Source organism: Melanotaenia boesemani, chromosome 6 (genome assembly GCF_017639745.1).
Source record: "Melanotaenia boesemani isolate fMelBoe1 chromosome 6, fMelBoe1.pri, whole genome shotgun sequence".
NCBI classification, from domain to species: domain Eukaryota; kingdom Metazoa; phylum Chordata; class Actinopteri; order Atheriniformes; family Melanotaeniidae; genus Melanotaenia; species Melanotaenia boesemani.
This window is the reverse complement of record NC_055687.1, coordinates 7,799,151-7,870,761: the sequence shown is the minus strand read 5'-3', so window position 1 is coordinate 7,870,761 and position 71,611 is coordinate 7,799,151. Positions and strand designations below refer to the sequence as shown.

The 71,611-nt window shown below is 39.5% G+C and overlaps 3 protein-coding genes across 6 annotated transcripts; all 3 read right to left on the bottom strand.

Annotated features, from left to right (window-relative positions):
- Positions 1-5,113: 5,113 nt before the first annotated feature.
- nr1d2a (nuclear receptor subfamily 1, group D, member 2a) lies at positions 5,114-9,934 on the bottom strand. 2 transcript variants are annotated; one of them, XM_041987867.1, is made up of 8 exons: positions 9,599-9,934; positions 7,797-8,021; positions 7,615-7,703; positions 7,368-7,512; positions 6,526-7,265; positions 6,248-6,433; positions 5,621-5,831; positions 5,114-5,509 (listed from the first exon to the last, which is right to left on the bottom strand). In XM_041987867.1, exons 1-8 carry the CDS (start codon positions 9,627-9,629, stop codon positions 5,310-5,312), a joined length of 1,827 nt encoding a protein of 608 aa, XP_041843801.1. In that variant the 5' UTR covers positions 9,630-9,934; the 3' UTR covers positions 5,114-5,309. The 2 variants fall into 2 exon arrangements, with proteins under 2 accessions (XP_041843801.1, XP_041843802.1); XM_041987868.1 differs by lacking the exon at positions 9,599-9,934 and adding an exon at positions 8,740-9,570.
- A 3,988-nt stretch (positions 9,935-13,922) lies between these two features.
- Positions 13,923-25,515, bottom strand: LOC121642054 (ubiquitin-conjugating enzyme E2 E1-like). Its single transcript, XM_041988521.1, has 6 exons — positions 25,400-25,515; positions 24,137-24,322; positions 22,002-22,052; positions 19,737-19,869; positions 14,982-15,129; positions 13,923-14,187 (listed from the first exon to the last, which is right to left on the bottom strand). The coding sequence occupies exons 2-6, from the start codon at positions 24,289-24,291 to the stop codon at positions 14,090-14,092; spliced, it is 585 nt and encodes a 194-aa protein (XP_041844455.1). The 5' UTR covers positions 24,292-24,322; positions 25,400-25,515; the 3' UTR covers positions 13,923-14,089.
- A 4,299-nt stretch (positions 25,516-29,814) lies between these two features.
- Positions 29,815-58,563, bottom strand: ube2e2 (ubiquitin-conjugating enzyme E2E 2). Of its 3 annotated transcripts, none has more exons than XM_041988701.1 (6): positions 58,351-58,563; positions 56,849-57,032; positions 55,928-55,978; positions 36,777-36,909; positions 32,671-32,818; positions 29,815-30,649 (listed from the first exon to the last, which is right to left on the bottom strand). In XM_041988701.1, exons 2-6 carry the CDS (start codon positions 57,022-57,024, stop codon positions 30,552-30,554), a joined length of 606 nt encoding a protein of 201 aa, XP_041844635.1. In that variant the 5' UTR covers positions 57,025-57,032; positions 58,351-58,563; the 3' UTR covers positions 29,815-30,551. The 3 variants fall into 3 exon arrangements, with proteins under 3 accessions (XP_041844635.1, XP_041844634.1, XP_041844636.1); XM_041988700.1 differs by having other exon boundaries at positions 58,400-58,562; XM_041988702.1 differs by lacking the exon at positions 58,351-58,563 and adding an exon at positions 57,958-57,976.
- Positions 58,564-71,611: the final 13,048 nt, after the last annotated feature.

Below are 71,611 nucleotides of genomic sequence, written 5' to 3'. Positions count from 1 at the left end.
ATTTGTGTTGGTTTTTCTTTTGTCTTTGTAAATTGCAGTGAGAGACGTGGAATGATCACATGGATTTCCCCCCTAGCGGGATAATAAAGTTTACCTTGTCTTTTAACCAGTAAGCTTGGGTGTGGTGCTCATTAGTGACATTTAACACAGGTGTGTGAGCCACAGCCCCACTAACCCTGATGAAGACCTCGTTGGTTGCAGCACATTGGTTTTTTTGGAGGGTTTTTTTTTTTCATTTTTGCCACGTAAAAATTAGGGCTTGTAATTTTGAACCAGGCTATTTGCTTTTATTAAGAAAAGCAAATGTTTTATTTTTCATTTCAAGCAAAATACACGGCATTGAGCTAAAAAGAATTTCCCTTATGGGATCTGTTAAGTATCTGTCTATTGGTCTGTCTTTCTTCCTTCCGTTTTTCCCTTCTCTCTTAATGTAACTCATCCCATTCCCATTAGTCTAAATTAAAAGACAGCTAAGATGCTTGTCATGTGGCATCTTTTGTTCTGGATCTCATGCCAATGCACAAATTAATCCCATGGTTAAATATATCTATAAGGTTTTAAAAAGGGTATAATTTAAATTTGCGGCTAAAGTTTTTTTTTTTTTTTTTTTAACAATTAAATTTCCTTTTCTTTTGTTTGCCTGGAAATCAGCATGGTTGCATACATGAAGCACAGCTAGGCCTAATGGATGAACAGATTTATTTGTTCAGTTTAAGGTCTGCAGCTATTTTTATACAACTTTAACTCCCAGTCTGTGGACATACTTTGTACTGAGTTGCTTCCACTCTGCTCTTACCTTTCTGTGAATACACATCACCTCTACTGACTCCTCCTCAGGGCTGTATCAGCTCGCCTCCAGTTTTTATCTTCTACACGGATGACTGCTGGTCCATTCACCCAGACTGTCATCTATGGCCAAGTCTGCTAATGACACAGTTTTCCTGTTCCTTTTCTCAGGATGCTTGCATCACCTCAGCTCAGTCCTTGATGAGTTTGTGGAGTGTTGTGTTAACTCATCCCTGGAGTTAAATGTAGAAAAGATATGTTCTTTTGCAGCAAGCAGAGGAAGCTGGCTGCAGTGGTGAGATGATGGAGGAGCACAAATACTTTGGCACCATCTTTGACAACATCTTAAAATTCACCACCAACTTAGAGGAGATCCTCAAGAGATGCCAGCAGATAGCATCTCCTGAGAAAAGCTCAACACTTCTGGAATCAACCATAACAACAACCTGCTGGTTCCACTAAAAAAACTCTACAAAACACAGTAAAATCCTGCTTTAAAACTACTGCACGTCCACTCAGGCCTCTTTCTGCCATGTGTGACCAGCAGACCAGCACAGTGTGCAGGATCCTACCGGATGCATTGCATGCACTGTTCCCAGCAATCCCCAAGCATGCTGATTATGCTGCCCTGGCTGCAGGACACAGAGGAGGACAACCTTTGTTCTAAGGCAGGGATCCACAACCCTGGTCCTTGCAGGCCCAGTTTTCCTGCTGTAACACACCTGATTCAGACTCAGACTTGAGCAGAGCTTCAAGCTCAGCACAAGTCTGCTAATTACCCACTGCAGGACAAAACCTGCAGGACACCAGCCCTCAAGGACCAGGAATGAGGATCATTCAACTATCAACTATCGCCACAAGTGGAATAACCTCTCAGAATGAGGATGAGGTAGGATAACTGGAATTCAACTAAATCAAAAATGAATCTGTTCATTTGAACTTTTCTGCAGGCAACTCTTTTAAAGTTCCTTTTATTAGACAGAAACATGACAACACATAACACAAGGACGAGGAATACGAAACAACTAAGCAACGACGATGGAGGAAAAACTAGTGCATGAAGGTGTACGAAGTTTCTTGCTGATGTTTGTAAAAAGGCTGAAGACCTTTTAGTTTAACTTTTGTCTATTTTATCTTATATATTTAATCATTATTTTATAGAATTATTTTTACTTATTTAATTATATACCTTTCTCTTTGTTTTAAACACCACCTATTTATGTGGCTGTTTTGTTTTATCCACGTACACAGTTTTAATGAACTGTAGCGTCAAGCATGTGTTCAGTGTGTATGAGTGCATGTGGGAGAGAGATTATGATCCGATGTGTGTTTTTAAAATAATTATATTTGACTGTGTGAAGATGTGCTTTTAATATGCAAAAGTATTTTTAATTGTGTTGTGCTACTTTTGGTATAAAAAATGCTTAATTACAAATAAAATTAGATTTTAATTTTGATTTGATGTTGTGAGTGTGTTAAAAGTGGAGTTTATTCATAAGATTATATAGAGTCTGATATAAAATAGCACAGCAATATGTCACTAATAAATAATAATATTACTGCTACTAATACAGTACTACATCTCATACTCCAATAGGGCAGCAGATATCCTTATACTCACTATCCTCATCATCAGTTATACTAATATTGATATTATTGCCATGATCTTAATAGTGCCATCAATAATAATAATAATAATAATAATGTCAGGAAGATGAGTGTAAAATATTTCATATTTTTAGATGTGATAGTGATGGGGTGAAAGTTGGAATTCAGGCTAACTTGCTGGTTAGATTTTTGATGAATGTTGTTCATCAACAGTTTTATTTTTGAGTGAGGCAGACATTATTTTCCATTGATATATAATCAATCAGCAGATTTTTTCCACTGGGTAATGTTGTGAATGCTTCTTTTTTCATTTCTAATTTAAAAGAGCTGCTTTCTAAGTGATAGTCGGTCATAGCAGTGGTTGCTATGCCATTAACAGTTGTATTGCTGTTAAATCACCTAGTAAACAAAGTATTGGGGATAAAGGGATGTGGAAGTCACCTCCTGTTATTATCTTTTGTGGGTAGTGTGAAATCATTCCAGAAAAAGAATCCTACACGAATCTGCCCATCCAGCTGAGTTAAACTGCGTAACGTCGTCTTGATGCTGAGTTGACGAGGATGTGGGATGGTAATGTTTTGACTCTTGAGTGGAGTGAAAAATAAAGAGTTGGACATTAAAAGATCGAAGAATCCATCAGGTTACCAACCAAAGAAATGAAGGCAGGAAAGAGGAAGAGGAGAAAACTGTCTCGTCCTGAAAGCTTCTTGCTGTTGCTACTTACTCACAGGACAGTTGCATTCAGTTTTTAGTCTTCCTGAATTAAACTCTTTTTTAATCTGAGGAATAATATCATTAATTAGGTCAGCTGGTCAAATACTTCTTGTGGGTCCACAGACCCATTTTAAGTCTTGAAGGACAGGGCTTTTAAAGCTATGGTCCCCGGACTGTGGAGCACTTTGCTGGTGTCTTTCTGCTGCCTTGATTCTGTTGTAACTTTTGAGAAAACAGCTAAAGACCTTTTTATTTAAGAACGTTTTTAATTAGATAAGAATCTGATGTGTTTATGTCCTTTTGTTGTATGCTGTATGTTATATTTGTTCTTTTCTCCTGTGTTTTTATCTGCTTATGTGGCTGCTTTTGTTCTCTGCTCTCTGTAAAGCACTTTGCAACTTTTACCTGGAAAAAGTGCTATATAAATACAATCTGCTTACTTAGTAATTCATTTAAAATATGAGATCAACTCACATATTACTCCATGTATTTGGTTTATTTTCCATCCTGTGCTCAGAAAAAGAGCATTTTCTATGCTAACCGTGTCTGAACTCACTTAAATAACCTGATATACAGTGATGTTTAGTAATCTCTTTTTGGATAATTTGCTGAGGCAGGGCATTCACCCCCGGGAATAATACAGTCCAGGACCGCCCCTGTGAAGATGTGTGATTCCTTTATCTTTCCAGGAGGTGAAGAATAATTTTTTCTTTTCTTTATTTCTTAATATGAAAGTCAGGAATATTCCAAATAGTTGTGCAAAGGGAAGGTGTGGAGTGGGTAAAGTTTTCCCCCAGGCTGACAGAGGTTATATTTTGACTGATAAATGTCAGGGTTGATGCATTAGTGTAATTACATAATGCTTGTTCTGTATCTAGCCAAAATGAATCTCTGCCTCTAAACTGATCTGCAGGCGATGCTCACACCAGCTTCTCAGTGAAGTGTTGTTTAAAGGCCGCTGCAGGTATGTAGCTCCATCTAGTGGTGAACAACACTCACTGCGATTTTGAAGATGAAATATTAATAATCGTTGTTAGAGATTTCAAGCATGGGACATCAATAAAAACACCAAACAACCAAAGTATTCTTCACATGTTTTTATTCATACTATAATATATGTATAGTCTATGTTCATGAGATTTATATATATATATATGTATATTTAATATATATATATATATATATTTATATATAGCTATTTACACATGGCAGTAATGCCAGTAGGAGAAGCCAATATTTCAACAATGTGAGAAAAACAAGAGTCAAAATTCAGTGCTCTGCTGACAACAGTTTGATTTAGAAAAGCAAAAAGAAAGATGGGAAAATGGCAAAAACATTTACACATGGCCTTTAAACATGACGCGGTGCTGCACTCTGATACTTGCTTTTCTCTGTTCGAGAACTCGTGCAAATGTAGTGTTTTGACTTTAAATGGTGTCATGGACCCTCCCCTAGAAATGGCCAGGCAGTGTACAGGCAGTTCCCCTGGACATGAACATGTAAACAATATTAAATAAAATGAAAACATAGAACACTATATACAACAAAAACAAAGAACTGATGCTTTCTGAGCCAGAAGGGGGATCAGATCCAGATAATATTGTTTGCATTAGGTACAGCCATGCATTAGCAGCGATTGCCACACATTCATCGATACGTTTTCGGATAGCTTGCCTTCCTCACCACACATGAAGCCTTTAAGGTTTTGGACCAGGCAAACATGTATGTAAGGTACAGTATGTGTTGTCTCTCACATTCACCTGCTCATCAGAGAATACACTTTGGAATTAATGGCTTTAGGAGGAAACAAATGTCAAAAAATAAAAAAAAATCTAATTGACAAATTAGTTTCTACACTGTATAATTTCATAAAGCCTGTTAAGTACTCACATTCCTCCTAAAAATAGAAAAAAGCATCCAAATGTAAAACTAAAAACCTCTCACACATGCATTTGTGTGCAACAAGCAAGCTATCACTTCTATAAATACAGTACACTTTATATTGTTCTCTCCTCAGTCCCCACATGGCCTACTCAGCCACGATGAATAAAAAATAACTTCATACATTCTAGAGACAAACACGCAACTGGGTTGGTCGAATACAGGATGTGCAGGGTGGGGGCGGGGGGCTGGTAAGAGGCAGGTCCTGGTGGAGGTTTGAAGGAGGTGGAGGGTTAAAAATGTCCCCTCTCAGGAAGCCTTCATGGGTGCACTTTGAATGAGAGCAGTTCCTCAGAGTGCATGTTGTTGAGTGAGCGCAGCTCGGGAAGTTTAAGCAGCAGCTTGGTGAAAGTCGTGGCCGACTCGTCGCCGTGGTTCTGCATCACCAGGTTTCGCAGAGCCCGGATCAGTTTGTCCTGCAGGGCCTCCACTGAGTTTAAGTCTTGGATCCCTGAGCGATCTGAACCAGAGCACAAGCAGAGAGAAAATGTTAGCGCTGAAGGCCACGGTGGCAAAAGTGCTGAATTTGTCACTGTGTAAAAGTGGTTAAAAGCATAATTTTTAATCTTACCGGCGGAGACGAGCACCACAGCAGTGAAGAGGCTCATTTCATCTGCGTCGAGCCGCAGAGCGGCCAGCTTCTCGCTGAATTCGCACATTGAGTTGAGCAGCTCGCCGGCGCCCAGCGATCGCAGCGTGCCGAGGCTGTACCGTTTTCCGCTCAGAAAGGTAACCGTCCGCTCTGCCATGTTGAACAGGGAAGCGAATCGGACCATCAGCACCTGAGAGGCAGAACGAGGAAGGAGCAAAGGTCTTAAAATCTTGATCTGATTTGTGCATTTAAACTTTTATCTGGTTAAATTCAGTGTATTTACATAATTTTTCTTAATAAAATTGCTCATTAGTTCTAAGAAGCAGCTTTAAATGGGGCAAATTTGCTCCAAAGTTTCGCCACTTGAGCATGTGTGCATCTTCTCAGAACAAAATACCACACAGTCTGAACTGAGACAGAAGAAATTTTGAGTTTTCTTTAATTTCCTCTCTGTTATCAGGACAAATATTAGTCAGCACGCAGCTGACAGACTGCTGTTTATGTGCACCACAGTGGTCCCTGTATCCTGGTTATCTGCAGCCCCTCACATCAAAAATGAGCACAAAAAACACAAGGTGTTTACATTTAGCCTGTTTGGCTTCTCACCTCGAACGTCCCAGCTTTCAGTAGGCTAACTTGGTCGTGCTCGGGGAGGTCACGGAAGCCTGGGATCCTCTTGGCGAACTCTACCACCTCCTTCACGGCGGGGGTGAAGCTGTTAGAGAACTCCTCCCAGATCTCTTGGCTTGGCTTGCTAGGATCCACATATGGTGAGCTGTTCATCGGGCAGACCTGGAAAACATGAAGATGAGGATCAGAATGCATTCGGTGTTTGAGGTTGTCATGATAACTTAAGGTGATTCATAAAAATGTAAAACACTCACCAGATATGCTCTGCTTTTCATGCAGCTGCTTGGTGTGTTATAACCACCAGAGGCAGTTTCTTTGTTAAATTCCGGCTGTCTTTGGGTATCTGCGGATGCATCACAGCTTGGGCCGCTGCTGAGCTGCGGCTGCTGCTGTTGTCGTGGTGACATCTGCTGCTGGTGGTACCCTCCCCTCTCCTCCCTGTAAACAGAGCTGTTGGCGTGTTGGCTGCCGCTATAAGGACAACGCTGGTGCCCAACAGCCACATTGTTGTTCCAGCAGTTCCAGTTTTCCTGTTGCTCCTCCATGCGGCTGTCACACCCCGTCTCCAGGGCGACCATGTCAGGTGAGGGCGAGGCCTGGCCTTGTGTTGGCGACCTCTGCTGGCTGAACACGAAGGCATCTTGGTGCTGCCTGTTCCCCGTGACAACGGACTCGTCCTCGCTGCTGTCAGACGCGCAGGAGGAGGCCGAGCTGGAGTTGGTGTCCATGGAAACCACAGACTCTGAATCTTGGGGGCACTGCGGAGAGGAAGGGTTGGAACACGATGGAGAGTCGGAAGAAGAGGAGGAAGAGGAAGAGGACGAAGAGGAACTGGCGTCGCTGGTCATAGCCTCCATGGGCAGCGAGGGGCTCTGGTGGCCGTGAAGCATGCCATGCAGCTGGCTGTTTTTGCTCATCATGTTGTTCATGGCGTTCTGCATCTCCAGCAGCATCCTTTGCTTTTCTCTTTTGGGGATGCGGCCAAATCTCACAGCTAAGACGCAGAAAAGACATCTGTTAGATGATGAGTTTTACAGCAAAAAATAAATGAATGAATGAATAAATGAATGAAAAAGTAAATGACTCTAAAGCTCACCATCTCTGGACATCCCAACAGCCAGACACTTCTTGAATCGACACTGCTGACAGCGGTTCCTGTTGATCCTCATGATGGTGCAGTTCTCCATCTTAAGACACTTCTTGTATTGGATGTTCTGCTGGATGCTTCTCCTGAAGAAGCCCTAGAAGATTTAGATGATAAAACTGTGAGTGTGTGCAGAAAAGCAGAGGTTATGGATTCAACAGACAAAGATGCTGTACATCATTCAATCTGCTCGTCTCACCTTGCAGCCTTCACAGGCGTGGACGCCGTAGTGGAAACCCGAGGCCACGTCACCGCATACCTTACACAACAGCACCATGCCATTGATCTCTGCAAAAATCAAAGATTTCAAGTGAGTAATATGCAACATACTAATCAAGAAAGTGTTTAAATGTCGTTTTTTTTTTTTTAATTCAGGCTTACTTGTGATGCTGCTCTTTGCCGATGTGGAAGAGCGGCCGGCCTTCTCTGCACCGTGGCCGCGCTTTGCAGGTGGCGCGATGTCCACCACCATCCCCACAGCCCGGCTAGGCAAGGAAGGCCGGGGCAGAGTTGGCGATGTTGACATGTAGCCGCTGCTGGGGCTGCTGCTCATGCAGGTCTCTGAGGTGGAGGCAGAGCTGGAGGAAATGTAGGCGATGACTCCTCCTATGGAGAGGGAGGGTGGGAGGGGCGTTTACTTATAAGAAGGAAACCCAATACCGTGGTGACAGCATTACAAGTGTTTCCGATACACCCTGACAGCACACAAATCGAGTGTTTGTACATGTGTCTTTTGTTTTCTGGTTGGTTCATTCACAGCTGCTGCTTGACCTGCTTTATTGCCTCCTGTACTGGTTGGATAACTCGGTTACATAACACACCAGGGTCTGTGTGCAATGGGAATGTGCACCGCTGACTTGACGACCAGACAGGGTCACTGAAGCACCAGGGCAAATGATAGAAAATAAACCGTGCAATAGGAAAACATCCTCTTTCTTATGTAATAACATGTTTGGCCAGATACCTCACTATATGAGGCAAACACTTAGAATGTGAAGCCTGCTCCATATAAAGACCTGACCACTTCACAAAACACGAGATTATTCAATTCAAAATGTGTTTAGCTGTTTAGTTGAGTGAATAAATAAATTACAAGGCAACATAAAACTTCTTCAGTGGTGATGTTTAAATAAATTAGATGAAATAGGGTGGTGTAGCATAAATGCAAAACATATATATATATATATATATATATATTTATATATTTTTTTTTTTTTTTTTTTTTTTTTTTTTTTTTTAAATCGCAAAACAAGACAAGCAGCGTCTTTACTGGAAAAGTGGAAAACAAACTTCGCTTGGAGGCCACGGCAGACGATTACCTAACCTCAACCATGACTGTTCTCTTTCACGACCCACCCACACGTGGACCTGTCATGCATTTCTGTGGACACACAGCGCGAGGAAAAGAAATCTAGGTCAGCCGCGACAGTCTCACGTGTACCTCGCAGCCGAGCCTCGCGCCAACGAGAAGCGTGTGTGGAGTGGATTATGCAATGCGCTACGTCACGGTCTCCGTTTCGGCCAATCGTAGAACAATTCCGCTGACGCGTGCTACAGAAGGGGAACGCCCCTCGACCAATCAGAGCCCTCCTCCAGAAAGCGTGTACACACGGGCACATGGCTAGGCTACGCTGTCCATGTGAGCGGGGTCGTGGAAGTGGAACACTGTTGTTGTGTCAATTGTAATGTAGCAGCGTCGCAGCGCCGTATTGGCACTCCTAACCCGGTTTTAAAACACGGGTATAAAACCGAAATAAACCATTTTATTACACTTCCATCACACAATAATTCAATACAAACATGATTTATATCATGTTAGCGTCTTCTGATGCTTAATCGTTGCTTTAAAATCGACAAATACAGCAAGAAAATAAACACTTCGTTCATGTTCTTCTTTTCAAAAACTCGTCTCATTGCTTGTTTTTGCTTAATAAGCCTCGTCATGTATTTAATACCACAAATACAACCACATGTTGGATAAACATAATTGACAGTTTCACAAGAAAACAGAGGGTGTACGCACTAAAACGATTAAATAGAGCACGAATCTAGTTTATGTGTTTTGAATGAATGGGGTCATCATTCATTACCACTGCAGCAAAGTCTAAGTCTGCACTGTACAGAGGTGGCCATTTAACAATGCCTTTTAATAAATATAGTTACATTTAACAATGTTCTCTTACCAGGTTTGGCTGTCCCGATGTCCTCAGGCATCTTTTGATAGAAGTAGAAAAAAAATCTCCAATAGATATTTAACTAAATCCAACTGTCACTCACGACAGCTGCGACTGAACTCGGCTATTGTAAGCAAATACAACGAGTAGAGAGACGATGCTGCTGCTGCTGCTGCTCCTACCAGGGCTTGTTTTTCGGGAAATGCTGTGCAGGGCTGAGTCGATGACTCATGGAAGAGCGACTCTTCCAGAGTTTACTGTTCCTGAAAGCGAGAGGCTCGCGTATGCGTAGCTGAATCGGAGGAACTCCCCCTTGTTGTGTGACTGCGGGTAAGTCGAGAGAACTAAATGTTCTCAATAGTGGGTTCGCCCATGTGACCCATTTGTCGGCCACGCCCCTCCACCCGGCCGCTCGAGCCACTTTAACCCAGTGACACACTTTCAGGACACCGGAGGGGGCGGAGCAAAGCGGCTGGTCGACGTAACAGAGGAATGGAAACAGCAGTCACGTTGCACGGTACAACGTGAAGGGTGAAGCCGTGACAGCTGAGTGCGGTTGTTCAAGTTCTTAACTGCATCAGCTTTCCCAGAGTCACACATTATCAACATTACAGCGAAATGTGGACGAGACGGTTTTCAGAAGTAAAGACACATTTTTCTTAAGCTGTTTTAAAAACGACTTTTAAAAGTCACGTGGCCTTCAAGCCAGAGAAAGTTGTCTGTGACTTCATTTTTACTTTTTCTTTTCCTTATTTATCATAAATTTCTCCTGTGTTAATGTGCAACTTTTAAAAATACTTGTTTTTTATCTCCATTCGCATTTTAACTCTACATTTATGCTGCTTTAAATTCTCTTTTCCTCTTTTAACCCTTTAAAATTTGCACTAAGAAAAAAAAGAAAGAAAAATGTTTGTTACTTTGCATTTCTCTTTTAAATGTTTCTAACAAATTGCTAAGATAACGGTTAATAGAAACAATCATTAATTGGTAATAATTTGTAATAGTAACTGAATAAAACGAGAGACGGAGAGAAAATACTTTTGGCATTACACACCCAAACCAAATGGTGGAGATGGCTCAGGCATATTTATTTCCACAATGTTTCAATAAAATTCATCAAAGTGACTGAAGAGTTTGTTTAACCAAACAGCAGAGCTGGCTGTTAAAGGGTTAAAGGGCCTTGGAAGCAAAATGGGATGATATGAGCTTGTTAAAGCCTCAAAAATTTAATATAATGCCTCTTTACATATATGCAAAAGATTTTTTTTTATTCTATCTACTATTTTCCTTTTTTCCCAATTTAAAATACCTTAAAATGTTCTCCGGGGTTTCCTCTTCAAATTGCTGGGAACAAATAAATGAATAAATCTTACACAACAAAACAAGTATCACAAGTATCATAACAAAAACAACAATAATGTAATGTAATATAAGGCATTCAACAAAGTTAAAAGCTTAATAAAATAACAAAAGCTCTTAGATTTCGAAGGAAAAGGTCTAAAGAATAGATCTAATGTGTTGACCTGATCTCTTTTTTTGCATTTTTGGGACTTTGACCTCAGAAGCTCTGTCACCCCTGCTTTTCAGCTGATGCTCTGGTGCAAATAAAAAGCCCTCTGACCAAAATGTTAGCCGACACGCTCATATGGTACTAAAAGGTCAGATAGATAAGCAGATGTCCGGCCATGAAGGAACTTAAAAGTCAATAATAAGGTCTTAAAAATCAATTTCCAAACATGCTTCAAGCGAGTTCAACAAGGTTAAAACAGTATGAGATGGGCTCACTTCTTTTGATCCCAATTAAAGTCATCTGATAAGCCGGGGCCTGTTTCTTTTTCTTCTTTTTTTTTTTGCATGGGGATGAAATGATCTCATGTTGCATCAGTGTATTATCTTCTTTAGTCTCAAATGGTTTCCCAGTCGACTGCATATGTACTGGTCAGCTTCTCAATCACATATAAAGAATTTTCAGTTACAAAACCTGAAGCATGATCGCGTCTCCCTTCTGTTCCCCAGGTCCAGATGCTGAATAGCCACATTTTTGCTAAAAAAAAAAAAAAAAAAAAAAACATAACCCTGACAAAAATGACCCTTGTAGTGAGATTTTGGTATTAATTATTTGAATTAATTAAACTTTAAGGCCATCTTTTTTCCAGGTAAGTCCCATTCTGCATTTTTAAACTTATTATAAATAATCTGTTAATTGGGAAATCCCTGTAAAATTACAGGCTGGTATGTACATTCAGGACACGATTCAAAATGAAACTAATTCATCTAAACAGTCTTATTTGTGCGCTTTATTTCCACCCTAACTTCTAAAGAATTAAATGAAACTATTTGTCATTCGTCAGCCGTCTTCGGAAGTCCCCAAACTCAAAGCACATCCAGCGTGCATCTAACCACAGATTCTATTTGATGCCAAATTATTGAAAACGGTAAATGAAACTGTAATGGTCCTCAGTGTCACCTATCAGAAAAACAATTTCAGTACAGCCTCATTTTGAAGTGAAAATTCTTGCCAAATGAAACTCAAAACACCACTTCAAGTAGAAAGAAAAGTTGAATAGCACAAATTCTTTAAGGAAATTTTACATAAACTACTCAAAATGTAAATTTGATTATGAAAAATCCTAAAAAATCAGCTAAATGTTGCATTAACTCTGCCAGCATAGTGAGTACTTTGATTACTTTAGCCCACTGGAAAGCCATTGGCCCAGTCTGAATACTTTATAACTACAAAAAAAAGCAGCCGCTTTTAATTTAAATTACATTTGATAAGGTTTCTTATTTACACAGCAGAAAAATAAAAAAAATGTTGTGCAATTTTCTACCTTGCAGCCTAAAGTGCAAACTGGACAGAATGTAGACGAATCAAACATAAATAATTAACTTTTATGGTGGCTAACCCAGGGAATTTCTTTTATCAGGGTTGGAATTTGCTGATGTCGATCCACAAAACTAGTGCAGGGGTTTAAATGAGTTAACCATTCATTTTTTGCCACTTTCCTCCCCATATTAAATTTTTTTCAGCCCAGAAAGGGATTAATTTATTAGAAAAATGATTAAAATAAAACGTGTCATGGTTTAGAAAACATTTGTACTACCAACACTTGTAGGGAGTATTTATTTACCAGATTCAGCTGTCTGGCCAGAGTTCAAGCCTCTGTGGAATGATCCACTCCTGGCAGGATGGAAGCTCATCCAGAGCACGTAGGCCATCAATAACTCTGAGATGAACACTAACAGCATATTTTTAGAGCTTTTTTTTTAACCAATTATTTATTATCTAGTTATTATCTATTACTTCTTATCTATAAATGCCACAGTCCTGTTATCTGTCATCTGTTGCACCGGCTCGTCCTGCATGTCTGAATGTTTTTGCTTTTATTTTTTTTAAACTAAGAAACTGCAAAACTAAATAGCCCATCGGGGATAAATAAAGTTGTTTGAATTGAGCCACTTTGTGGATGATGACAGCCTAAACCTGACTGAGGATTTTAATAGATTAAGCTCACTGAATGAAATAATACGTTAATTATGTTGGTTTTCATGAGTTACGTTGCCAGATCTGCTGCCTTTCAGCCAGGTACAAACACATGCACAAACACACCCATTTTTTTTTTAAGTAAATTTTATTCCCTGAGGTATGGATCCCCTAACGGGAGTTAACATTTATTGTCTTTGCACGTTTCCCCTGCAGAAGCTCAGGCACGTGTCATGTCCGGTGGCGTCCTGAGCTTGAAACCTGAAGACGGATGACCTCTCTGAGCCGCATGCTTCATATGACTTAACCCCTACACTGGGCAGTGGCTATATTTGGTAACCAGCAGCAACATTTCCATCTTTAGCACACACCATTATCAGTGCAGCTCCTGTTCAACAAAGCAATAAATATTCCTCAAACTTGCAGGCTTGTGCACCAAATCTAGCCGGTTAACTGAGAGGTCACAGACACGCATCATGTCATGTGGTTAAAACTGAAACATGGTCTGAGAGTTGCCTGGTTACTGGTGTATTTCTAATCTTTGCCCTGCTCCACAGCTTACAGCTGCACGAATCATGTTAACACTTCACACTATTTACATGTAGAAAACACTCAGTATAGACTTTAATGCAATGTACCCGTTCACTATGTGACAGACAGGACACGGATAACACAAAACAACATTCAACCCTATATATTAAAACAAAAAAATACATTATCTTGTCTATTCTTCTTCTACTATATGGTTATATTTTTATTTATTTGATAAATTTAGCTAATTTCCATATTCCCATCTAGAATAAATAAAGAATATTTATTTTATTGCTGTATAAATAAAGACAACCAGACTTTCATTGTGTTCCTTTATTTATCTTATTTGTGGAGATAACTTAACCAGGAAGCAAAAAAATATACCAGACAATAAAGTACTAAAAATCTGAGATAGAAATAACCCCTGACACAAACGCCCCAGAACCCCCCGCCCCTCCTGCTCCTCCCACTGCTGCCCTGTGGGTTTATGTGGCATATCGCTTCGTCCACTGTTTGGCCGTTCGGTCATGTTCAGCTCTGTTAGTCGTGTACTGGGTGGCGATGCTTCCCACCAAAGGATCGGCTGAATGGGAGGGAGAGAAAACAATAAATGAAAACACTTGTTAAAGTTATCTACAGAGAGGAATAGAAGATAAATTTGGTTAATCTGAATGCCTGTACATTACACACTGAAATATCTGTATGTGGATGGAATAAGAGCCGTCGCGTGGGGCTGAATTATTTTTCAAGTAGCCAAAAACACAAAAAACCTCCTGAGGTTCTGCCTCCAGTTTGAAAATGAGTTATCCTTAACAGTCATTCAAATTACATTTATTAAAAATAGGGTAACACTAATTAAAAACAAATCTTTATAAACATGTTATAAGTGTAAAACTACATTTTTTTTTAAATCATGCTCAAAGACTGAGAGCTATGCTGTACTGACTGGTGGAGTTAGACTGGTTTAACAGTTTTTTATTGATTTCCAGAGCAGGTGTGAAATCAGGGCTCTGTTACGCAGCTGTGAGTTTTCACAGAAAGCAAAAGGCCAGACCGAACCTAAGACGGATCTTATAAATAGACCTACTACTAGGATGGTGGAGTAGACGCAGAAGCATTTTGCGCACCAACCTGTGGCTCTTTGTCATCCTCTTCTCCAGTTCCTGTCAAACTAATTTAAAATAAAGGCCAATAATGCCTAAAATCCTTTAAGAAATAAAAAGGAATGGGCCTATTACAATAAATATGCTGTTCATGGTTGGTTGAGGGTGAATAACATGTTTATCTCTGACTTAAAATGCCCATCATTGTGAACTTGCTGAATAGAAATGAGCATGTTGTGATGCAGATTTGAATGAATGAAGATGCCAGTCTTACCTGGGTTACAGTCTGTGAGCAGGGAGCAGATGGACAGCAGCACCTTGGAGATGGTGAGGGCGGGACTCCAGTTGTCCTTCAGGATGTCCAGACAGATCACCCCCTGGCTGTTGATGTTGCAGTGATAGATCCTCGTGCGAAAAGTTACCTGCAGACACAAAAACAGTTCGGTCAGATGTAAAGAACTGCAGCTCTTATCCATCATGTCTCATAGAGGTTTCGTTAGTGCCCACTACAGTGGACACTCACTTAAAGGCTGTTTTCTAGTATATGCATGGGTGTGGATGGTATATTTGCAAATGAGTCACTTCAGTGAACAAAAGTTGATTTTATTCAACACACTGCCACTCACTGAGAAATAAATTCTTTTATTATAAAATTTAATATAAAGTCTTTGTAATAAACAAGTTTGCCTAATAGACTATTTAATATGACAGAATATTATTTTATGAAAATATTTTTGTACAATAGCTAGAAAAAAATATATATAAAAATGAAAGCCTAATAATAATAATAATAATAAAAATAATAATAATAAGAGATGTAAAATATTGTGTGTGCAAAAACGATTGCATTGATGGATAGATTTAATCACCTTTTATATAATCTATAGATTTTTTTTTATTTACGAAATTAATTAATTGGATAAAATTGAAATTAAATTAATTTAATTACTATTTAATTGTATTTTATTAGTCTTTTTCTGCCCCCCCGCCTTAATTTTTTTTTTATCCAACTAATTTATTTTATTAATTGTATTTACTGTTATTCATGTATTTATTTTTTATCCAATCTATGATTATTAATTGATTTTATTTTAAATTGTATTTTGTTTCAGTCTTTTTCTGTCATTTTTTTTATTTTATTTTTACTGCATTCAGGGATACTGCGTTAAGGTGTTAACTGATTAAAAACTGCCAAGCAGTCACATTACATGACATGAGAAATGACCACTGTTGTACTTCCGTCAATACTGAACTGCTGAGTCTGCATCACTGCAGCGTCCTGCTGGGTCTGGGCTGCAGGAGAGCGTCGCCCTCTGGTGGCCGAAAAGAGGTACTACAACGGCAAAAAGCTCATCATCTTAAAGGTAAATCACTAATGTTTATCAGTTACAGATTAACCTGGAATTCAGGAGAAAATGTGATCTATCAACACTGAATGCAAAACCATTTTGGAGCAAATGAAGTGTGTGAATGTCAGCAGGTATTTTGATGTTTATCACATCAATGTAGCATAAAAATGGTGTCGACAGATTTAGTAAAAGAACACTTTCCATGCAGCTTTGATCCTGAACATCATAAAACCCAACATTTACCTTTGCCTTTCTAGTTTTATGAGGCCATTTCCTGCTGATGTTTACATAAAGTCAAACACACAAACACAGCCAAGTATGTATTTTATCAAATATCTAGTTTGATAAGTCAGCTCTGTTTAGTCTTTTATTGAGTCAAAACAAACAGACTCCCGAATGTTTCCTCGTTTTGTTTTTCATTCCTTCTGAACAGCTTGTTCTTTCATCCTGATTTTTACGGCTGATATCACTATTCCTTCAACTTGTGTTTGTTTTATCGTACTAGAAATAAGCATTTATTAAAACAAAACAAACGGAGATCAGCATTTTGTCACCACAATAACAACGCGTGTTACATAACTGGTCCCAGTAATCCTGTGGGAACAAACATATAAACCACCGTTTATATGGTCAGATCCAGAGTGTGCAGACAAAGCACTAATGAGCTTATCTAAAAAAAATCCTTATAAAGGGCAGAAAAAAAGAGAAAACTTGTACATTTGTAGAGGACAGAAGAATTCTCTGATAGCCCCCTTCACGTAGTGGTCAAGCTGCAGCGTTCTGCCACAAAACAAACATCTTATCACAGCAACCAAACAGAGGAGGTTCAGCCTGTGCTTTCTGATAGCAGGCGTCGTGGAATCAGCTGAGAGTCAGCGGTTAGAGTCGAGTGTTTTAACACGCGGGTTGTTTCATACACTCACACGCTTGCTATGGCTCAGAGGCACATCAACTTTGACCCTCATTTCGCCTCCATAACTCAGAAACACAAAGACAAGGCACAGCGGTCCAGCCCGGACAGGGCAGCATCGAGAGGGAAAGGCCACAGACTCTCTGACTGGCTGTCATTTTACTAAAGTTTCAAACTTGATACCAAAACTTAGGAAAATACTTTCTTAGGAAAAAAAAAACATATTTGTTTGTTTTAGAATCAAACGGCTCCAGACGGGGGCTGCACGATATCAGGAAACATGCGACAACACTGTTCAAAGCTGTGATGACGATAACCTGCGATAAATAAATTTGATGCCTTGTGCTATAATAACGCTAGTAGTTGTTTTAGCTCTAAGTACCAGCAACACAAACAGATGGTGTGCGGAGGTGTCCTGCAGCCTAAAGACTAGAGATGAAAGAGAAAAATGACAGCTTTTGCAAAAGTTTGAAGCTATTTCTTTACCAACTTTTGATAAATTATAAGGAGATTTGTGTTTAATATTCCAGTTTGGATTGTCAGTTATTATGAGGAGTTTCTGTCAGATGAAGCAGTGTTTACATTAATCCACTGATTTCTAACTAATATGAAAAACAGAACACTTGAAACTGCTAGATAAGATGCCCTCATCAGTAAGTGTGGAGCACTGTCTAACATCATAAAGTCCATCTATCCATGCTGCTGTCCTTGTCAGGAGATACAAAGTCATCAGGACTCGCCATAACACACAAGACGTCTACTAGATTCATCCATAGCTCCTTGTGGTTGTACTGTAGGTGGCAGCGCAGATCAAACGTCCCCCCCTGGTGGCTGAAACAAGTATTGGACATGTCTTGCAGTGTACCTGTGTTTGTAGTGTCATTTCTCTTCTAACCAAAGTAGTTCCAAATATGCTGCTGTTTAGACACCAGTTCTTCTGCATCTATTTTCCTCGTTCCTCTCATTACCTTCCACCACCGCACCGCTCCGTCCATGCACTACCTTCCACCACCACACCGCTCCGTCCATGCACTACCTTCCACCACCACACCGCTCCCTCCATGCATTACCTTCCACCACCACACCGCTCCCTCCATGCACTACCTTCCACCACCACACCGCTCCCTCCATGCATTACCTTCCACCACCACACCGCTCCGTCCATGCATTACCTTCCACCACCACACCGCTCCCTCCATGCACTACCTTCCATCACCACACCGCTCTGTCCTGTGCTCTATTGCTGCAGCTGTTAGCATCGACATGGAGCATGCAGGACAGGAGGAGTCCATTTGATTCGTCATTGATGCGCAGAGATCATGAATGCTCAGCAGCGTTATAGGAATTTCATGTCTGTTCCTTAAAATATGCAAACAAGGACTATTTGTCGCAGGTTAATATTGTGATAAAGGAAAATTTTCTATATATAGCTCTACTCCAGACTCATTTTCCCCCCTTTTGGCCGTAAAGAGATAATTTACAGAGATGGATAAAAATATTTTCATGAGAAACAAAACACTGAGGCGGAAAAATAAATCTACAACTTTTTATTTTATTTTATAAACAAGCCAAATAATTAAATGGCACCTATGATTTCGGCTCATTTAACACTTGTTAGTGTCCCCAGTGATTATGATGACTGAGACAGGCTTTTAGATGTTAACTGAAAACAAATAAAAACAATAACAAAAAAAAAAAAACTAATTAGTTTGGAGCACATTGTTCCTGAATCCTGTCCTACTGTCTCTAAAATGATCACATTTTACTCTTATAGATGTTATAGATGTTCTTACAGAACTCTTATAGATGTTTTCATAAATAGGCTGTAAATTTAAGGGCTGGTCGTGAACTCTGCCTGTGCAAACTGCTGAGTATCCAGAGCATTGAATGGTCTTGTGTTGTTAAATGAAAGCAATCTGGACAAAATTAAATGTTTAAATGTTTGTTTAGAAACAAGTCTACTGATGTTAATTTGTTGCTCATATAAAAAAACTCATTAAACTCTTCAGCAAACAAGAAAGCGACTAATTAAGAGTCCAAACACTAAAAGCTGATACTAAAAGTGCTCAACAACTCCCAGACCTTCCCCAAACATACATGTACACAGTGTCCTGTTTGGATGCATTAATCTGCTGCTTTTCAGCTTGGACTCATGGGGTCTTTGTCTCTGATAGATTGTTAAATTCATGGGTTTAATTACTCAAACTTTTTTTTCTTTTTACAACTTTTACTTGGATGATGATGTCTGATATGGTCTAGATGCAAATAAAATGAAAATTATATGCATTTTCATAAAAAGAACAAAGGTTTCACTAATCAGATGCTCTGTGTTTTACTAATACATGCTCTGTAGAATAATTTGGTCCACATTTGAACATCTAAAGTCTTGTAGTTTTTCAGTAGGACCTGGTCTAATGTGCACCAAATCCTCCCAAAAAGCAGCGTAATTGCCTTTTGTGTGCATCACAAATCAGAAGCTAATTTCAGCAACATAACGCTAACCGTCTCTGAACATTTCTTCTACCCACGCTCAGCATCTGTGTTTAAACGCTAAATGGCCTGATTTATCTTACTGAAATGACGGCTTGTTATCTTACGTGTGGTCTAACATTGGTTGGATCTCTCAACCAAACCTTTTCCCAAGGCCCCACTAAACTGATTGGTTAGTAATGTGTTAGCTGCTTATACCATGTATGTTGTATTCACGCTGCTTTCTTCAGGTTGTGTGGCCTGAGCTAGCAGGAATGCTATATTAAATTAAACTCAGTACCTTTGGGGGTTTGAATGGGTAGTCTGGTGTGAAGGCGATGTCCAGGAAAAAGACGCCTCCCTCGTACACGGAACCTGGCGGTCCCAGAATGGTGGATCTCCACTCATAGATGTTGTCACCTTTAGGGCCAGCACTGCAGACAGAAAGATTACCCTGACTTACACCTGCATATTCAGCTAATGCACCCTCCCTTTCCACTGCAGGAAACCTGCTACTGTGCTGTGATTCAGATTTTGTGTTTTGTGTCTCTATTTGTTAATTCTGATATTCATAAGGATGGATCACTGTGCCTCATCTATAATGCAGAGGGAAGGCAAAAACACAGATATTTTAAAGGCAAATTTTCACCTTTTCATCTATAAATTCAGCAGATTTATTGTTGAAACTATTCCAGGCTATTTCCCTTTTAAAAAACAACTTGTCAACAATCCTTTTCGCCTCATTTCATTCATGGATTCCCTGTTTCAAAGCACATCCCCCGCGATGTGTCTGTGCATCATGATCTGTAATCCATATTGATTTTTCCTCAAAGCATCTCATGCAGAACATGCGGACTTATACCCCACTGGGAACAAGGCTCATGAATATCAAACATAAAAGGTATTGACTGCACTCTAATGTTTGTTTTTGATCAAAGTTGAGGCAGAGTTTCCTCATCAGCTACTACATGGAGTTTATATCTCAAGTTTGAGCTCATTAACTCAATGCTAAAAGTAATGACTGAATTAAGACCTTCTATGTGGCCGATTTTAAAAGATAATCCATTTTTTTATTTAATCGCACACTGATATCCAAACTCAAAGTAGCATAAACTGTTATTTGTGGTAAGATAATATCTAGACAAGCTTTCTTTCGCCTACCTTGATCATAAGTTGTATTATATCATATATTTTCCACCTTGACTACCTGTAGTAGATCATCCTCTCTAGTTCGGAACAATCAACTTCTGTTTAAGATCATCATCATCATCATCATCCTCCTCACTGATCTCGACACTGTAGTGTTGCTATCTAGCACATATATATATATTTTTTAAAGGCTACATACTGGAGGCCGACGAGCCTGACTGTGACCACTACAGGTCACAGATTTCCTCCCAGTGAAGCTTTAGGACAGGTATCTTTAATCCTGGCCCTTGAGGGCCAGTGTCTTGCAGGTTTTAGATGTTTCCCTGCTGCAACACACCTGACTCAAATCAACGGGTAATTAGCAGACTTGTGCAGAGCTCGAAGCAGAGCTCTGTGTGATTTGGAGCTGAATCAGGTGTGTTGTAGCAGGGAAACTTCTAAAACATGCAGAACGCTGGCCTGACTGACCCAGACTAACAGCAGAGCGGAGCTTTACACACCCAAAACTAAATTAAAAGCAACCCTACAAACTTGTTTACCAGAGGGAATGACATAACACTGACAGACTAACATTGACAGATGCTTCTGCTGAAGTCGTGCTTGATGTGTTTGATCAGGAACAAGCCAGCTTTCGCGTTAAGTCAGCTCTCGCGTTAAGCCAGCTCTCGAGTTAAGTCAGCTCTCGCATTAAGCCAGGTCTCGCGTTAAGCCAGCTCTCGCGTTAAGCCAGCTCTCGCGTTAAGTCAGCTCTCGCGTTAAGCCAGCTTTCGCGTTAAGCCAGCTCTCGCGTTAAGCCAGCTCTCGCGTTAAGCCAGCTTTCGCGTTAAGCCAGCTCTCGCGTTAAGCCAGGTCTCACGTTAACAAAGAGCTGCAGTAAAAGCAGCTAAAGCCTAAAAACGAGTTTCCACCTTAAATGTAAAAAAATATTAATCGTAACAAAAGTGTGTATAATTCATTATTGTATATATTATACATACTGAAAAATGTTTTCAGTTTTTTTATTTTATCTTATTATTAATTTAACTGTTTCTGATCCCTTACTTGACATGATCTTTTATGTAAAGTAACGATATTGAGGAATCTTTACGATTAATACCACGATTAATTGTGAAGTTAAGTAGTGGTGACATCCCTTGCACATATGCACTTAATGTATGGACCTTGTTAGTCGTCTTTACATACCTACTATCAGAAAATAATCCACATTAAATACTGCGTCTTAAAATCATTACTGCACACAATTACACTTCAAGTTAAAGGCAGAATAATGCAAGACTAATATAAATTTAATGAGGCTTTAATATTAGATTTTAAGTAATTAAACAGCTAAAATCAGGGGAAATAATTAATCTGTGTATTGCCAAATAAACAGCTAGATAGAAAATGAATAACCATTAAGTAAACATTAAAAACTCACCTGCAGTTTGGTGGAGGGTCCAGTGTAATGTCAGCCAATTCTTTCTGAATCCTGCACACATAAAGAATCTAAATCGGTCACTGCAGAACTGAGGCCATATTTACTGACACCCAACTTCAACTTTAACTTACACCTTCACAAAATACTTCACCTGTCAATCCACTCATTATGCCATCAAAAAATGTTTGAATTAGTGAGTAACCAGGTTTTAGTGACTGGTTCCATGTATAAAAGAAGCATACAGAAACAGAAAATCCACCTATAACTAGACAGATGTGTGAGAGGTTTTTAGATTTTATTTCCAAAAACATTCAGGCTTTGTATTACTCCTTTTTGTGAGTAAATTATGGTCTGTTCAAGCTGCTGTTCCTCTTCAATCATTTCTTTATGTGCAGCTTCTGTAGTTTTCTAGTGATGCGTCAGATTTTAGATTTTATTTTACCTCACAGGGTGAGACATTTATCGATCTGCAAGAAAAATGACTGGATAACTGATGGCAGCTGCCAGCAGTACTAAGGAGGACATCATTACTAGCGCTGCCATTGTCAATATAAATATTTATTGTTTATTTGGAGGTTATCACCCAAGTAGACTCACATCAGAGCTGAATTTGGTTTCTAAATGAGAAGAATTTAAATTCTACCAGCTGTTCTTGTCATCTTGTGTTAGAAGTTAATTTGGGGAAAAGGGTTATGTTTAATCAGCCATTGATTTAAGTCCTGCCCATAATCCAGATTTACTTTAAATCTATATCAGCAGTGTTTCTCCAAAGACAATATAACATGAATTTATAGGCTGCTCTTCCAATCTAAATCAATTGTCTCCTAACAATCTCATTACATCTCATTGAAGCTCTACTTGTGCACTCAGAATGTTTAACTTGCATTCATGAGTTGGTTCAGAGCAGGAATGTCTGCCTCCAGCCCTCCAGGGCTGCTGTCCTGCAGGTGTTAGATGTTTCTGCTTCAGCACACCTGGTCATGAGCAGAACTTGACATCAAGCCGTTGAGGAGATTCATTTAGTTTGAATTGGGTGGGTTGGAGCAGGGGAAACATCTAAAAACTAGGAGGAAAAAGGACCTTGAGGATCAACATTGGGCATCACTGGTTTTGTTTTTGATGCATTTTGCACCCAGGCAAGTGTTGGGATTTGTTACCTGAATGCAACACAACCTGCATGATGTTGCAATTAGGATTTGTATTTTCACTTTAATGTTTCTCAATTTCACTCTCAGCCCGAAGTACCCTTTATTTTTACTTTATTTTTATTAAATGTTTTGAGGCATGCAAACTTTCACATATCAAACCAAACCCAAACTGGGTCACTAGTTTGGAAAACAGACACCATCTCTGCCTTTAAGATTAGGCTTAAACCTCTCATTTTATAAAAAAGCTTGTAGTTAGGTTGGGCTTGGGTGAATTTTAGCCATCCCTTAGTTATGCTGCTATAGGCTTAGACTGCTGGGGGACATCCTATGCTGCACTAAACATCTCCCTCCATTTTTCTGTTTTTTCCCATGTAAAAATATGCTACATCACTGTCATTAACTTGTTTCTCTTTTCTCTCTCCCTGGCAGGCATTAGTTACGGTTCCTGTTGACACCTCTATCCTGCCCTCTCCGACCTCAACCAGTTGATGCATATGGCCACCTTTCCTGAACCTGGTTTCACTGGAGATTTTTCCCTCCTGTTTAAAAGAGTTTTCCCTTTCCACTGTCGCCTGCTGCCCTTTGTATATTTAGTATGGGGGATTAAATTGACGAGAAAATTAGAGGCAAACATTTTATTTATTAATTGGCTTAGATGAACAGTTATAAATTGGACTGATGTGGATTATACGATGGAGTCTTTAACTGGACTACAACAAATTGTACTGGATTGGACTGTGTCTGTAAAAGTGTCTTGACATGACATTTTTGTATATTGGAGCCATGCAAATAAGGCTGAAACGAACTGAATGTTGTACATTTCTCTTTAGTGTACATATAAACAACTTCCTGTGAGACTCTTGAATCAGAATGATTTTAATCAGACAAAATTAATATTTTTCATGTAACCATAGCAAAAGGGATACTTTCTGAGCTGTGTTGAAACTTTGCTACACGAGCTCAGGTTTTATTTCTATTTCTTTTTACCTTTTGGCACTGGTGGAAAGCAGCTTGGAGGTCTTGCTCATGCTGGCTTTGCTCTCCTGTTTCTTCTTGCAAGATGCGTCCCTCTGTCTGGTGTGGCTGGAGGAAGGTGGTGATGAGGAAGAGCTGGTGCTGGCACGGGAATCTTCATCCGACATACCGGTTTGGATTGCAGAAGATTGCCGTAACCTAAAGTTGGTAGAACGAAAAGATGTTAGCAAGAGGTAACCACTCAGAATTAATTTGCCCCACAAAATGCCAAATGTTTTTTTTTTTTTTGCACAATAACATAATAAAGATTGGTGGTTGAGGATAAATACAAAACATTCAATATGTTGATTTTTATTTATAAAGTTACTATCTGAATTGGTAAAGTGTATACATGGTAAACTAGTAATTTAACACATTAATTTAAAGCTGTCTAAATAAGTTTAAACAGAAACTGTATACATGAACCTACATGAAGTTTTACTACATGGCTAGTCTGTTTGGCTACATTAATTTAAACCTAAAAGTTGTCAATAAACGTGTGGTGGATAGTTAAAATACAATAATTAATTGATACGATTGTTTTTCCTTCTTATTAAATTCCAAACTGTTTTCAAAGAGCTGCTAGTTTGGTTTTCTCGCGAGATTTGGTAACACGGATTAGAATCTACGAGTTTTTTAAAAATGTTAGCTAACGTTTTTTTCTTTTCCGCGACACGAAGTATCGTTAGCTGGCAAGCTAACGAGGGTTAAAGGCATATTGAAGTTAACCATTTCACAGCAGTACACTCAGGCGAAGTCTGTCATTTAGGGGTTAAATTCTATTTAATTTAGATAATTGCTTATTTCACTCCATTCTCCGTCATTATCACTGCTAGATATACCTGCTAACGCCCCCCCCACCTCCACCTTTCTAAACTCCAATTGGCAACTACGACTGAGGCCCCTCGACTTCTGGGACGAGAATACAGTAACGCGAATTAGACACCAGCTGTGTTGTTAACATAATTTATCACTGCGTTGTTTTCCAAACGGTAACTAGAGTGAAACATTACAAGTGCAAGCTATGGTAATAAGCCAGTCCACTCCAGCACATAGCCAGAGCCCTTCCCCCGTGCGACTGACTAACCCCGGTCGTCCTGTTTTGTCTTTTTAACATGAAGCTCCTCCTCGACATCAGCCGAAAACAATCTAAAACAGTAAACCTGCGCACTCACTCCACTTGAATGTCGAAATATCTGCATCAAAACACGCATCTTGCTTGCTAATAAAACTTACCCTCTCTATTGTGTCTGGACCTCCGCCACCGTCGAGGCTGGCTGGTGCCTGTCGCCCTCTGCGGAACGGAAGTAGTCTACCGCGGCTGCAGTAGGCAGAACGGCACCGGTCCTACTGGAGAATCAGGTCAGCCTACATCGTGTGTCTTACACAAGTAATAAACGCATATTAATAAGGTTAATGCCTCTTGGGAGCTCATCAATTGCAACAGGAGCTCGAGCTTGTGAATTCAAGCTGGCTACATTTGTAAATAGACTCAGATAAATTACAGTAATACTTTTCAGATTTTTAAGATTATAAAAAGATGACTAAATGGTAAATTAAACTTTATCTGGAAAGTGAGGTTTGTTTATAACATTGAGGAAGAATTATTACTTAATAGATGTTCCGTTTTGACAAGCCTGCTGCTTCGACAACCACAGATGCTTAAAAAAAAGAAAGAAAAACACCTTTAAACTGACCACAGACTATTCTTGGAAATAGTCATGAGGTGTAATAATAATGTCATGAAGTGAAAATTTGCATGCAATGCATCATCCTGAGTGCACATTTTCACAATTTAAAAAGATTATCTTTAATCTGGTCCTTTTATGTACAATCAACAGGTCAAAATCGAATCTGCATCTAGTATAGTTATGCATAAATAAGATATTAATAGATTTGTATGTTAGAATAGTTGCTTTTCAGTGGTTATGGCTTGTGAGGTACATTGTGTTGTTTTCTAATGGAGGATGCATTAAGTTTAAGGAGGTTAAAGGGATTATTTCTCATTTTGAAGTAATATATTGTAATTTGTTATCCATTTTGTTTGGCTGTTTAGTCTGATTTAATAAAATATTACCTGATTTAAGCCGTATAACACAGTGCTTAAATATGTTATCTGTTAAAGCTGTGTTGCATGAATCCTGGACACCTTCAAAATGTCTTAATATAAACTTAATGCAACAAAGTAAGAAAATCTGTGTTTGGTTGATGATTTTTACTGTGACTGATTAGGCACTTTTACAGCAAGGTATAACTTGTAAAGATCATGCCTCTGTGGAATGAGCAGCTAAACATGCGGGTAGTGCCCCCACAAAATGTGTCAAAATCTCCTGCAAAATTTTTCTGTCTTTATTCTCGCTTGATTTGAGATTCAAGTCAGTCATAGATGTATGACTGGTACCAGACTGACATATCAGAATCAGATTCTGGTGCTAGTAGTGGTTCCATATCTCCAGAATCTTGGACCTAACTCCATCCTCCAGAATGATAATGTTCTCCCCCACAGAGTCAGGACCATCACATTGTACCTCCAGAATTTGGGAGTGGAGAGGATGAAATGATCCGTTCAGACCTCAACTCAACTGAACACTTATGGGATCAGCTTGGGCATGCTGTACATGCCAGACTGACCAACACAAACACACTGGTTGACCTTCAACAACACCTGGTTGAGGAATTGGGTGCCATCACACAGCTAAATGTGACCAGCATGAGGAGGTGCCTAGCTGCTGCAGCTGTGTATGGATGTTCCACATGCTACTCAGGTAAAATTAAGTATTAATTAAGTAAATTAAGTATAAAATGGTCAAATTGTATTGTTTTTTTCTGTGTCACTGAGGAAGAGTTCAACCATCTAATCCACCAAGCAACTCAAACCAAGAGTTAATAGCAACAGGATCTGCAGGGGGACTTTTAGAAAGCATCATCAACATGTTTAGCTGTGTTGCTCATTACACAGAAGCAAGATCTTTACAAGTTATACCTCATTACAAAGGAGACTAATCATGTTTTCCAGCGACGTATAATACAACACCAACTGGTTTTATTAAAGGGGAGGAATAATAGACCAAACACAAATTTCCTTTTTGTGCTAACTTTTAAGATCCAGGAAAAGAGAATGAAAGTACCATTTCTTTTCACTTAAACAGACCTACATTAATTATCTTTCATCTTTGACATACACGCCTACACAGTAATTAAATAAAAATAAAACAAATAAGAATAGTAATACAAAAAGCTTTCTGCACTAATAAATCCAGCCAGAGTGCTTAGTCAGTCTGACATGAAGACGTCTGGCTTTGAGTCTCACGCGCTAATGGACACATTAATATTTATACTTACCAGTTATAAAACATAACACTCACCAAGAGCCTAACTGGAATAATATGTATTAAAAAAACAAAACTCTCTTGATCAGTAGAAAAAGTCTTAAAGCCTCTGTTGTATCATTAATTTATAATAGTAACATGGCGTAATGCCAAAATACTGCATTCAGGTACAAACATGAAAAGCTCCCACTCTGTCATAAAAGCTGACTTACCTTTACATATTTCTGCACTAAAGACCACCAGTTCATAAAGATCCTCATTCAAGTAATGACTGAGAATATTGTTATAGAGCAAATACACAAGCCCTTTTAAAATGATATCAGACACTTGAGTTACAGTTTCAGTGTTTGGAGATAAAAGCTCTGGTTTCTCCGTAGGCCTCATTAAAGTAGAAAAAAAGTCTGCAGTAAAATGCTTTTGGGAGACTAAATTGGTAAATATAGTTTTCAATGAGTGTATTTATGTTCATGTATGTGTCCCAGCTTTAAATCTCACCAAGGTTTTAATCATTTTCCTGGTGTAGAGTTTATAGCAATGAGGTGCTTTTGAGCACAGAATTAGGATATTGTTTCATATGTAAACACGGTCCATGTTCATGGTTCTGTTTGCTCATGCAAAAGGCCATGTGTAGCCTATTTACACACCGGCCACTTTATTAGGTCCAGCTTGTTATTAGAGGGTCAGACCCCCTTTTTGTCCCCAGAACTACATTCATTCTTGGTGTCATAGATTCAACAAGGTGGAAACATTCCTCAGAGAGTTTGATCCATATTGACATGACAGCATCACACAGTTGCTGCAGGTTTGTCGGCTGCATCCATGAGGAGAATCTCCCGTTCCACCACATCCCAAAGCTGCTCTACTGGATTGAGATCTGGTGACTGTGGAGGCCGTTGGAGTCCAGTGAACTCATCGTCATGTTCTAGAAAGCAGGTGGAGATGATTTGAGCTTTGTGACATGGTGCATTATCCTGCTGGAAGTAGCCATCAGAAGATGCTACACTGTGGTCATAAAAGGATGGACATGGTCAGCAACAATACTCAGGTAGGCTGTGCTGGTTAAACCAGGCCATGTTGGTACTAAGGGGGGCAAAGCTTGATGTCCTCCACACCATTACACCAGCAGTCTGAGACAGGATGGATCCATGCTTTCATGAGGTTTCCACCCAATTCTGAACCTACCGTCTGAATGTGGAGCTGGAATGGAGACTCAGACCAGCAACGTTTCTCCATCTTCTATTGTCCAGTTCTGGTGAGTCTGTGTGAATTGTAGCTTCAGTTTCCTGTTCTTAGCGGACAGGAGGCACCCGGTGTGGTCTTCTGCTGCGGTAGCCCATCTGCTTCAAGGTAGCATCTCCAACCAGTCTGCCCATTCTCTTCTGATCTGACATCAACAAGACATTCTGGTCCAGACAACTGCTGCTCACTGGATATTTTCTCTTCTTCAGACCATTCTCTGTAAACCCTAGAGATGGTTGTGTGTGAATCCCAGCATATCAGCAGTTTCTGAAATACTCAGACCAACAACCATGAAATGTTCATTTAAAATCTCCTTTCTTCCTTATTCTGATGCTCAGTTTGAACTTCAGTGCATCATCTTGACCAGATCTAAAAGAGTAAATGCACTGAGTTGCTGCCGTGTGATTGGCTGATTAGCTATATGTGTTAACAAGCAGTTGAACAAGTGTAACTAACAGTGTTTGGTGAGTGATGACAGTGGTTTGACTAGAACTGCTTGTGCAACAGCAACTATCTGCCCTGATGGTGGTACAGTGGGACATCTGGGGATGAAGTGGTTTAGTAAGATTCATCATCTGGAAACCATGTTTGTACAAAAGATTAATTTCAATGTAATCCATGTCTGAACTAAACTGACCCATCTGAGCATGACTAAAAATAAAGTACCAGTTTAATGCACTCAGTCATTAAAAAAAAAAAGTTACTTTCATGCCTTATAAATATGATTCCTCTGACTCAGTCTTTTCTTGAAGACCCTGTAAACACACCCTCAGATCCATGAAAACATCTCATATCTGGATCAGCCTCCAAAACACAATCACTTCTTCCAAAGGTCCATCTAGCTACAAACTTATATGGAGATCCATTCATGAGTTTGAGCTATCCTGCTGACTGAGGGACTAACCAATAAAAACATCACACCTCCCTGATGCTGGTAATAAAAACCTCGAAGATATGGCACCGTTCCAAGCTCAGTGTTTCATCATCAGGCTTGTGTTTGTGTGTGACATCAGCAGTGAGGAGGTGAGAAACTGACTGACACAGGGCCGCTGAACACGTGTGAATATTTAAGGATGTTGAGGCTGCAGTTGAACACAAATGGCAGACGGAGCAGAGCGTTTTTTTCTCACGAGCCAACCACAGTGTTTTATTGGGCGCTTCAGAAATACAAGTGCACGACAAACCACTCTGCAATTGCAGAGGTGGCGGGTAGCCAGTAAATATACAAGTCCTGCCTCTTTCACAGGCAGACCTATACTTTTGTGGTCTGCCTCAAAAGCCTTTGAAAAAATACATACAGTACAAACAAAATCAGAGGAAGTTAAAAAGCAAGAAGAATCCACTGATGCAAACCTTCCTGTTCCATGCTGATAACATACGGATGACAAATACTAACAAAAAAAAAACTAAACAAAGTAAAAAGCATTTTCTGTATGTTTGTTCCAGGTGCCACTTAGAAAATAAGAATACATACTGTCATAGCTGGAGGACAAATGCGTATGATAATTATAATATTCTGTGTTTTTCTCCAATACAATACTTCCAACATTCAGATATTGGAAAATAAAAATCCCAATCTACTCTTTGTATAAAAAAAGAAGCTTTCAAGTCAACAAGGAACAAAGGACATTTTTTTTTTTGTTTATATATTTTTTGATTTAGCAAAGAAAAGGTAAAACTGGGAGGAAGAGGAAGGGGGAAGAGGGACGTTAGGGCAGTTGCACTTAGTGAGTGTGCTTTGACAGACTAAGGGTGAGAGGTAGAGAAGGGTCAGCGAAGGGGGAGGTTGGTGGAGGAGGGGGAGGTCAGCGACAGGGAGTCTATGTGGCGTATCTCTTCGTCCATTGTTTGGCTATTCTGTCGTGCTCTGTTCTGTTGGTCAGGTACTGTGTGGCGATGCTTCCCACCAGAGGGTCGGCTGGAAGGTACAGACAGAGAGATGAGGTGTCAGTCAGCGAGAATCAGCTATTTTTTCTCAGCGTGACAGGAATCACAAACAGAAACAGCGGTCACAAAACATTTTTATCCGCAACAGCAGATCCGTGGAGGAAGAAAAGTTCAGATTAATACCAGAGTTCCCAAATGTCCGACTTGATATATCAGCTCTGCTGTAAAAATCCCCCCTCTAACGGATGAAGGAGTAAGAAGCAATATAGAGAAGTGTCTTATAAGGCCGAAATGGTCGCCTTGGTAACCAAGAAAATGGAGGAAAGCTGCTCTGGTTGGGTTGGTCTATCCTGAATTGTTCTGGTAAAAAATAATCACAAAAACAGAAAACTTCATCTGTAAGGAAAAAAATCTGTGTGGAATCGTTACTGAGTATTAACACCAGCTAGTGAGTAATCTGCTGCACCGCATGAACAAAGTCAGTTCAGCTGGCAGGGTTTATGTGTTGATGTTACTGAGGTGTTATCTCTAAAAATAACAGCAGACTTGTTAGCTGCTTCTTGCAACAGTGTTGAAGACGATATTCAGATGAATCAGCAGCATTTGGAGGAGGTCAGGGTGAGCTGGCAAATCACACCTTAAACATGCAGATTGCAGCTTGTGATACCTTTCTGATTAGTGCAGGCCTTTTCTGCTCTTAAAATCTATTAAATAAAGAATTTAATGTGTTATTTTCTTTTACAGCACAGTTATTTATAAATGTGGAAACTGACACACAGGTGATCAAACTCAGAGTTGAATGAACCTTGAAGCTTTAAATGTCTCATCTTTCTCTGCCTACTTTCCTGTCCTCTCCTCTCTGCCACTTTAGTTCACACACACACACGCACACACACACACACACAAGATTTACAATCTGTATCTGAAGCAAAAAACCATCCATTTTGTTGACGATATAAGAATTGAATTGAATTGGCTGCTGCATAACTCTAGTCGGGGGGAAAAAAAACAACAAAAAGAAAAACTAGTGAGCCCAAACAAGTCCAGTAAAAACTGCAAGCAGCAGCAGAGTATTTGTACTTACAGACTTTCCCTCAAATTTGATTTTAAAATATGTTTTATGTCCATCTGTGTTGAACAGTAGCTTCTTTGACTAGGAGGGCTCTCTTTGTGAATCGGTCCATAAGGCCTGGCTAGCCGTTATGGATACTGAAATCTGATTTGATTCAGATAATGGAATAAGAAGTAAGCACTTCTAGCAACAGAGATCATTATGTAATCTTTCTGATTGATTTTGCCTGATCAGCTGTTTTAGTCTGTAAAACTATTTGCCCGGGGAACAAATGTAGTTTTTGTTTTATTACGGTGACCTTTAGTAGACTTGATTACACCGTCTCAAATTCAGCTCTGTTACTGATTAATTACAGTAAAATGAATGGAGTCCCCTTCTGGAGCAGCACGGCCTTTGTTGAGATTAAGGGAGACAAGTTGAGAAAACAAATATAATGTGAATTAAGCCGTTATCTCTCAATGTTTATATTCCTTTACTTTGCCAGTTTCCATCACAGTTATCAGCCTGAACTCTGTCCTGTTAAACAGGACAAAATGGGTATTTTAATCATTCCTCCAGGAGTGCAACAGCTTTCTGCACCCTTTCACCTCCCAACTGTTGACACTTTGAGCTGAACGGTGTCACACATAATAATATTTGCTTTTAACACTGTGGGTCTGTGGTGAAAATGTGGTTTTTGTTTTTTACTTCAGGACACAAGCCGTCAGTGTCAGACGGCCTTGGGGGAAACAATAAGGGTCTGAATTGGTCATGGTTTAACTCAATACACCGTCAACAGTCTGGAAACATCATTTTGACTGTGTGTTGGCTTGAAATCTGGCCTTGAGTAAAAATGAATTTATTCAGAGCAGGGAAAAGAGCCAGTTTGTTTTTTTTAGTCACTCCAGCTCCTGTGGTACCTATGTTACACAGAAGTCTTCCAATCTTGTATTATTTCACAGCAAATAGATGTCTGTTTTGTAAAGATGACGCGCTCCTACCTGGGTTACAGTCTGTGAGCAGGGAGCAGATGGACAGCAGCACCTTGGAGATGGTGAGGGCGGGACTCCAGTTGTCCTTCAGGATGTCCAGACAGATCACCCCCTGGCTGTTGATGTTGCAGTGATAGATCCTCGTGCGAAAAGTTACCTGCAGACACAAACACTACAGGTAAGAATAACAATGGCAGCAGGAACAAAAGTGAATAGAAAATTCCTACAAAAAATATGTAATTATGTCTTGCTTACAATACTTTAGGTGATGTCATTTACAAGAAAATAAACAGAAACAACAAAGAGAGACAATTTATAGTTTAATTAAGCAACGATGGTCAGCGAGTCAGTTATTTCTGTGTATAAACTGAAACTGTAGACAGTAGATGCTTTAACAGAAAGGTAAACAGCAGTTTTAGCTTAAAAAGATAAACCGACCAACACCATTATGTGTGTAAAAACTACCCACTAATTTACAGGTGAGATTTCTTGGTCTTGTCATTACAGTAATGTGAGTTAAAAGCGACTCCAGGATGTTACTGCCCACAGACATGCAACGTGATAATTAGGATTGGTGAGCTTTGACAGTTGGATGTTGTTACCTTTAGGCAGAGCCAGAAAAGCTGTTTTTCTCCATTTATAGATTCTACACTCAGCTACAACGAGCTAATATAGACCCTATAACCAGCGGACATATTTGCATGTAACGGCATGAACACTGTGTGAGTGATATCATCTCATGTGACCACATGAACATGAAGTGATCTGTTTCCAGGGTCCAGCTATTGTACATACAAGCTTGCCATCAAGGCTAAGTGAGTCATTAAACTGGCTCAATGAGAGACTGCACTGACAATGCCGTCTCATCTCCACTTCTCTTGTTGTGTGGGGTCAATTCGACAAGCTGCTGTTAGACACCTGAGTCATCAAAAGAAACAGTCTTTGATGGCAGGTGGATAAAATTTGTCAGTCCAACAGCAGTGAGCGTGACCAGTATTGCCCTGTATTTGCAGTAAAAGACCAGATTTACAGATAATGTGTCTGAGATTAAGCTGTTTTGGTGACTATACAGTACAGTTAGAACAAACTTCCCATTTTCAGTTTCTACTTCCTCACCTAACAGACACTAATAGTTACTGACACATGAAAAGCAGTTCATTCAGTCCTATCAGAGTTTGATCAGTCAGATGTCAGTTTCCACATTTTGAAACAACAGTGATGAAACACACTGCATTTAATTCCTCATTTAATACGTTTTAACAGCAGAAATAACTTATGGTTGTGTAAGCAAGGCCAGGACTAAAAACAGCTAAAAACCAAACAACCAAAACATCAACAAAAAACTCTTTTTGGCTTTGGTTGGCAGGAGAAATTGATTGTCTGAATTTTTGCTGTTCTATTTCTGAGTCATTTAATTTTCTATACACAGGAGGTATATTGTTGAACTCTTTCCACTTTGCCAGGAAAGGAACCATTATTTTAACCACAATGTCTGCCTATTTGGAAATCCTCCTCTGAAACTAGTTTTGTTTATTTGCAGTTATTTTCTTCAGGGGATTTCTGACAGAAACAAAAGATTAAGACAGTCACTGCTTGCTTTATAGTTATGTAATCATATCTGTTATACCTGACCTTAAACATGACTAATCTGTGGAGAGAAACAACACATGTGTTAAAACCAACAAACAACCTGTTTGCTGAGGACAGCGCTGAACAGCAGAACATGTGGTTGTGATGCAGGGATATCTTAGAAAGAATTTGCTGTGCAGTCTGTCACTTTAAGCGTCTTGTTGTAATTGGAAGTAATAATAGGTGAGACAGAAGGGAAGGCTAAAAGCTGCTGCAGGCTTTCACTTTCCTTCTCTCCTTTTTTCACATTAACCCTGATGTATCAGCATCAGTGCCTGTATAATGGGTCTGCATCAATGCTCCACCGGGGGCCATTTGGCACCATTTGTCATTGCTGCTGGATGTGCATGTAGCCGAAAATACACACTTTATCCAAAAGCATAAAGCAGTAAACATTTTCAAAACTGAATTATGATTATTATTTTTAATGAGTTTAAATAACATTTATAATTTAGTATCTACTAAAAAAAAACCTTCATAAATGATGTTTTAACTGAAAGAAGCCGGCCAACAGAGGGCAGCATCGCGTAAAATCAGAGCACCACAACAATAACTGCTCTGTTGGAGCTTGAAATATTGGACTCCAGCACCCAAGTGTCAATTAGTTCGCTTACTTGTAAAAGTAAACAGCCTCCTTCAACCACACAGTCTCCAGGAGTGACTCATAATACGAAGCACAGCATAACTCCTCTCTGAAACCCCAACAATCTCCTACCACGGAGGCTGTTTATGTCTGCAGTCGCTGCTGAGATTTCAGCCCAACATCTGTTTGCCCTGCTGCTTCAATCACCAACATCTGGCCCCTTCTGACCCTGATCATCCAGAGGAGACCTCTAACAAGCCTTGGCACCCCCCCCCCCCCCCCGCCAAACATTGGGAAGGCAGGACGTTATAAATAACCGACGCCTCCACCCCCACCGCCTCTGCAGACACAGCTCCACTGCTGGCTCCCACACAGAAACAGAAACACATCCACCTGGCCAAGTCGAGTGAGAGGACTCTTGTTTTCCTTTCAGAGTCCTGAGATTTTAAAAGTGGGTCGGGTTGTGGATTCAAAATTTCTGGGCGTCCCATCTGAATGCATTCAGTGACTGAGTGGGTTGTATGGCAGCAACAGGCTGGAGGGTTTTGGGGTGTGTGTGTGTGTATGTGTGTGCAGGGAGTTTTGGCTGCAGATCACAGTGTGTTGAAGGGGTAGGAGGTATTGAAGGGGGCGGAAACACTCAAGGCCCTCTGGCCACAGAAAGCTGGGCTGGAGCCTGTGGATTTGTTTGAGTCTGCTGTCAAACAGAGCTGGTGTTACACAGCACAAAGAGTGAGAAAGGGAGGGGGGGTGGGGCGAAGGCCAAGTGAAGGGGTTTTTGGGTGTGCTGCAAACTTAAAAGAGATTGTCCCTGACAATGTGTGTTCAGTAATGACGTCCAGTCTGCATCACTTAAGTTCTCTGGAGACAAGATGCAAACCAACACATGAGCACTTCACAGACCAGAATTAGACAGATTATAATTTTCAGATAAAATTAAAACCTTTATTCATACAATAGTCATGACAGAGTCCAATGCACGCAGGAAATCAGCTGTCAAAACGCTTGAAAACTGATTCTGTACAACACGACTGTACAAACTGCCTTTAAAGTGAGTGCAGTTGATTTTCTAATCAATTAACTGGCTCAGTGGGATCAACCCAAGCTCTAAACCATCAACAAACTATCAAGTATTCCTAAAGCACATCTTCAAAATCTGGAAAGATGGAAACCTGTTCATGGATGGCACAAAATGGAACTACAAAAACCAGAAAATATGTTTTTTTTTGTACTAAAGTAGCTCATCACTCAGAGCTTCAGCAACTGGCTGGATAACTAACCAAACTCTTAATGGTTACAGCTTCTGAAAGGTGAAAACTAACATTTCTATTTTCTCTAATGTGACTGAAAAAAAATCATTTCATTGACCTTTCCTTAACTAGGCTATTATTTATCATGAACTGGCTCAAACTGATTTGTCTGTAAAGAGATGACATTGTTGTGAAGTGATGCTGTACAAATAAAGATGAACTGAATTTCTGCTGGCTGAAGAAAGCTCAGAGAAGAGTCATGGTGGGACAGCTGGGACGTGGTTAGAATCTTGTCATGCTAACAGTGTACATGATTATATGTGACATTAAAAATATTTCTTGTAATGTCAGAGGGCAGAAAATCAGTGTTCTTATCCATATAGAGCGCTTTGTTTTCTACCATATCAATGTTTACCACACACATCTCTGCACTGAGTCCATGTCATGATTTGTACATAGTGTTCCCGTATAGACTGGTATTTATTTATTTGGGTTTTCTTCTATATATTCATATCTATTCATAGCTATCTAGTTCAGATTTAGAACGATGTGTCATTAAAAGAAAAGTGTTTACACTGTGTGAACCACTATACACTCCCCATATAAAAAACAAAACAAAAACATTTTCATGGCCTTGTCGTGAAGCTACTGACCTTGGGGGGTTTGAATGGGTAGTCTGGTGTAAAGGCGATGTCCAGGAAGAAGACCCCTCCCTCGTACACGGAGCCTGGTGGGCCCAGGATGGTCGACCTCCACTCGTAGATGTTGTCCCCTTTGGGACCGGCGCTGGAAAATTGAAACAAAAGGCTGGTTAATATGTTAATCAGAACAGCACATTAGAATTGACATCCTGGTGTTCAGGCCGCCAGCAGGCTGACAGAGTTTTTTGGGGGGGGGGAGAGCAGCTGAGGCGGTAAATGCTCCATCCTGACACGTTAATAATGGAGATTTGGGGAATGCGGAAGCTGTGGGGGTTTGAAGGGTTTTAGTTCGAGGCCATTTTAAGTAGGACATAGATTATTTTTCAGAAATTGAAATGAAAGATTGGACTGAACAGTCGTGTGTATGCCTGTAATAATTTAGTAAAAGAAAATGCAATAAAGTTTATATAATTAAAAAAAAAAAAAAAGAGCCGTTATATGAAAAAATTTGGTCAGAATAAAATGATTTTTTTTCTTCCATCATTGGATGGGTATTTATGCTGAGCGAAGGCTGAAGGTCACATCTGTTGTACTGGCCAAGTAATTAATGCTATTTCCATATTAGGAGCTCCCTCCCCCACTGCTGTTTGTGGTAAGGCCCTGATGTGGCACAAAGCCAGAAAGAGACCAGGACAATGTCCAGATCACAAAGCCTGGGACAATGAACAATCCCTCCAATTTCATGTAATTACCAGGGATGGTGTTCAACTCGGCTGCTGGCAGATGTGCAGACAAATGTGTGCTGAGAACCGCAGGGACATGGGGTTTTACTTTCACTCGAAGCTGTGATATCACTACTCACTTTTATTTAAAGCCATGATGCAGGACAGATATTCCCTGGAAGCGGCTGAGGAATAGCCTCAAACAGCAAAGTGTTAAAAGCAGCACCTGGCTCCAAGCATGCTCCTGACAACACATCATTCTCCATAAATAGAAATTAGACATTTCCTTCCTCCTTCAGTGTCAACACACGCAAATTCCTACTAATCTACTTTTCCAGCCTTTCACACAGCCTTCTCTTAAGCCTTCTTTAATTGGCTAATTGTGATTACTTCTTCTCTGGGGAATTACCTCAGAATGTGCAGCTGATAAGAAATTCTTCTGTCTGAACTTAGGAAATCTTAGATTGTACTGGTAAGGAGACACGTGGTCCTTCATCTCTTTAAACTTATTTAAAGAGGTACTGATTATTTCTGAAATCAGTATAGAAAACAATTTAGGAACAAAGGATTCAGAAGGTGCAAAAAACATATATTAGGAGGGCATATTTAGATAATGGGATCTTTACAATACAAGTTTTATTTGTTTTGGCAGAAGAAAAGAAAGAAAGAAACAAAAAAAAAAAAAAAAAAAACGAAACAATGTTGCTCAAATTTAAAAGGCACAAAATAAACTCCAGAACTGCAGATTTAGTTTTTCCTCCAAACAAACATTGTTGGATTTTTTTCAGACAAGAGAAACATCTGAACCAAGAAAAGGAAATGACCTCAAAACAGACTCATGGGTGAACAGAGACAGATGCTGACATCCGATAGCCGCAGTTTGGGCCTGTCATAACATTATAAAGTGATGGCAAACCACATTATGAACTACTAACTTGAAGTTTTAGATTGAGGCCAGTGAGGCTTTTCTAGCTGACAAATATTCTGAGAAGTTTTATCATGTAGATTATTGGTCTTTTGCTTGATGAAGTCATTCATAGATTTTGTACTTGTAAGGTCAGAGACTCTATTCCCAATATCATGATTCATATTACTGCAAATTATAAACTCTATACTGAAAGAGGCCCAAAAGAAAAACAAAAACACAATTTAAAATTCTTTAAATCAACCAGCGAGCTGTTTTTTGGTATAGAAGATTTACTGATGAGTGGCAACATAAGAGAGAAGTAGGGGTATCCAAACATGCAAGAAACACGTCCTGAGTGGATTACTGTGTTACATGAACTTGAGGTCAATCAGGGCAGTTAATAGCTGACATAATGATGATGATGATGATGTTGCAGCATCATATTCTAGCTTATCTTAAATTATATGGGCAATGTCAAACAATTTTTAATTAAAAAAACATCAATAAATAAAAACCAGATGTAGAGAAACAAAGTGGGCGTAAACAACAAGGCACAAGTTAATCATAAAAAGTCAAGGAAATACATGCCTAAATACTTCTTCCATTATTACAATCAGCCTGGAAAAAAGATATTCATTGTTTGGGTGGTTATTTGAACTCTGTGGTAAAAGTAGCACTCCTGCAAGTCAGCATGACTTTCATGGTGTCCAACAACCTCAGAGGTTTTTGGATGAATCAATATTGCCACTTAAACACATGTTGATCTGTAACATCATTGTAGTTTGAGTGACACTGGTGGTGTCACATGTTTAACACTTCTTTTGCTCTTGTTTTCGTAGAAAAGCTCTGAGCTGTTCGCAGATGTGCCTGCCTGTTAATCAGCTTAGTACACTCAGGCATCGGCTGATACTTATTAACAAAAAGGAAGGAAATAAATAAATAAATCAAAATCAACCCAATTACTTGGCTAACTTATCACTTGGTTTATCTTCTAATGGGAAATCTGTATTCCCCAAGGATAACCTGACAAAAGAGGCGCCAAAAGCTATGAAAGTCTGAGTATTACCAATTGTTGTGAGGTGTTATGGCCTCTCACAAACTTTTATTATTCATGTCAACTCAAACTAGACATCTTAGGCTGGATTTGGAGCCTATAAACATCCAACATGTATGACGCAAGAGGTGAAGAACTGTGGAAAAGATGGTTAAACTTTAGCTAGAGCACCAAAGTGTCCAAGGTATTTCCAGTGTCCTATATCACTACAGACATAAGAGAAAAGAAGGAGAGACACTGCCAGTCCTCTTCAACAACCAGGTAGGGAAAACAGATGGAGACACCTGGAGCTACTTGTAGCATCACCTTAACACTGATGAGATCAAGTCTTGTTGTGATAGCAGGATCTGTCTGGTAAAGATCACTGGGCTTAAATCTGGTGTCTTTAATGTGGGACCCATTTCTGCTCATAAACAATTCGGCCAACTAATGTATGGAGAATTTACACTGCATTAGGTAAAATGGCTCAATAAAAGGCTGCCTTAAGCCACTATTATGGTCTCTGCATGTGTAAACTGATGTCGACACACCTTCATCATATTTAATACCCGGTCTTAAGGCACGTCTGACTTGCCTCAATCTCATCATAAACTGTTTTTCTCAGAACATTACAAGCTTTCTAAATATTGCACCAACCTGTCTCCTCCAGTCCTATACAGTGTGGGTTTCCACATGCTGCAGCACTTATGTCGGCAGAGATGTACTTGTTTACAGAGTTGCGCCTCCTTCTCAGTTCTGAACACGTGCCAGCTGCACCCCACGTGCCATGTAGACATAAAACTGGGATGTGCATAAACAGCTGGAAGAGCTCACCTTGTGTCAGCACTGATACAAGTTTTGGAACAAGCTGCTGTGCACAAAGGTGACAACAGTAACCAAGCGTAACCAGCACGGCCACTGCAGGGGAAAACTGGTCTAGTGTGATTGGATGAAAAGGTAGGCCAGGTATAAACTAGCATCACTTTACAAGTGCTACACTATTATGGTCTGTGAGGGAAAACTAGAGCTTCAAACACGCCTGAAACCAACAAAACCACATTTACAGAACATATCAGACTTCTTGTTACTGTCTGACAACCACAGAGGAAAAAAAAAAAAACTCACAAATGATTACACACACACACCACACACTATAAACCACTTGTCAGTGATGCTTTCAAGTTAAGTGGTAAATAATCATCTAAACCAGGAAAGAATGTTCCTTATTTGTTCTTGTACAAAAACAAATCAAACATGGAAAGCTGTTGCAATGTTTCAATCCAGAGGGTGCTACTAAATGGCAAAAAAATGAAGAAAATTAACTCAAATTTGATTAAAACTGAGCCAACAGAGGGATACGGACGGTTTGTTACAAATATAGTGTTTCCCCAACCATTATATTAGGAGGGCGTGAGATAATTTCATTTAATCTCATTTTCTATATAATGCTAAATCCCAAGTCATTTCAGCTTCTCTTTCCTCTAGAACAGGTTTATACTTTGTTCTTTTATTACTAAACTAAACAGTCTGGCATTTTTCATCTTATTTACACAACAGCGTGTCATAGCTGATCTTGTTATCGTGTATGGTGGAGTTCTGCTGGATGCGTGTGCACACATGCACACGGTTAAGCACATTCCCACCTGAAAAATCAAGACAAAAAAAAAAAAATATCAGGCTTTTTTAACCTCCCCCATAGGGGAGAAGATGGAAACACTCACATCACGCCGAGAGCTTCTAGCCATCCTGGGAACACGGACAGCTGAACAATCCGAATTTATTCATCAATGCAGTCATTTCTGAGTCATATTACAGCTTAAAATGGATCCAATATTCTCTTTAGGTTTTATTAAATTCAACACATCTGATAGATGAACTTGAAGAATATTTAGAGCGACTCCACTCAATAAAACCGTCTTTATTCATTTCGTCAAGACATTTCAGAAGTGAACCTTTTTTCTTTTCTGTTTTTTTGTCTTACCATTTCAGCAATTTGTGGAAAATGACTCTGTGATGAGTAGGGCTGGGTATCACCACTAATTTCATGAATCGATTCAGTTAATCAATTTTTATTTAAAGTGTAAAATCAACATGAAACACATTTTAATATACTTCCTTAATATACAGCCTGATTGAATTAGATTTAAATTAAATGTGATTTGATATTGATTCATTTACGGATATTTATGCAATGACACAATTTTTACATATCAAAGACATTCACAGATACTTGTTTTTATAAAACTCTGAGTCCGTTTACATGACCATTAAAGTCATATATCTGGTTGTAATCAGATTACTGCAGTAATCTGATAAGACGCATCGACATGCACTTCAGAGTATGTATTTGTGGTGATGTCACTTCCTGTTACTTTCAAAACATTCTGGCTGTGTCCGAATGTGCTCCCTACTCCCTACACAGTGCCCTATATAGGGGTCACGCCATTTTGTAGGAGTGTCCGAATGTCCAGAGAAAAAAGTAGGGCACTTAAAATTACCCACAATGCATCTTGAAAAGTAGTGAGCATCGATGGTCGCTAGGTCATACGGGTCAATATAGACCACAATGCATTGCGGGCAGAAGCTCAACATGGCGCAAGGAGGCAAAAAAATTTAGCTGCGCGAACTTACCTATAAGTAAACAAACAAAGAATAAAGTATAACATAAGGAATAAAAATAAAAATATTTACAAACAACTTTGGATTGGATTTGGAATGACATCTTGATGCGGGTTGTGGTTGCCGTGGTGATGGCAGTAGTCACATGGTTTGCGGCGAGGAAAAAATAGGCAGCTTTGTGTCCGAATCGCCAAGAGAATGAGTCACTTTGTAGTGTTCTATGTAGTGCAGCCCTATGTTGGGAATGAAGGGGTTAGGAAGTAGGGTGGACATTCGGACACAGCCACTGTGTTGGTTAAACATGGCGGAGCTCTCGGTCTTAGTGTTAGCTGCTAATGTGAGCGGTGATAAGCTGCTAAATGGTTTACAGGTGAATGTAATCCTGTTGTGAATGAAAAATCAGAATTTCGCATCATCTCGGCGAGAGAAGATGATTTTTGGCATTTAGGCGCCTTCTCACAGCTGTGAACATAATCCACCAAAAACCATTTGTCTTCTTTATTTAAGAAGTGTCTGATAATTTTCCAGCCTTACATTTAGAATTTTTATCATTGTGTGTCCAGAAACAAAGTTATTACGAGTGACAATTTAAAAATATAAATTTCGCAAAAGAAGCCGATTTTGGACGGGAGCGAAACGGACAACCTTTCAGTTGTGTATATATGCTACGATCTCGCCAAGCATTGATAAGGCACAAGCGTAGGCTCACTGTTGTCACTGGAATAGGAAATTATTAAAAAACAACTCAGAGTTTTATGAATCGTATTGGATTAATTAAATTTGAATCAATTCTAATCAACATCGATTTTTTTAAACCCAGCTCTAGTGATGAGATTTGAAATATGATGAGATATCACAGCTAAGTTAGCTTTCAGATGATGTTTAGATTATTTAGTCACCAGGTGACACCAGTAAAGCTTTCATGGACAGCTACAGAGTGCATGAATAAATGCTTTGGTGCCGGTTTTAAGGTTGCTGATATTTACATCATTTATGAAAACTATGGAAGTTGCATGTATGAAACTCAGACTGATGAGTAAAATCAGAATAATTATGGAGAATGTCTGTAATCTACACATACAGGGGGATTCTCCTATATGATCTGTCTGTTAGTCCTTTCAGTGTTTATGTCATCAAAACCCTACCACACACCCTCAAAGCTGTAAATCTGGGGGAAAACACTGTTTTAAATCTATCTATAGAAAGGAAATGTTTTATCTACCATACGTTGATAGCAACTGGCCTAGACCTTAATAGAAACTTTAAAGTTGTTCCAGTCAACTCATTTTACGTTTTATTTTCTAATTTCATGCCTGCATTATATAACAATGTGACACCATCAATGAATACTCAACATCTTTTCAAATGTGGCAGATGGAGGGGCTCTTGCTGGGGCTCTCCTCTGCCGCCCTTCGGGTGGGGCTGGAGTCGTCTTCGTGGTGGGGTAGCTTGGGTTGGTGCTCCGGGGCTGCTGCTGAGGGCCCGGGTCTCTGGGCTGCCCTGGTCTGCCTCTGACCTCCGTAGAGGCATGGTCGCATTTGTACGATCTCACTCACCACTCTTCATCACTGATCACTCCTTATTCCTCATCCTCTGCATGCTGACACAGTCACTGAGTTGTCCAGTGGGTTTATATACTAAGAGATAATTCTTTTTTTTATTTTTCCTGTGGGTTAGTATCTGGTCGCTGTTATGCTACTTTCATGATATGTCTTTTTGATTTGGTTATTATTTAAAAACTCTTAATGACTAGCAGCTCTTTTTTTGTGTGTGTGTTTGTTTTTGTTTTTTTGTAAAAGTTGTAGGAAATTTTCTGGTGTGTTCATGTACAGGTGTAACAGTTTGTTGTCTGATGATGGTGTGGATTGAAGGGTCGTTTCCTTCTGTCTGATCTTTTTGTCTCCTTTCTTCTTTCCCTTTTGCATCTTTTTGCTATTTTCCATCTTTTTCTGTCCCCTCCGGTCAGGTCCAGCAAGATTACATAGATTCTGTGATTCAAAGTAAATAAGTAAATAAATTAATCAGATTATCAAGAGGAGCCTTACCCATAGGCCTCCCCTTGGCAGAGCAAATTTGTTCAGCACGATACAGCAACCAGATTATCATTTTGCTGCTATGATGCTGGACAGCACAAGTTAAAAAAAATAAAAAATGTGGCAGATGAGTGAACTCGACCACTTTTTTGCTCTATTTCACTCTGGCCTTCAATCTTTCTCTGAAACTAACACTTAAGATTTCTGTACTATGTGCACCTCAAGGTAATGCTTTTATTACCACTACACTACTCAAAAGCTTCCGTTACACTGTGGCAGAAACAGCCAACTATTTTATTTGTAAGTACTCGGAAAAAGACGAAGATGCTCACATCTTTTGAGGCTTGTGATGGAGATAGAGATGAGCAGCCATAGCAGAGGTCCTCACTCAGCAGCAACACGGCTGTAGTGGATCTGACAACCGCACAAGGGTGGTGAATAAAGGCTAAGTCAATAACTGAATGAGCATGCCACCGCTGGCTGTTGCTTAGAGACCTGCTCCCCCGACCGATTAGTGCTCCTATGGTGCTTTGTTGCAGCTGGTTGAGGGCCAGCTCATTTAGGGTCTGACAGCCTCTCGCTCGGATCTTAGTTTTGGAAAAGGTAAGGAGTGTTGTATTCAAGGAAAGTGTGAGTTGAGTCACATCAGCTCATCCGAGTGTTTGCTGAAAATCCTATTAACCAGAATGAGCCTAATGGGTAGTGATGTGAGGACTTATGTGACCCCTCACTATATGAAACACTGGGCTTTTTTAGCCCACATTTTCAGTTCACAGCACAATCCTCTGAAAAAGAACAGTCAGTCAGATAAATGTTACCTCTCACCTCCGTCATTCTGTCTTTGTAAGGAAAAAAAAAAAGGACAAACATCTCTCCAAGCAGACAGATTTGCACATCACAAATGCGTGACACCCACCACAACAAATCTGCTTTAAGGATTTTGTAGTAAGCAGAAAAACAAAAACCCCTGTGTAAATAACATCTGCAGCACAATTCCAGCCAAATGTCTTGATTCAGTGAGTATTCGGGTCATTTGTTTCAGGGGTTCGGGGGGGATACATTAGTGTGTGGGTGTCTGGAGAATCTGGCCATTGCTCTGTCCTCTGAGATTAAACTCATGCAGGAACCCACTCTGACAGCTGGGCTGGCTCCTCCACAGCAGAGAACCAAAATAGAGTTTAACCACAGACTAACATTGTTTCCTCTGTTTGAGATTTGTTCTTTCATCTGACAAAGAGAACAGTTCAGATTCCTCACTGTGTGTTGGACCAACATAAGCTTCTCTGCGTTAAAAAAAAAAGAAAAAAAAAAAAAGAAAAGGAAGTTATTGCATCTCATATGGATCTTGTTCCATAGCCTTGCATCATTCCACCATTTTATACTTTAAGCCCGTTCCTTAAAATCTATCCATGCCTTGGCCCATAATCACAGACAGCAGTAATAATTTCCATATATACTGAATGACCTTTCCTTTCTATGATACAGTGCTGTGTGAGAGACCAGAATGTCCTTTGCCCATTTAATCATCCATGCTCCTTTATTTCATTGTCAGGGCAATCTGCAGATTGGTGCCAAAAGATAACCTTTATCTGACAGCATGAGCTGAGCTAATCTCTGCAACGTCGCTAACATATCTCATGGTTATTGTCACCCAGAGCCAATTCCCACAGACATCAAGAATCAGGTTAAGTTGATGAAAGAGAAGCTTGTACTCCCACAGATGAATTCACAAGGTCAGGTAAATTTATCACCTGCGATCAATTTTAATGCTGCTGGAAGAAAACTTTTGTTAGTGTCTTTCTGGCCTTTTAATTGAGCAAATTGTTACATAATCCTAAACATTAAAGCTGATTTTAGGTCACTGCACTGCAAATTAAAGTGCTTGACAAAACATCAGAGAAAACAAAGCAAGCAGCACTTTTCTTGCTGAGGAAAAGTGGGAACAAACGTGTGATTAACATGCGCATAGAGTTAATACACCGTTTTGTTATGGATTTCGACAGCCAAATCACAGGTTTTCAGCTACACAAACTGGTGTCAAAGTAAAGGTCTCAGTATGATTTTGCATGGCCTCAGTTGCTGCTATGCACAGCTTTGCAAAAATGTCTATCTTTTATCCATCTGCTATCACACGTAGGTTGACTAAACACATTCACCGGCCACTTTATTAGGTTGAATCCGAGTCTTGTTCTTGTTCTTGTTCTAGAAAGCAGGTGGAGATGATCTGAGCTTTGTGACATGGTGCATTATCCTGCTGGAAGTAGCATCAGAAGATGCTACACTGTGGTCATAAAGGGATGGACATGGTCAGCAACAATACTCAGGTAGGCCATGGTGGTTAAACCAGGCCACGTTGGTACTAAAAGGCCCAAAGTCTGGCAAGAAAATATCCCCCACACCATTACACTACCAACAATATGAGATGTTGAAACAAGGCAGGATGGATTGTTTCCACCAAATTCTGAATGTGGAGCTGAAATGGAAACTCATCAGCACAGTTTCCATCTTCTGTTGTCCAGTGTTGGTGAATCTGTGTGAATTGTACAGTTTCCTGTTCATAGCTGACAGGAGGCATTCGGTGTGGTCTTCTGCTGCTGTAGCCCATCTGCTTCAAGGTTGCACGTGTTATAGTTTCAGAGAGGATATTCTGCTACGATAGTTGGAACAAGTGGTTATTTGAATTCCTGTGGCCTTTCTATTATCTCCAGCCAGTCTGCTCATTCTCCTCTGATCTCTGACAACAAGATATTTTGGTCCAGACGACTGCTGCTCACTGGATATTTTCCTCACATGTGACATGATGCAGCTGAAACATCAAGCAATGAAATAAGCCCATAACAAACACTGCAAACTGTAGAGAGGATAACCAGCATCTCTGCACTGTGCTCTCCTGCTAAAATTCAGAATACACTGGAAGGACATCCAAACAACAAGCAGCCTGTGATGGAACAGACATGTCAAGAGATGTAATGACGTGGCCTTGTGGTGACTCACTTGTGGGAAAACAAACAGAATCTTAGAAGGTTCTAAAATTAAGCCACCTCTCGATTAGCAACTAGCACCAGCCTAAAACCTGCACCTGTTCAAGTGGAAAAGTTTCACAAATCTGTCAATTAGTGAAAGATCATCCATGTTCTCTCTTCAATATCTGATAAATATCTCCTATAAACCCTCTAACTGTTTTGTATTAATGTAGCTACACAGTAAATAGACTAACCGCTGTGAAGTGTAGCAGGATGGTATAAAAGGCTTTTATTTTCTTTTTTCCACCACTGAAAAAGAAAAAAGAAAAACCGGTCATTATGTATAGCCAGGACAATCGGCCCGACTCCGAACTAGCCACAGCTGGCTTGATTACTGAAACAAGAACATACACATCTACCATCCAACCAGTCAAAAGCTGTCGTTCATACTTTCAAAGTTGAGGTTACATTTATTTAATCAAGCACACGTGTGAAGGTGAGTAAAGCCACAAAGTGAGCCGCCAGTCACAGTGCAGGCCGTCCATGGCAGCATGTAAACAGCTGTCTGAGCAAAATCTGCACAGAGGGGCTGATTATTAAAAACATGCTGCTTGTGAATACAGCTAAGAACAAATAAACCCATTATTTGCTTTTTTTTTGCCATTTTAGTTAATTCCCTACAGGCACTTTTTATCCCTAATGGCAGAGTCATTCCGTTAAGGTCTTGTTTTCTATCAGCGTGGCTGCTGCGGGTATCAGAGGAGGAACTTTAATGAAGCAATCTTCTTTTCCTCCAACCGTGAAAGAACCCTAAGACCAATTACTGTACTGCTCAACAGCTGAAGTGACACCTACCTCCTCTGCTCTCTTGCCTTATTGTCTGGAATGACTTTCTTTTTTTTTTAAATTTACTATTTATCTGCACAACGAATACTGCACTTTCTGATTGGAAATTTAATTCAGCAAAGAGGGACATAGTTGAGTAGGTGGATGCAAGGTTTCCAAGTCAAAAAGAATAATACAATTGTATTCCCAGAGGGAGATAACCTTGCATGCTGGGCTCAGTCAATCTAAAGAACAGTGTGTATTGAACTTAGGAAGAATACTTTGAAAGAGAGGTTGGAAGAAGTGGCTTTTCATGAAGGTTTAAAATCACGTCTTCCAAAGCTGTAAATATAGCAGGGAGATCTGTCTATTATCCTTAGGTTTTCTTAGTGATTCTGCAAAATGCTGTAGAGGTACAACATAGATTCTGAAGCGGTAAGCGCTTTTCTTCACAGCATGTATGCTGCTGCATGCTACCGACCTCTGATGCAGAGAAATTGTTTGCCTCGGGCCAAAGACTACACAGAGTATGTATCATTACCATAATACATAGGCTTAGCATAAAGAAAACAGCACCTCATGAGTGAGAAAAATCTCAGTTAAACAAAGCAATGCTGTGTAGCGCAGTTGCAATTAAGAGATGATGCAATCACTTAATACTCAAAAAAAAATAAATAAAAAAAGTCACCATTACCCACAAGACAAAGCAATTCTGGAGAAAAGGCAAACTATAATTAATGTGCACTGGAGTTTCTTTTTATTATTATCATTATTATTTCTGCAAATGCATTCCAGCAATGATAACCTGAGCCCGTCACATTATACACATTTGCCCTGCTTGAATAAAGCAAGTTAGAATTTTTGCTGACACATGAGGTGGTTCGCAGGTAAAAACTGATCTACCTAGGACACAAAAAACCAGCCTCTTGCAGTTTATGAACTATATTAGCCAAGAGCTGAATGTTAATATTTTTAATTTTACAGCCTTCCACCAAAGTCCATAATTACAAACAGCCTCCACAGCCTCCATGGTCCTTCCACAAAAGCACACTCGGCAGCCATTTGGTATTGAGGACGAGGGAATGGGCTTATTACCAAAAAGGTCAATGATCAGAACAGGCTGAGCTGCCAGATCTGCGGTGGAGCTCCGTACTCTTGTCTTTTGTCTTGCGTGTGCATCAGCTTCAAGGTTTGTAGGTATAGAAAGGAGCTTTTTAAACTATCATTTAAACAAATCAGAGGAGAAAAAAGGTCAGACATTCGGGATGTTCTTTACTGGTTATTCTTCATTTCACCAGTAACAACAGAATGTTTAGAGTGTTAACATTTCATCCCCCGGACCACAAATATGTCAATGTGACACTTAAAGCCTACTTGGCAGGAGCTGTGATTTGTGACTTTAAATGGAAATCCATTAGCTTTTGAGATTCCAGTCACAAGCAGAATGGGATCCGAGAGCGACTGTTTACTTGTGAGTTATAACATTTGTTCGCTTGCCAAAAGATTCTTCTGTTTGCTTTAATGTCAGTTTCAGATTACCCTTAAGTCATTCTCAATGGCTGAAACTGCTAATGTGAAAGCGCCGCAAAATGTCTACACGCCTTGCTTTGAGCACCATGAGTTCACAAGACCATTAATAACACTGTGGACAAATGTTTGCCAGAAAACTACCTCACAAATGAGGACGCTGAGAATTCAATGACACACATGAATCAAGGGAGGCTGTGTTCACTGTCAGACAAGTAAGGATAAATCAAACTGGGGCCTGTGTCAGTACACGGCATGTAATACCTTTGTTCTATAGCAGCATAAATGTGTTTACTTTCCAATCAAACTGTATGAGGAGAAAAATGATGAAGGCAAACTGGTTTGTTTGAGAAATAATTATTTTCTGCAGCTGTTACATGTATGGTGTTGGTAACATCCATCTGTACGCTGCAGCAGCCTTCCACACTGGAGTCAGGTTTAAGACGCCTTTTTGCTTGTTTAAGATAAAATGCTGTGAGAAAAAAGAAAATTTAAGAATCTCAAAAATGTAATCACCACCATTTCCCATCATAACTTAAATGCCACTGAATTTCTAGTAGTAAGTCAGCACTCAAATTTAAACTGAGCATCAGAATGAGGAAGAAAGGGGATTTAAATGACTTTAAATGTTTCATGGTTGTTGGTCTGAGTATTTCAGAAACTGCTGATATGCTGGGATTCACACACACAACCATCTCTAAGGTTTCCAGAGAAAATAGCCAGCAAGCATCAGTTGGCTGGACCAAAATGTCTTGTTGATGTCAGAGGTCAGAGGAAAATGGGCAGACTGGTTAGAGATGATAGAAAGGCAACAGGAAGTCAGATAAGCACTGGTTCCAACCAAGGTCTGCAGAATAGCATCTCCGAACACACACAACACGTCCAACCTTGAAGCAGATGGGCTACAGCAGCAGAAGTCCACACCGGGTCTACAATTCCATTTCAGCTCCACATTCAGATGCTAGGCTCAGAATTTGGTGGAAACAACATGAAAGAATGGATCCATCCTGCCTTGAATCACAGGCTACGTTCACACTGCAGCTCACCCACATGTGACTCATATCAGATTTTTTTAATGACAGTCTAAACGGCACAAATTCATTTTTTTCTTTGATCCGACCCAAACCACTTTCACATGTGCTCCTAAATCAGTAACTTATCCCATCTGTGTTGAAGCAACCTCAGTCTGAACGGTCATGTCGCATTTCATCCAACTTTTACACCACTGAAGTTAGACACGTTACCATTTTACGCTGGAGGAGGCGGGACACGGTAAGATTGAATGTAAACAGTGGACCAATAGCAGATCATGATTTTTGTTCGGCTCCGACTGCACAACTCCGAAACTGATACACATACGCTAGAGAGAGTAGCATCCATAAGTACCTACATAAACACAGAGTGGCATGTGTGACATCATGTTTTCTTCTGCGCATGCATGTCACTTCAGGGCCACGTACCGTTCATAGTTGACCACGCAAAAAAAGTTGGATTTCGGTAAAAAAAAAAAAAAAAAAAAAAAAAAAGGATTTGAGCATTAAGACCTGGAGTGTGAATCTAGCGAAAAAAGTGGCCAGTGGCTTTATACTGTATATCTTCAGAAGCTGTTAAAAATAACACGTTAACTCAGCGTGACTATTTTTTCCATGTGCATTTTTTTCATTTTAAAGTGACTGACAGGGAAAAAATATCTCATGGCGATGTGTAGTTGAAAGGAGAAAGAGGCTGACGTCTTTTCACTGTTGACAGATTGTTTAATGACTGTGAAAAGCTGTGTGTGTTACCTTCACTTAAAGCTGATATCACAGCCACAAACCATGACAATAATATTTCACTGCCAGGCACAATCCAGTGATCAACATGAACCTCCATGCAGTATTCCTGGAGCTCACCCCCTCCCTTTCCTCTGGTCTCCACCCCCCTGCACCCCTTTATGAATATTGATAGGTCCTCCCTGTGGTGCTTAATGGCAACGTGGTGAAAAATGATGCTGGCTGTGTCACTCACACACAATCCCCCAGGGGCACACAAAAAACTAATAAGCAGCCACCACAGACATGAAGATGATCCCATCAGAACTGGAGGTCAGAACATACAACAAAAGCAGCCTCATTTTTCTCCGAGTGCTGATGATGCAGATACATATTCATGGCAAAGCTGTAAGCCAGCATGAGATGTTGCATGATATCATCGGGCAGTGACAACTCTCTTTTCAACATCTTGAGGGCATTACATCACAACTAGAAAATCCCATGACCAAAGAAGAGTAGTTTATTCCACCAGCCGGCCTTGTAACGCCTCTAAAGCCATTCAGAGGGAGAATCTACATTCAAGGCAGTCAGCTGATGTTCAGATCAAGCAGAAAATGATACACGAGCTGCTGCTGGAAGCAAGGCTTATTTTCAGCATCACTTCATCCACCGTTTAATCAAATACTGTTAAGCAAAGAGCTGAAAGGATATCAGTGTCTTTATCTGAAACAGTCCAAACCCACTTTCTACAACAGAAGATATAGAAGAATGTTTATAACCTGTGCTCAGGATTACCTAACATTACAAGTCAATGCAAGAAAACCACAAGTATGTTTTTTATAGATATGATTGCATAAGGAAATTACAGAACCCCCTCAGGCACAAAAAGGTGACTCACAAATGAAAGACAGTGAGCATGTGAACCAAAACATCCTTTTTTCTTTTTTTTTCTTTTTAGACAGTGAGTTGGAGAATAAAGAAAATATGGGCTAATAGTCCAAAACACAATAATACAAATACTATGCAGCTACAAGGAATTTTCTTCAATTTCTCCACCTTGTGGGGACTTCATCACATGGGTGGAATTTAGGCAAAACTAAGTTCATTCTAAACCACTAACTATAACAGATGGTTTTCATCTAAATACTTTATTTTTTACATATTTTTTAGAAATTCTGTTAAAGAAAAAAGGGAGGAAAAAAGCTAATTCATGCACATTTTCATCAAAGATCTTCGTAATAAGAGTAGTTTAACATAGAGAGGTGGGTGAAAGCGCGTCAGCAACCCGCCAGATACAGAACAACAACGTGAATGAAGCACCATGATAGACAGTCTGGTGACAAGCACAGGAACTGATATACATCCGTGTGCTTTCAGACGGGCTCAGGTGACAGGGTTACACATGCTTAACTTTATTCTACATTTAACTTTGGTCAATATCTCAATTTATACACCTCTATTAAAGTTGGAAATGCACCAAAAAATAGTCAATTATACATAAATGTTCTTAATTTTTTTAAGGGGCATAAAAATTTCCTCTCCTAAATGACTACAGAAGCCATTCTGTGATTATATTTCATAATAACTTGATGTATCAACTCTTCCTGGGTCTCATCTACTTCCAGTCCAGTTAGTGGTTTCTTTTACTTCTCAGAAAGATTAGGAGAAAGCTAACAGAGACGCGGGCCTTACTTGTTACCTTGTGCAGCTTGTGCTGCAGTTGCTTGCCTTCAGAGGAGAAATTATCATCTCTACCTCTTCAGTAATGGATTATTTTTCTGTTACTGTTGAGTATCACTGAACAATGTCAGACTAATGCCCCCCCCCCCCCCCCCCCCCCCCCCCCCCCCCCCCCCCCCCGAGTCTGGATGGTCAGACACAAAAAGCTGACATTTACTATGATGTCTTTGACACTAAATATTGCTCTGGCATCGCTCCACTGCAGCTGTAATGATTGTACGTTTAGCAATTCGTGTGGAGAGTCCAAACCAGCGATGTACATCACCAACAGCTGTTATCTGTGGATTGTTTCCTTGAAATATCAGTGAACAGCGACAGCTCACAGTAATCCTGAGCTCTGCAGCAAATGCAGCAAAAACTGATCTAATGCAAATTACACAGAGATAATAGCAGAAATAGGAGTAATTTTATGTAGCATATCAGAGTGAGCAGAGGAGGATGTAGGAGAGATGGGACGTAATTAAAGGCTGGATGTGAGATAAAGGAGAAAGATTCCAAAACAATTCACCTACAACCATCTTCATTATGCTTTAACCTTTACAAGCAAGCAAGAGATCATTGGTTCCAGCTCCTCTGACTTCTTTTGTTTTACACCAATCTAAATTTAAAGTCTTCACATGTGTTTCCTGACATTTTCCATAGACCTGACTATCAGTTTACAGAGAAAACACTCTTTCCACTAATCAATGATGACTCTACAATGGTAAAAAGCAAACAAAAATCTACCATATCGTTCACTACATCAAACAAAAGCACCATCTGAGGCTCAACAGCTCTGTCATGTGATTAGCTGTGAATAACTGCGACATAAAGACAAATCTTCACGGGTTTGAAAATCCAATAATACTGATAAGCCTGTCATGTTGTTCTTACTGTGTATCTGTTCAAAGTTTATCCTCAGTCAGATTACAGCAATATCTGTGCATCCTGCTGAAAAAGCTTTTAAAAGTCGCTCCGTGTGCTTCAGTAAGGTGTGGAAGCGCGAGCTCCTGTGCAATATACATGAAGCGCATGCCAGTGAGAAAAATTACCGTGTCAAATCCTCTTCGGGATGCATCACAGCCATCAAGGTGACGATCAGGCCGCCGCAAATATAAGAGAGAAGTAAAACGTGCTGCCAAGTTTAAATAGTTGTGATTTTAAGTAGTAACACCTTTTTTTAATCCATCATAAACATAAATATTGTGCACTCTTTGTAGCCACAGAAAGCCAGTAAAAATGATAAAGTGTGATTTATAAGGAAAGGAAGGACACTGAACTGATTTTGGTGTTAAATGCAGTTAAGTGTTATCACAGTAACCTTAAAGGGATACTTGTTAAAAAAAAAGAGATGTGCATTATATTAGACGCAGATGTTTCACTAAATTAGATCATCAACACAAAGCAAGACTCCCCATTCACTACAGATTTAAACTACATGATGAAAAAGGCAAATTCTCTGTGACTGGAACAAAATGGTGAGAGGATCTGAAGGACAGATAAGAAAGGCATACATCAGTTGGCCCCCAGCACCTCATTTGTGGAATCTCTTGAACACAACTCTGCTGTATGTGCCTCCTGAAAGGGAGGGGCAACAGCCTGTGACTCCATTTGTCACAGCAAATGAAATGAATAACCTTTGAGGCTAACCTGACCGGGAATGAGCAACATACAAAAACAACACTGCGGTTTGAGCTTGTTCAAGCGAGAACGTAAACGCTGATGCGATGGCATTAATAAGATTTTATCTTTTTTTTTTAATGCATCTGACCCCTCGTCATTACTAAGGCGGCTAATCTATTTGAGAGCATCACAGAAAACACGTTATTAGATTTTGGTGTACGGAAAAGGGAACACATAGAGCAAAAAGGATAATCCTGAAGAAGCTTAATTGTTTCCCAGGCAACTAGCTCCCCCACTAAGACGATGAGTGTGAAATATCCGCGAGCAATTATTTTACTTTCAAATGACTTACTTGTGTCCTCAAGCTAAACCCTTCATGTGAGCCAACCTAGTTTTTTTCTTCTTCTTCTTTTTGGGGGGCAGGTGGGAGGGGGTTTGAAATAGATTATAGAGTCCTCGAGGAAAACAACATCTCTTTCAGCCCCCAGTATAATAACAAAAATGGGTTGTGAGCTGAAATGAAAAGGTTAACTCAATGTTTATCGTTAATGATGGTGGGGTTCTGATGAGACCCAGCAGGGGTGATTAATTCATGCAATAAACAAGACTGTCTAGGGTGTAGTAATTTCAAAACGCAAGATGAGTCATACAAAGCTGTTTCCTTCATTATTTTAAGCAGGTGCTTATGAAGGATATGGCCAATCTAAAAATGATAAAGAAAAAACGCCAGCATCTCTCACTTCTCCTCAACAAAGGCAGGCTTCTATTTTCTTAAGTTTGCAGTAGAGTGCAGATACAGAGTAATTACTGTGCCGCACTAAACAGAGCTATAATCAATGGCAGTGTCACTTTGTGCCATTTAGGTTAATAAAGACAGGCTCCTGAGCAATATCCCAGATGTATGTCTTTTGTCATGCTCACAGAGAGCGATGCACATGCGGTCTGCCACTCGCTCGCGACCGTCTCTCTTCCTCAAAGGGCTCAGAGCCGCGCCAGTTGTACACAATAACCATTGTCTGTGGTAAATCCCCAGCACAGCGAAAGGAGGGGAGGGGGGACCACACGAGAATCGAAACAGGTTTTAAAGTCACACTGCCACTCATTTTCCACCATTTCAGTAAAACCATAATACGCTCACGTAAAAGGATCAACAGAAGCTGCAGCGTGCATTCTGCAGCATCAACAAGAAAGGGTGACAGTCACTCTTATTTACCTGAGATTACCATCTCAAACAAAAAACACAAACAGCATTATGGGAACAGAGACAAAAGCAAGTGCATTACAGCGTGACCCCCCACCCCACCCCCTTTTTTTTAAATTAGAGCCGACAAGAAGCCATAAAAAGAAGCACATCTCTGCAGTCTACATCTGTTATAGCCTCTGTACATACAGGCTCAAGAGTCTGAAATGCTTTAAATGCATGAAGGCTGAATCTTCTTACCTGCAGTTTGGAGGGGGGTCTAGTGTTATTTCTGCAAGCTCCTTCTGAATCCTGGAAAGGAGAGATTTCATATCATGAAACCAGATGTAATGGACATGGCTTTCATACAATCAGTGTTCCAAGTTTGTGTAAAAGCAAGAGCTTTTAATCTTATCTTTATCAACCATTACAGAATTTAAAAAGCTGGTGTCATAAATTGTGTTCAATTCCAGATGAAATACACATCTGAAATCCAAGTATTGCACATGTTGCAAAGAAATTAAAAAGGAAAAAAACATAAAGCAACGAAGTGTAACACCGCTGTTAAGCGCAGCACTTAAGAAAACACCAAAGTCCGTCCACGTTACAGCTCTTTTTGTGCTGAAGGCCAAACAGTCACACACTGCTTTTAGGTGAAACACAGATGTACAAACCAAAAAATGGCCATAGCATCAGCTATCTTTTTTTGGTTAAAATGCTTTTAAAAAGTAAAAAGAAAACTTGGCAGCTTCTGCAAACTCCTTGCTCAACTGGTTGCATAATTCTCTCGTCGGCTGACTTTATTTTAGGGAGGAAGCACCAAGCCTGGTGGAGGTGTAGTTAGTGTTGCAGAGCATGAAGCATATCTATTAAAACAAGCAGCCCAGATTGGGAAGATCTCTTTCAAATGACAGCAGTGACACTCCAGTGCAGAGCTGTGTCTGTTACCTTTTTTTTTTTTGTTTTTCTGTGGGTTTGGTGTCACGCTGAATAGTGTGGATGTTTGAAATGACAACGCCTGTGGGACTGTAGTCTTTTTATACAACTTCACACCCTCAGGCACTTGAGGGAGAGGCCTTTCAGTCTAACAAACAGCTCCTGTGTAAATGCTGTTCTCTAAACTGTAATTTAGACTGTGTGGGCTTTTTTTTTTTTTAACCCCCCTCTCTGCCTTCAACTTACCTCTTGGCACTAGTTGAAAGTTTAGCAGCAGTTTTACTGGAGATCTTGGTCTCCTTCTTCTTGGGCTGTGCTTGCTCCCGCTCCTGTTCAGGTGGTACCGTTTCCCTTTGTTCAATATCAGAACTTCCCCCGCTTGTGCTGGGGCTGTCGTCTGGTCTCTGCACTTCGCTGGACATCGTGGGCCCTGAAAAACACAAAACAGGGAGTTAAGTCACAACCGATGCGAGCAGGTGTCCACAAGCTGCTTGTGATTAAGGGAATCTACGGAAAGATGGGTGTGGATGAGGTTGAAATTAGATCAGATATGTTTAGAGTTGGCAGATGAAATAACAACTGTTTCAACCACGAGTGCAGGAAATTTTATATTTATATACACGTATGTTAAAGATTAATAAGACATATTAACCTAACTGTCAGTTAGGTGTTGATATAGTATAAACTGGCCTAGATTTGAGACAAACCAAAGGGCCGCTGCTGTGCAGTGTCATGCTTTATCTTTCTCTTTAAACGATTAGCAGATGATGTGATAGCTCGCGATCAACGTGACAACTGACAAGACAGATCTTTGTCAACGTGTAATACAAATATCATCAACAACAGATCAGAAGAGACACTTGAAACTGAAGAGACGATCCATGAAGACCCGGTTCGGTTAAACACTAATTGAAGTCCTCTTTACAAAGAGATGGCTGATAAAAATGTTATTTAAAAGGGAACAAAATATGGATATGAAACCTAACAGGGGTGAACTTAATGTTAAATTGAAGTAAAAAGAGGGGGGTACAGGTCGCCTTTTCTTTTCCTTTCCCCGGGGGCGTTTCACGGTAATGATAGGGACATCAACGGCTGAAATGTACCCGCGTCAACAGCCATGCCAGGGTAGCAAAGAGGACATACCCCCCTCCAAAAAGAAACAGAAAACATGAGTGTGTGTTATGAGACATCACTTAATTGCCTGGTCAAACCAGGCAGGTCAACATTTATGGGCATGAAACACACAATAGGGGTCGACTAGGAGACTGCAACCGAGCCGACCATAAACGTTATTAGGAGCTAGCTAACGTTACGAGGCTGGCGGGGGGTGGGGGTGAGGCGGAAAGTAGGGTTACCGCTGAAGGGTATTTAAAACACAGAAACGAAGCCGAACAGGCCTCGTTTTCTTTTTCTTCCCCCCTTAAATTCGTTGAAAAATACGCAGAGAAGAAGGCGTTTCTGTCGGAGTGGTCCGAAACAGCCGATGGTGGGGTTGATGGAGGACGGTCAACGGCGGGGCCAGCGGAGCGTCGCGTGGGGGGAGGCGGGGGGTGAATGTGCAGATCCTCGCCGTTTCTGGAGTGCCCACGTTGAGCGTTGGAGAGCAGTGACCCTGCCTCGGCACAAAGGGAGGCTCGTCCCACATATCCACCTCCCCTCCATACACCTCCTCCCCCCCTCTTTTCCTCCTCCTCCTCCCTCTTCTTCTTCATTGGAAAACGACACTTTTCACGGGACATTTTACTTACTTTTTGGCGGATCTACCGGGAGCGGCTAAACGCGGGTGTCGATCTTTACCTGGCGGCTGGCCGTCGATGCTGCAATTCAGCGACGTAATCCCAAGGTACCGAAAAAAGTATATCCTCACACGGCCGTCTGCTCGCTCCCGTGTCCTTGCTGTTTAACTGGAGGTAGCAGCAGCAGAAAAGCGATTACAGAAAACTGAGGCAGCCCCGGACCGCCTCCACGCGCGCTCCCGTTCTGCGCGCACTGCTCGCGCACGTGGACTGCAATGGTAAGAGAAGTATCCTGCGCAAGACATTAAAGGCCTTAAGAATGAGTTAAATGTGCTAATAATATTAATAATAAATGCTTTTACTTTAGAAATAATTGACATATAAAAAACAATCACCCTTTTAGCGTGTATGCTAGAGCACAGCTACAAATTTAGCACTGCATGTGCAGGAAATGTGCCCCCTTCCCACCCCCTTCATTTTCCCTAACCTTGTTGTAATGCAAAGCTTAGACATATGCACACAAAAGTAACACGTAGTTTGCTTTGTTACTTTGGCTTATCAAGCTTATTAGGTGAAAACGGGTTAAATAACATTTGCTTTTAAATCCAGGAGGTGGCTATTTATTTATTTATTTATTTATTTATTGACAAGCAGTGTATAAAAATGTAAAAACCTGCTGTCATTTGTTGCATTTCAGACCCATACACACTGTCTGCATAAACTGGTTTTACGATGCACAATTACCTGTACACACCCTTTTCTAATCACTCCACCACCTGTAGCTATAATCTAATCTTTTATTTAGTAGTAATTATGTGTTACATATAGTTTTTTTTTCTTTTTTTTTTCTTTTGCACTGTCTCTTTACTATATTGTTATTGTTATATGCAGCTCTGACCACACAATTGCCCCTTAGGGATCAGTATTATCTATCTAGCTGTTTAACGATTGACGGTCTCTCGTTGCTTTGGGGTACCTGCATTAATATTTTGAATCAATGGGCTAGAATGAAAGTCATCAGAATATCTTTTTTCCCCTTTATCTTTCCTTATCCTGAAATCACGCATTTTCCTTGCTGTAAAAATTAAGCTTGTATCATTCTAAACTTCTAGCATATAACTTTTGGGTCCATCTTTTGGTTACTTAATTAGGTAACCAACCATCACTGAAGGTTTCCACCATTAACCACAATGCTCTCCAGTTGATGGACTGACAGTGTTGGCCAAATCACTTCCCATCTGTGCCTAGTTTCCAGATTCCATCTTCCCTCCTCTTTTTTACTCCAAATTCAGCAACCCCCCATCCCCTTAGCTGCTCATTGATCCAGGCCCAGAGCTCATAACAGCTGCCACACTGATCTGGTCGGAAAAACCGCTGCAGCTGATCTCCATGGGGAGCAACTATGCTTGCCATCCTTCATCCTTGCACTCCTGTACAAAGGGTTGGTACTAGGCCTTTCTCTCGTGGGCTTCTTTGAAAGTCCCCTCCCAAGACAGTCATCTCAACCAGAAATATGTTCTAGCTCTCAGCTGGCCAAAGTGCAACGTCTGGGAGATGGGTTGTGTGTGCCACTTATAGAAAATACAGCCTTTATCCTACATCTTGGAGGATCTGGCAATGTGCAGCAGGTTGGGCTTCAGTCTTTTGGTTGAGAAGGGCCCTGCTTCCCTCCCTGATTATGGCCTTCAAGTCTGCACTGGCCTCTGTTTGATTCTCTTTATGGTTTCAAAAAGTGTCTAGATCACTTTATTATGCTGATACCTACACAATGCCTGCTTTAGAGTAAACCTGGTCTGATCAGCTGCCTTTGTTTTTTTTATTTGCCTGTTGAGCTAACACCCATGCAGGTTCTCTCTCTAGTCCCAATGCATGAAGATATACAGTGTGGGAAAAATATGGAAGTTCTCAAGTCCACAGAGCTCTCCCAATGAGATGTGTTTGAGGATATTCCCATTATCCTAAAAATAAATGTATATATTAGTTCTCTATAATAAAAATGTTGAATCAGAATGAAGTGTTTCCTCATTCTTGGTGAGTGGCTGAAAGTTGCACCCAGTTCTCAGCCCAGTTTCTGTGTTTTCCTTTGTGTACTCACAATCTGTGCACATCTGTGAAACCATGAGCTGCTGGAGGGCTGTGTTGGATTTTTTTTTTTTTTTATCCCTTTTATGCTCAATTTCCATTAAAAACACAAGTCTGCAGACTTTCCTCAGGGGTATAACCAACAACAGCACTGTGATGTTGTAACAGTGATGACAGTGTAATTCCACATCATAGAAGTACATGGAAAGAGTTTGTACACATATGACTAACCTACAGATGGCACTGAAATAACTTCCAAACACACTAATTTCCAGAATCGTTCTGTTTTATAGTTTGCTTAAGACATATTTCTGGTTTAAAAATATAAGAAAGGGAGAGAATGAGTTATTTATGTGTCAAATCATGGTAAAAAAAGTGGAAGCAGTGGTATTGTAGCATGCACAATAACTCTCTTATATTAAGGAAATTAAGGTCATATTTGTTCCTACCTGTCCTTTACATATTGTATTTTGCAAACTTAGTTTTAATATAGGATGAGCACAATCAGTGCAAACAGATGCAGCACATGCAAGGTTGCCATCATATGCAAACTTAAGCACAATTAAAAGTCAGCTCCTCTGCACATTTCTGTGCAGGAATGTCTACACAGGAAAAGAACTTGTACCTCTGCAGAGCATCGTTCATACACATAGATATGGAACACAGTTTATGGACCTAATCTGAAGGACAAAAAGTGAAAACAATTAAGACAAAGGAACTGTCTTCTACAGTGTCATCATTGTAAGGATACATTTGCTGACACAATGTACAGAACTGAGGACAGAGCACAGAATAATAGCATCTGCTCTTAAAATGTGAAGACTTTACAAATTCATCCATGTTTGAGATGATAGTGTTTATTAATTTTGATGAGGTTGAGATGCTCCACATCTAACACCATGACCATGACCCCTGTTAGATGTGCAGACATTCTCGCTCCCAGTTTGTCACATGATAAGATAAGATAAGATTAGATACGATACGATACGATACGATACGATACGATAAGATTAGATACGATACGATACGATACGATACGATAAGATTAGATACGATACGATACGATACGATACGATTAGATACGATACGATACGATACGATACGATACGATTAGATACGATACGATACGATACGATACGATATGATACGATAAGATTAGATACGATACGATACGATATGATACGATACGATACGATACGATACGATTAGATACGATACGATACGATAAGATAAGACTTTATTCTCCACTTGCACAACAATTTGTTCTGCAGTACTAAAAATATTCGTAAAATATTTGGAAATATCAGTAAAACATAGAATCCCTTAAACACCTTTAAAAGTGCATCATCAAGTCCATCAGTGACTTGATGAGTCAGGAGCCGTTTGTGACAGTTTCATAAAAACAGGGTACCCCCAACGCATCACTTTCTTTTTATATGTTGGCCAAGCTTTCCACACTGAATTATAGTGTATTATAATGCCTAACCACAATTTTTATGAACCTTTACTAAGTAATCCGTGAGTAATTAAGTTGTGCAGTGCTCTGTGCATCAGTATTTAAGGTAAGGGTACTCTGTGCACTGAAATCAATGGAAAGAGTTCTTCAAGTGTCATGTAACATGTACTTTTTTACTGGCAATTTAAATTTTTACTCCCTCTTCTGCCTTTTATAACCTTCTGTTTCCTGAGTATTTCCTCATTTTATTTGAATTGCTGTTCTGCATACTGATTCTGACAATTCTTTTATTTTTTTTTCTATCAAAGCACTTTAATTGCCTTCATAGATCTTATCTTAAAACCTTAAAATTAATTGGAACACTGTCCATTTGAATTTCAGTTGACAATATAAGAACATGTTATGAGTTCAAAAATGAAAGAAGCCCAATTTAAATGGTAATCTGGCATTCTGACGCTCTTCCTGTTTTATTTAAAAACATACCATTAAAGTTTTGGTGTGACATCACTGAAGGCAGCACAGGGGGATACAGCATCACTGCTAAGATGTGCTTTCACACTGAACTGGAAGTGGACATTTTTACCACTGAAAATGCACAAAAAAAACAACAGATTGACGCTGCATCAAGCCAGTTCAGGTGAAAATCATTATCTGAATAAGTGTGGAGAGCTAAAGAGAAGAAAAGTCAAGCGGAAAACAACAGAATTTAAATCAAACAAAATAATCTAAGCTCATAGTTCCACTCAGTGGTTTTCCTGTGGCGCTCTCAACCACATGATTTACTGAGGATGACTGTGACATGAAAGAGCTGGAAAGCTATTAAGTGGCTATTTGAGCTTGTTACACACACCATTTCCAAAAACCAAGAATGATCATTCATGCAGAAATTTTAAAAAGTTATTAACACGTCGCCTGCAGCACACATCATATCAGTTGTGATTGAAGAACATAAAAAAGTAAACTCAACTGTCAATTTAATGCAAGAAAACTATAACAATTCAACCTGTTCTCATCAGACACTAAATTTACTTTAACATATAAAACTGACACATCAGCCAGCCCACACTTAGGGAAATTTTGAGATCTTTTTATGAGCTGAAGAGAACTGAATTTTTCCAGTCTGTGAAGTGTTGGAGCCTCATAGCTGTTACAAAAAGCCTGAAATTAACCAAAAACTAGGCAACATTAAGAGGTGAAGCATGAAACAGCCACAGGGCCTCGTTCACATGATGCTTTCACCAGCACAAATTTCAAAGACACGCTAATTTAAAGTCTGGCAATGGATGATTTTCACTTGTTTTTGTTACTATTTTACTGTAGTATTTTCTCTGCACTCCACTAATCCGTGTTATCAAAACCTCCAACAAAAACACAATATTCTTGTTTTGTTGAAACATGAACAAAGAGGAGCTGAATGCCTACAGCAGGGAGTACAGTATTACTGAATAAAAACCAAGCTGCTGAGCTGAGCTTCTGCAAATTGAGAAGCAGCAGGATGTTTTAACTGGGATGGAAAAGTCAGTGTATGAATTAAATACTTTGTTCAGTGATTCTCTAAGTTCAAACAACTGTGCTGCTGCAGCACTTTGGTGAAATATTTAAAGCAAATATATTCTCACTCACTGCCCAAACTACCACTTCCACTCAGCCCACGAAGTACTAAAACACTTATTATATCTGAAACAGCAGCCCCAATCGGCTCTTTGCTTTAGGTCAAACATCTGTTAAATTATCAAGTTTAAAAGGAGGGACTGGGAATGGATCCAGTTTTCAGCATTTGCTGACAGAGATAGTGATGTGTATAAATGGCACAATTCAGAAAGCCTTTTTCTTTAGTCTTAATTTGATTCTTTTCAAACACTAATTTGCTGCTAATTAACATTATTTCTATAAATAAAATCACAGCTTTGAGGTTCTTTATCAGGGTGTTAACTGGTTGTCAGAGCAACACAACAGACCTGTTTTAATGGTTCAGGATCTTCTGGTTCGTTATGAACCAACCAGATCCTTCAGGTCATCAGGGTCAGGTCTACTTTCTATTCCTAGAGTCAGAACTAAACATTTTTTTTATACTCCTCACATGTGGGACAAACTCCCAGAAAACCGCAGGTCTGTTAAAATTCAGTTTTAAATCAACGTTAAAAAACTTTTGTTTTATTGTATTTGCAAGTTTTCTACTGTAACTTTTATTTCTTGCATTTCATCTTATTTTAGCTTTTTTGTCTTTATTTAATTTCTTTTACTTAATTTTAATTGTTGTTAATGTGCTGTTTAATGCTTTTTTTGCTTTTAATGTTTTATGTAGAGCTCTTTTAATGTACATGAAATGCGCTGTACAGATAAGCTTGCCACGCCTTACTCTACACTGGGTCAGAACCTGTAACTTAAAGTATACAACCCTTTCACTTCTACATTCAGAAATCTGCACCCCCATTTGAAGCAAGGATTATAAAAAAATCTAACACAAAAAGTTCAAATGTACTTTATCTTTAAGATCTGAACAGATGATGATGATGTCAAAATTTAATCTTATCTAGTACCTTTATCTCAACTTTATACTTCCCTATATAGGCCTGATTTATATGCTTTTACTGCATCAAACCTGAATAGTCCTTAGCAGATTCCACAAGCGTCATCTCTCATTTGCAGCTGTTTAATGGCCATCATTATGCTTAGCAAAGAAGAGCAGAAAATAAGGTAACTGCAACCATATGACAGCCTTTTTAAATTAAGCTCTCTTTGCTCTGGCGAGCAAGACAAATATTAACGTCAGCTGTCAAATATTGTGGAGTTAATATTTTCAATTGTGGGTTACAAGACACAAAAGGGAAACTGGGATGTTATGAAACCTTTTTTGGCCAAGCAGTTGCTTAAAATTTATGTATGATTTAAACAACATGACATTTAACATTTTTATGTTTTTCTGAACCTTTGATGTCTCACAGAGGCCATATTATTACTGTCACTTTGAACTCTTAAGCAATTTATATCCATAGAATGAGCAAAAAGCTTTTAAAAAAAAAAAAAGAAAGAAAAATGTGAAAGTTTAAAGTCCCATCACTGAACTTGGGCAGATTTTCTCTCTGAGGCTCAACAAAACTTGAATCTGTACAAAGAATATTTTCAGTAATTTTACTTGTCAACTTCATTGTATTTAGAAAATATGAATAAATTTGCAATTTGGTGACAGCAACATATTCATCAAAAGAAATGCAGAAAATGTTTACAGAATATGTGATAACAACTTTCTGGAAGATTGAAGATCAGCAGATTAACTGGTAGAAGGTGAGGGCGCCAGGATTAGGTATAAAAAGAGCATCCACCAAAAGCCTAGTTTTTCTGAGCAAGAATGGGTTTCACTTTGTGCAAAACGCTATCAGAAATCATTAATCAGTTAAAAAAAAATAAAAGTAGATAATGTGAAAACATTCAAGAAGTTTGGGGAAGTTTCCACATGTAAAAACCAAGAATGGGAACCACTGCTAAATGTAATCTGTGGTATCAGACATGTCAAGGTTACGTCCTTTCCTATGTAGGAAAGAACGTAACTTGTGGTTATTTCAGGAAAACACTACTAGAACCTCATTCTGCACGACTTCTAATAGTGTAGCATCACACACACGAAATGTGTGCTTGACTGGCTTGCTTGCAGTCAAGGGGCCTCATTTATCAAACTTGTGTAGGAACAAAAACTGGCGTATGCCAATTATAGTCAGCTTTTGGGATTTATGAAAGCCAAACTTGACTGGAAAATGTTCCTGCCTCCACGCAAACTCTGACCCAGGCGTACACACAGAATATAGGAAACGGGAAACTGCGACACCAATGGTAGAGAATAAAATCAAGGAAATGTAAAATGTGAGACATTTGTGTGTTAGATGTTAAAGCCTTTTGCAGAAATGAAGCTTTGCTCATTCATTCCAGCAGAGCTGGATGCAGACTGGAGGCTAGAAGTCTAGCAGTGATGCAATCCACAAAAGAGGTGGATTTCCTTTTATTTATTTATTTATTTATTTTTAAATTGTTGTCCCAATTTCTGTCAAGATGGTCTTTATTTCCCGCAACACCATGTCCACCTTGTTAATAGGGTGATTGCGTCCCTCTGCTCCAGCTGGGTGGGCACCGCTGTCAGTCAGTCTGCGTTTCCTTTCTGCTTCGATCATAAATGGGCTTTAAGTCATAAACATGCATTTCTTCCAGCTTCTTTTGAGTGTGTTGCTAGCATTAGCAAACACATTTTTAAAATTTTTATTTATTTTTTTTCTTAGAAACTACCAGTTTTTATTTTCCTCAGAGCATGATATGTGATAAACAAGTGGTGGAAGTCAAGTGGAAGAAATCTTTCAGCGGGAGCTGTTCGTTGATTGCTAGATATGCAAATCAGAATCCCACTGATTTACATAAATGTTTCAGGCAAACAGTTGAGTATTTGGTACACTGTTCTCTAGTCTAGTCACACTTGCACAAGGAAAAACTTCATGGCTCATCAGAAGAAAAGCTTTGCTATGTCTTTACCACAAAATTCTACATCAGAGGGTTAAAAAAATAGGTTTTTTAAATGATTTTTATGAAAGAAACAGCTCTGCCCTTGTTAAGATTAGGTAAGTATTGATCATGCTGTTGGTTTATGTAGCAGCCAGAGGCACTGTGAAACAGTTGTCAATTAAATACCAACAAATGCTAGAAGCAAGCACAACACTATCTGCTTGAGAAACAATGAATGTAAAAGACAAAAAGAGTAGATGAAAGGGGGATGGTTACTACCGCAGGAAACTCACCTTAAAATCCACAATAAACTACTTTAAACCAGTAGTTTTCTCATGGCTCTTACAGCTCACTGATCTAAAATGTCATGAAAAATCTGTGGATGGACGTCAGAAATACAGCAAGTCAGCCCAAGAATGTCACAGAGCTAGACTTTTCTTTGTTTTGCAAGAATGACTGAAAAGTCCATAAAGGAGGACTGGAAGACTGTGTACTGCAACAAAAAGCATTAACAAGCTGTGATGCCTGCCAAAGGAGGGATTATTACAGGCCATGGGAGAGGGGGCTAATTTTTATTTATTTATTTTGTGATCCAATTTATATTTAAACAGAAAAAAACTATTTTGCATAAAATATATTTAAAAATATGATTTTTCAGCTAATTCCTATTTGGAAATGAGATCAATGTCTATTTGCTGGACTTTGACGTGTTATTTTCTCCTCTGGTTAAGGATCTAAATACTTAAACCAACGCTGGTTTATAAGATATATAGTTACCAGGGTTACTCAAGCTGTCACTGAATAAAACACTAAACCATTTTCCTGCATAATCACTGTAACTTTCCCTCAACCAAAAGCAAAATAAATGTAACACATGGGCTGCTGAAAGCTTCAGCCTTTATTGTCTGGATTAATAACCCCATATTCAGAGGTAATGACTCACTGGAAGCACAGCTATTTTCTTCTGCCTTCTCAAGAGTCAGTCCACTGAGATCTGTGGGAACGCCTGAGGGCAAGCTCACTTGTAAACTATGAGGAATAAATTGCCTGATAACTGGCTCCAAACCGACTCTTGATGTGAAATTTACTCCTTCTAAGTGTCTGTTCATTACAGTTCTGCATATTTTCTCTGATCCCCCTCAAATAAAGAGAAATTATAAATCATGACTATCCAACATGTTTCACAGCCTCACATCACTCTTGGATTATTGTTCAAGAATCAATAAAACACATAAAAGCTCAGCCTGTGCTATTCATGTTTTGTTTGCAGAAGAGATTTATCAAATAGAGAATGTTTCCACTGGGAAAATTATTGCCTGAGGATTTGCCACAAGGTCTGAAGGTGTGTGGTGGCAAAACAAGTCTTTTATCAGTGTATACAAAATTGTGAAGGCTGTGTATGAATAGTCAAATTAAAAATAGTCAGACACTGATTTAGATTTTTGTAAAATAATGTCTGACGTTTTGACCTTAACTTGTTTAAATGCACATTTTTGTAGGTGAGTAGAGTAAAAGCAAAATAAAATCATACTGGAGTGGATGCTAACTGAGTTAAAGCCAAGGATCAAGGATGTTAGTATATTACTACAAAGGGGAAATTTGTTGTACAGCTAGCAGGAAAGTAATCATCAATGTAGTGATAAAAGAGAATGTGAGAATAGATTCAGTAAAAATATCTGCATATGTTATTAAGAAATTAAGCTACAAAGTTTTCGATGGAGGCACTTTTGCTGATGGCACACAGCATCCTCAGGAGGCTCGAAGGTCAGCTTGTTGTCAGTTAACACCGCACACTGAACAGCCTGATCATTAACCACCACAGGAGAAATGAGCCCTCCTGAGATCTACCATCAGATCTTTTAATTTTAGAGGTATTTATGGTTATGTCTTGCAACTGCTCCTGAGAACTCTTAATCCTCCTCATTAAATTTATTCACTCAAGTGTTGCCTGGAGGAAGTGACAAATAGTAATAGGTATTATGGATAACTGATATCCTGTTTCCTTTAAAAAAAGATGACTCTTCTACTAGGAAGTATCTAATTTTGCTTGACCTACAAATGTGGCTGGATTAACCCACAGGGGCCCCAGGGGAAAGAGATTTTCTGGGACTCTGATCGTCCATTGTTTGTGCTAATTTGTCTAAAATAGATATAAATGCTGACATGCAAACCATGGTTGGAAATGTGTATGCATAGAAACACATAAACTCTACCATGCAAGCTGATAATGTTAGTTGGTTAAAAAAAACAAATAAAAACTGATAAACCATAAAAGTTTGACCCTGAAGGTCTGCAGCTCCGAGCTCGATCTCTAGTTTTCGGCTATGTTGTATATTTTATAACCAGATTGGTTTGATTTGATTTCACACGCAAACATTTTAGAGGCTGAAAAATCTGAATTTTTCTGACTTGTTTTGTAACATTATACCTGTGTTTTTTTTGCCTCACGATTATAAAACACAGCTGAATATATTTTCAGTGCTTTGGTGCTCTTATCCTTTAATGATGCTGCCTTGTGCAGTCTTCTTAATGGGGGGGATTTTTTTATGGCTGCAGCTTCACATTTTTAGCTGAGTGCTGCACCTCTTTCAAAAAGTGCTGTGAGTGTTCATTTTGAACACTTTTCATTTTTGTGAGTATTTTTTTAAGAGGCTTAAGATCTACCTTTTTAGCTTAGCTTTTAACTAAATTTTATTTGATCTTAATTTAGTTTACATAATTTTATTTCACATTATCTTATTTATATTTTATTCAACTATACTACTTCCTATTTATTTATTTATTCATTTATTCATTCTTTGCTGTTATTATTGTTTCTTAAGGTTATTTAATCTTCATTTTAACTCCAGTGTTTTCCTCGTGGGGATCCTCCACGCCTCCACTCATCTCTGTGAAGTATTTTAATGAGTGTTTTAATTGTTATGTAATTCTACTTTGATGTATATGAAGGCTTGTTTTATTTTTAATATGCATAAGTGTTTTAAATCATGTAAAGCACTCTGTGTTGCCTGTGGCATTAAAAGTGCTTTAGAAATAAAGTTTGATTAGATTTGATGATTCATACCAACACATTCACCAAGTTTGTGTTTCTCATTTTCAAAATATGCCAGAAAGACTGGTTAACTCATGCTATTTATTTGTCCTCTCTCTAAAAAAAAAGTACACGTGGTGTCATACAACACCTTGTTTTTCAGTTTCAGAACCTCATGTTATTCATTGTTTAACCTTTGACCTTCTGCTGCAGTGTTAGTCAGTCAGCACACTTGTATGACACCTGGAAAATTAATGGTTATCTCAGTCAGACCCAAAGTGGACTTTAAAAATGCACATCTCAGCTCTCAAAATACCAAATTAACCAGATTGTTAAACTCAAATAAATCCTGCATGTATATATTCAACTAGACTTAAATGGGCCCAGATGCTTTGCACATGCTCCATGTATATTAACTAAGGTGTATAATGACACAGCCAAATCCAGTAAAGCTGCTCTCATTAGTATATGTTCTTGTCTCCAAGTCAGTAAAGGCATTAAACGTACGACTGAAAAGCAGCTAATTTAGACTTTAAGTGGTTCCATGAGTATGAAGGCTCTGGCTGGGGCCTTCCTGTGCTGTCTTCTGGGGGTGTGTGTGATTGTCAGTGGGATGGATAGACACCATGCTTCATGGTAGCTGCTGGTTGCCTGGGCTTTGAACTCTCACCCTCTGCCTTTGATCCTTGAAGAGGATGTGGTTGCATTTACACCCATTTTAACAAATAGTTCTTTCCATGTACTTTGCACTCACTCTGTCACACACACACACACACACACACACACACACACACACACACACACACACACACACACACACACACACACACAAACACACACACACACCCATTCACACGCTCAGTAATACACATACTTATTAAACAATTGCTGTGCTATCCTGTGGGTTTTATCACTAGTAGCTACCAGCTGCTTTCATATACTTGCTGATGATGTTAATGTCTCCAATTGTATTTTTTGTTATTTTTCCTCATGGAGGTACTCCTGATGGTTCTCTGCTTTGTTTTCACTACAGTGGCTGTAGGGCGATTTCTGTTAAGTTTCTTTACAGATGTAGCAGCTGGCTGTCTGTTTTTGCTTGTATAGATGTTGTTTTCTTTCTTTTCTCTCCACTCTCCCCCTTCCTTGGTTCTCAGGTCCAGAATAAATGGATAATACAACAAAAAAATAATGAACAAAAAATACTAATCCTTAAATATCAAGGTGAGCCTTAAATCCATAAAGCTTTATGTCTTTTATATCCTTAAACCACCCCCTTGGGAACTGTTTGGCACAACATGACAGCTAGACAATTATTCTGCATGACATGATGATGGACAGGACAAGGTAAAAAAAAAAAAAAAATCTCAATATTAACTCAGCCACTTTTCCAGACTCTCACTTTGCTCTAATAAAATCTAGATTAAAAAAACACACCATCATCTGAAAAAAAAAAAAGAATCATAATTCAACTAGCATAAAGACAACACCTGTGAAGTAAATATTTTCATCATGAAAATCTCCCACTGTGGAAGTTACAAGATGCAGAATGTCTTGAATGTTTTCCAGCCTTGGCCAAACTCTATCCCCTCCTTTGCATGCAAACTGGGACAAGTATGGTGGTCCAATAAAAAGGCCAAGTTGAACTCTTAAGTGTGGCTCTACTCAGCTTTGCACATAACCATGCTGTGAACATTTACATGACTTTGACCTGTAATTTGCATTTAAAAAAGAACAGATTAAGTGAGCTGTATTATATTCAAATTTTCGGACTAATACACAGAGATAATTAGGTTGAAAGTCAAATTCTTCCTGAATGTGCAGGTTAAAAGGGGCTCAAACGAGCCTCCTCGGTTCCAGTTACAACTGTTGACATGGAGTACATTATGTATGAACAGACCTGTAGTGATCACTTGACCTGGAACTAATTTGCTGTCAGCTAAATTGTCAGTTGTTTTGGTCTCTGATTATTAGGTCAACTGGAAAAAATCTGATACTAACAAGCTGCAAGGGAGCGCATGGCCACCTATTTTAATTGATACTTTAATCAATAAATTGATCCCCTCCTGTGCAGTAATGGCTTGTTCAAGCTTTAATATGTATAGATGATACAATTTTGTTTCTGTCATGTTTCTGAGTTTGACTTCCTGTATTTGAAACCTAGCAGAGCTAAGAGCTGCTTCTGTCATGTCCATGAAACCCAATGGTGGAAACACAAGCAA

What these genes read in the sequence shown, in the direction of transcription:
- LOC121642054 (XM_041988521.1), bottom strand. Translation starts at nt 24,291, where the DNA reads ATGTCGGATGAAGATTCCCGTGCCAGCACCAGCTCTTCCTCATCACCA. An exon ending in CTTTCCACCAGTGCCAAAAG is followed by an intron (nt 22,053 to 24,136) that starts GTAAAAAGAAAT and finishes TTATGTGTGCAG; the next exon opens with GATTCAGAAAGAATTGGCTG. An exon ending in GACCCTCCACCAAACTGCAG is followed by an intron (nt 19,870 to 22,001) that starts GTGAGTTTTTAA and finishes TTCTGTCTGCAG; the next exon opens with TGCTGGCCCTAAAGGTGACA.
- nr1d2a (XM_041987867.1), bottom strand. Translation starts at nt 9,629, where the DNA reads ATGCCTGAGGACATCGGGACAGCCAAACCTG. An exon ending in GGCAAAGAGCAGCATCACAA is followed by an intron (nt 7,704 to 7,796) that starts GTAAGCCTGAAT and finishes TGATTTTTGCAG; the next exon opens with AGATCAATGGCATGGTGCTG. An exon ending in TGTGGTGCTCGTCTCCGCCG is followed by an intron (nt 5,510 to 5,620) that starts GTAAGATTAAAA and finishes GCTCTGGTTCAG; the next exon opens with ATCGCTCAGGGATCCAAGAC.
- ube2e2 (XM_041988701.1), bottom strand. Translation starts at nt 57,024, where the DNA reads ATGTCCAGCGAAGTGCAGAGACCAGACGACAGCCCCAGCACAAGCGGG. An exon ending in CTTTCAACTAGTGCCAAGAG is followed by an intron (nt 55,979 to 56,848) that starts GTAAGTTGAAGG and finishes TCTCCTTTCCAG; the next exon opens with GATTCAGAAGGAGCTTGCAG. An exon ending in GCTCACAGACTGTAACCCAG is followed by an intron (nt 30,650 to 32,670) that starts GTAGGAGCGCGT and finishes TGTACCTTCCAG; the next exon opens with CCGACCCTCTGGTGGGAAGC.